The sequence below is a fragment of the Phoenix dactylifera genome, chromosome 6 (assembly GCF_009389715.1).
Source record: "Phoenix dactylifera cultivar Barhee BC4 chromosome 6, palm_55x_up_171113_PBpolish2nd_filt_p, whole genome shotgun sequence".
Classification (NCBI taxonomy): domain Eukaryota; kingdom Viridiplantae; phylum Streptophyta; class Magnoliopsida; order Arecales; family Arecaceae; genus Phoenix; species Phoenix dactylifera.
In genome coordinates, this window is record NC_052397.1 from 9,650,981 (window position 1) to 9,722,491 (window position 71,511).

Here is a 71,511-nt window from a genome sequence, read left to right on the forward strand (position 1 = left end):
TTATCACACTCCGGTAGAATTTCCTTGTATACCTTCATGTTCATGTCAAAAGAGGAATTGCTTCACTGGTTGTACACCTTAATATGAAGCATCTTAATAACGAATGATAATACTGTAAAAGTTTTGCAACCAGGATAAACGGGTCGTTGAGCATCATCGAATAACTTATCAAAATTCTATGCATCCTCCCTCCCCAAGTTATTAGGCAATTCGTCAATATCGTTATTCATGAAAGCGCCCATGTAAACAGCTTCCAGCATATTAGACAATTCGTCCCTATCATTGATCGGTTCTTTCAATTTTGAAAATAAACCACGCAATAGCACGTATCTTGTAGGATAGTGATTACGGGTGTCGGTCCACAGGGATTGGAGACAAGTTATTTTTCTTTTAAAAATAAATCAAAAAGAAGGATTTGATAACTTGATTTAACTTAATTAATCTATGAGTACGAATTGAAATTTTATCAAGGTAAATAGATCTAGGGTTTGGAATCCACCACATAGCATTGCATCAAGGATTGTGTTCTTAATTTTTATCTTTTGGAGAGGCATGCAATTTTGGCTACAAGCCTTTTAAAATAAAAGCATAAAGAGTGTTAGGAAGATCCATCTTCGGTGTAGCATGAAGTGTCTACCTAAGTATGCTAATCTAGGATGCAGCACACTTCATCTTCCTAGGCATGGATCATCTTAGACTACTTTAGCAAACATGATTAGTAACTAGCATGCTCAAAATTCAAATATCATGAAGAAATATTTCATTGGAAATAAGAATTTAAACAGACTCCAAAATAATAAAAAAAAAAGTAAGAACTACAATTGCCCTGTACATTGCTAGGGCTTCATCCAGCCCTAGACTAGATGTTTAGCCGCGCATGGTTTCCGGACGACCTCCCATCTTCAAATGAAATTGAGCACCTCTCATTCTTCCCAAAATATCACAAACTCTTCTCTTTCCCCCCCTTTTTCTCTCTTTTTTTTATTTCTTTTTCTCTCTTTTCTCTCGGCTGGTGGCTTCTTTTCTTCACCGAAACAGGGGAGACCCCTGTTTCTTTCTTCTCAACCGAGCTCTCCCCCCTTCCTCCCTCTTCTTCATCTTGCTCTTATAGATCGCCGAAGGCCGGTGATGGATCCCCAGCGAGGAGGAGGGCGTGATGCTGGGAATGATCTCGGCGGGGGCTTGATTTCTGTTGCACGAGAGATCGCTGGAGAAGGGCGTGATCGTTGGACGCGGCTGGAACGGACTGATGGCGGAGGAGCTGGATCGTTGATTGCAGCCGGCTGGGATCGCGGAGACTGGGATGGGATCCGGATGCGCCACGGGTGGAGGAGGAGGCGGAGACGCTGGGATTTCGACGCGGCTTGGGTCGCTGATCTTGGAGGAGAAGACGCCGCACGCGGTTGATGGCGGAGGACCCGGGGACGACGACGACGTTGGGGCGTTCGGCTGGGACGAGCTCCTTTGATCGCGCGGGGGAGGATTGCATCGCGGGAGAGGAGGAAGAGGCGCCGCGGGATCCACGGGAAGACGCAGTGGTTGTGAGCGAGGCGGGATCACGGGAAGGTTTGGCAGCGGGAGAAGAAGATAAACAGTGGAATCTATATATATATTTTATTTATTTATTTATTTATTTATTTATGTTTTTATTTATTTATATTTTTTTATATATATTTTTTGTGCACTGTTCATATGAACAGTGTTTCCAGTAATTCTTCCCGAAATTATTTTTATTTATTTTATTATTTTATTATTATTATTTATTATTATTATTTTTTTATTTTTTTTATTTTAAAATTATAAATTTTATATGAAGGCACGCAAGGCATTGGTTGGGAATTGACTTTGGGTTTGAGGTGGGTCATGATTGTTGATTTGCTTGAATTTGTTCTCGAGCCCAATGACATTTAATTTTACCATACCGCTTCAGATTGAACTCAACCAGATCAGACCGTGACTTAATAAAAAAATCAAATATTTTTCCATATAATTATAACTTTCAATCTAACCAGGACCAAAGCCCATTGAATTATACCCTTAGCTTGATTGCAACTCCATCGGGTTAATAATTCGGGTCAACACAATCTCCTCCTTATATGTTTTTATGAAAGATCTCAACCAGAAGAGAGACAATTCAGAGTCTGTTTTAAGAAAAGTATTATTTACCTCATAATTTAAATTTATTTCATTGTTTATTCAATTTCATGGTAAAACAAGTAGTTATCCGTTTAAGAACATTGATAAGTGCTGGAAAAAGAATATTAAATTATAGATTAATCAGCACTTATCACACCCCCAAACCTATGTTTTGCTAGTCCTCGAGCAAAATGAAATTAAAGAAAAGCTCTAACTCACTTTCGCAGGCATCGCGATTGCATTTACCATATGCAACAAGGCTTTAAACCCCTAGGTTACCCTAGTGGACGAGTTATAGTCTCGTGAGGGTTTCCAGTGAAGATACCCACAAACTTCAATATCATTTATTGTTATGATTAATTTGTTGTTGTTGTTGTTGTTTTTTTTTTTTTTTTTTTTAAATTCGATTGATGAAACTTCAAATTCCAAGTGCATACTAGCTAGAAAAAAAAATTTTTTTTTTAATTAAAATCTAATTTAAGATACATAAATGATAAGAATTTCAAAGCACACACGGTTTTATTTACTAAGGCAGCCCAAATTCTAGATTAGTATGCAATCTAAGTTAAAGTCATTAAGTTTCCGTTTAGGGAGTTGTAAGACTTATTTATATTGGAGTGCTCGGTGAAATCTGGACCGTACACAAGCTAAGGGTTCGAATCTCCAAAATATTGTTAATACTAGTAGTTTCCAAGGATTGGTCGAAAAGACCTACTCACTGATTCAAAATCATCTTATCTGCAGGATTTCGAGAGTTGTGGATGTTTACTTTAGTACCTCACGGGCTTTATCTGTAATATTCCAGTTTACTCGAATTTTTACAACGACGGCTTTCACACTATTGTCTTTTCGGTCAATACAACATTTTTTTTTCTCTTTTTTTTTTTAAAGAAAGATATATAAATTGTGCACTTTTACTCTTGTGGTGATTTCTCCGTGTAACGAGCAATCAGTCGACAACTCTCACACCAGTTGGCATAAGGTGTCGGGCATCAAGACTCCCCTACGGACTTATGCTCGGAGTCCTCATCACAAGCCCACTTGATCTTTGACAATATGTAGCCCTTTTCGATGTTCCTGACTAAATCCATTTTTATTGATATTTTTTTTTTTGGATTAGATAAGTATGATTCATCAGGGTCCAAGGTTGCTACCATACTCTCAACATAATGTCGAGAGACCTTAGAGGAGTCGGCCAGTGTGTAGTGAAATTCCAAAGTATTAATTAGCTTACAACTCCCTAAGAGAGACTTAATAAAAAGAACTTAAATTTGTATTACTTCCCACTAGTCATTAGGCTTTTTAGATTTTATATACCTTGTGTGTTTATCATTCTCGCATAAATGTATATAAATTAGGGTTTTTTTTTAACAAAAACTTTTTTTTAATTATTTTATTAAAAAAATGAAAATAAACACATTTTTTTTAAAAAAAATATTTTTATTTTTTTCTTTTTTTTAAAAAATGATTTTTTATTACTATTATTTATTTTTTATTTTTTTTATTTTTATTTATTATTTTTTTTGGATGAAAATCAAGATGAATACCCCCAAACCTAAACCTAACATTGTCCTCAATGTTAAGAAATAATCTAAGAGAATTGGGTTGCCTCCCAACAAGCGCTAAGTTTATTGTCTTCAGCCAGACATAGTGAGATAGTTTTTGCATCTCCTTCTATGAGGTCATCTATTTTGTTTATCATAAAACACTCAATTTCCCTTGTGGGTTGGTCGGCCGCATTGAACACATTTAATTTTACCTTCATATTCCCAAATGATATGTTCATTACCCCTGTTCTACAATTGATGCATGCATTGGCTGTTGCTAAAAAGGGCCGCCCAAGGATCACGGGAATTTGTTTATTAGGATTAGGCTCATGTTCCATATCAAGGACAATGAAATCTACTGGAAAATAGAATTTATCTACCTTGACAAGAACATCTTCAATTATCCCACGTGGTGTTTTTACAGATCGATCAGCCAATTGAAGGGATACCGAGGTTGGTTTTAACTCTCCTAAACCAAGTTTCTCATAAACTGAATAAGGTAAAAGGTTGACACTTGCCCCTAGATCTAAGAGTGCTCGATCAATGAAATTATTTCCTAAGACACAGGAGATCGTGGGAGCACCAGGATCTTTGAATTTTGGAGGGGTGTTGTATTGGAGAATAGAACTCACTTGCTCAGTTAGGAAGACCTTCTTAGGCACATGTGTCCTAGATTTTCGCTTTTGTGTACAAAGGTCTTTGAGAAATTTGGCATAGGAGGGAACTTGTCTGATGGCATCAAGGAGTGGGAGGTTGATTTTAACTTGTTTGAAGACCTCCATCATCTCTTCTAATGAAGTTCCCTTTTTGCCAAATGGAGAGGGTGAAGTAAGAGCTTCAGGAAATGGGGCCTTTGGGATGTGAGTTTTGGCAGAAGATGGACTAGCCGAAGAAAAAGAAGAAGGTTTTAGATTTTCATTTGACACATTTCTATCCTCTTCTTCACCTTCCTTATTGTTGTCCTCCCCAATCTTATTGTCTATTATACGTCCACTCCTTAGGGTAGTCAAAGCATTGGCTTGTTCATGATGAATTGCATTTAGTTGATTTTCTTGAGCCATGTATTGTCCCCTAGGATTACTTAGTGGTTGGCTTGGAAGCTTTCCTTCCTCTCGCTTGTTCAGTGCATTAGCTAGTTGACCCATTTGGGATTCTAGCTTGGCGATTGATTGCGTATGAGAGTGCACTAATTGTGTAATGGTTTCCAAACCATGAAGGGCGTTCAACACTTTCTCCTCAAAGGCTGTGTTTCTTTGGGGTGGAGGAGGAGTGTGTTGAAATTGAGTCGAGGGACGGTAGGGATGAATATTTTGTGGGGTTTGAAAATTCTGAGGGTTTGGAAAGTTTTGGGAATAAGATTGGGCAGTATTCGAAGCTTGCTGCTTCCAAGAAAAGTTTGGATGATTTCGCCATCCCGGGTTATATGTATTGGAAAATGGGTCATTACCCGGTCTAGGTAGTGTTTGAGCAGCATTGATGTGTTCTTGCACGAGTTCGGGGAATTGGGGCGCTGAAGGGCACTCATGAATAGGGTGGGATGGGCTAGAACAAATAGTACACACTTGTGCTTGGGAAGAGTTCATGTAATGCCCACCTATCATCAGTTGGTCAATCTTATGGGACAATGCATCTACCTTGCTAGACAAGTCCATAGAATGACTTATTTCACAAATGGTCCCTTTTCTTTGAGAACTCGGGGGTGCTTGACGAGAACATGAAGCATGGTGGAGGGAGTTTTCATTTAGATTTTCAAATAATTTCCATGCTTCATGCTCATTTTGAAGCATGAATGTCCCCCCACATGCGGCATCAATCATCTGACGGTTTCGTTCAGTCAATCCGTCATAGAAGCATTGCACTAGCTGCCACTTAGGTATTTGATGATGAGGGCATTTACGGATTAGGTCCCTAAATCTCTCCCAAGTTTCATGAAATTCTTCTCCCTCAGTTTGGGAGAAGCTTGTAATGGCACGTCTAAACTGGTTCGTTCTTCCTATGGGAAAGTATTTTTTAAGAAATTCTTGTTGCATTTGATCCCAAGAACGAATTGAGTTAGCTTCTAAAGAATTCAGCCATTGTTTGGCTCTATCTTTAAGGGAGAAGGGGAATAACCTAAGTTTCAAGGCATCATCAGTGAAGTTTTGAATCTTGACAGTGGTGCAAATCTCAAGGAATTCATCTAAATGTTTGTATGGGTCTTTATTGGTGAGCCCATAAAAAGATGGGAGCATTTGGATCACACTAGACTTTATTTCATATTGTACAGCTGCTACCTCAGGTAATCGAATGCAAGATGGGGAAGTGTAAATGGTGGGAGTAAAGTATTCCCTCAGGAGTTTGGGTTGTTCTTCAGCCATCTTAAGAGGTGGGGATGATCCTAATATTTTGATCTTAGCTCGAATGTTCCTAAGGGTTCGTTCTATTTCAGGGTCAAAAGGTAATAGGTTTTGTACTCTAGAACGACTACCGTGCATACACTAGTACTCGATCAATCAAGCATGCAATAAAAGAGAAAAGCATACCAATCCTAGTCTTTGTCCTAAAATCACTAGACAGCTCCTAACTGGTTTGAAGAGGGCACCTAAGCCTCCAATCCGGTCTAATGAACCGAGTTGACCAGGTAAGCTCCCAGGTAAGTGGAGGGGTCACGATGCGTTCGCAAAGGTCCCACTTAAAACCCACTTGCCTCGAACAGATGAACTGTCTCCCTTATAGGGACAAAGCTTGCCTAGACATCAACTAAGCCACAGAGCGAAATTGGTGCAACCTTCGGTGATCTTCGTCCTATTGAGCTCCAATGTCCCTAGGGGCCAACGTCTAATTGATTTTAATTAAAGATGACACTATGTGAGATTGAGTTCACCTAAGTTGGGCAAGAGTCCGGTGATGAAATCCGGCTCTTATCTTGTTGGGGTGATTGCCCTTACTATGTGCAAATTGATTTGTGTATGTGTATCAAGCATGCATTCACAATTTTGCTATAATTAAAATCAAACAATCACCACAAAATTTCAAACCAATAATTAGTTTAAATAAGAAAAGTTTAGAGGTTACCAAAGGGAATTTCTCCAGTAATTTAATTTTTTTTTTTGCAAACCTCTACAGCATTTCTTTTCCGGCAGTTCTCCTTTTGATCATCCCAGATTTTTTTTCCTCGATTCCTGATCAAATAAAAAAATAAATAAAAATTAGTAAGGGAGAAAAAGGAGATAAGAAAAGTAACAATAATAGAAATTTTTTTTTAAGAATTTTTTTTTTAATTTTTAAATAATTTTTTTTTAATAAGAAAAATAACTATGCGAGCAATCCCCGGCAACGGCGCCAAAAATTGATCGGTTCTTTCAATTTTGAAAATAAACCACGCAATAGCACGTATCTTGTAGGATAGTGATTACGGGTGTCGGTCCACAGGGATTGGAGACAAGTTATTTTTCTTTTAAAAATAAATCAAAAAGAAGGATTTGATAACTTGATTTAACTTAATTAATCTATGAGTACGAATTGAAATTTTATCAAGGTAAATAGATCTAGGGTTTGGAATCCACCACATAGCATTGCATCAAGGATTGTGTTCTTAGTTTTTATCTTTTGGAGAGGCATGCAATTTTGGCTACAAGTCTTTTAAAATAAAAGCATAAAGAGTGTTAGGAAGATCCATCTTCGGTGTAGCATGAAGTGTCTACCTAAGTATGCTAATCTAGGATGCAGCACACTTCATCTTCCTAGGCATGGATCATCTTAGACTACTTTAGCAAACATGATTAGTAACTAGCATGCTCAAAATTCAAATATCATGAAGAAATATTTCATTGGAAATAAGAATTTAAACAGACTCCAAAATAATAAAAAAAAAAGAAGTAAGAACTACAATTGCCCTGATACATTGCTAGGGCTTCATCCAGCCCTAGACTAGATGTTTAGCCGCGCATGGTTTCCGGACGACCTCCCATCTTCAAATGAAATTGAGCACCTCTCATTCTTCCCAAAATATCACAAACTCTTCTCTTTCCCCCCCTTTTTCTCTCTTTTTTTTATTTCTTTTTCTCTCTTTTCTCTCGGCTGGTGGCTTCTTTTCTTCACCGAAACAGGGGAGACCCCTGTTTCTTTCTTCTCAACCGAGCTCTCCCCCCTTCCTCCCTCTTCTTCATCTTGCTCTTATAGATCGCCGAAGGCCGGTGATGGATCCCCAGCGAGGAGGAGGGCGTGATGCTGGGAATGATCTCGGCGGGGGCTTGATTTCTGTTGCACGAGAGATCGCTGGAGAAGGGCGTGATCGTTGGACGCGGCTGGAACGGACTGATGGCGGAGGAGCTGGATCGTTGATTGCAGCCGGCTGGGATCGCGGAGACTGGGATGGGATCCGGATGCGCCACGGGCGGAGGAGGAGGCGGAGACGCTGGGATTTCGACGCGGCTTGGGTCGCTGATCTTGGAGGAGAAGACGCCGCACGCGGTTGATGGCGGAGGACCCGGGGACGACGACGACGTTGGGGCGTTCGGCTGGGACGAGCTCCTTTGATCGCGCGGGGGAGGATTGCATCGCGGGAGAGGAGGAAGAGGCGCCGCGGGATCCACGGGAAGACGCAGTGGTTGTGAGCGAGGCGGGATCACGGGAAGGTTTGGCAGCGGGAGAAGAAGATAAACAGTGGAATCTATATATATATATTTTATTTATTTATTTATTTATTTATGTTTTTATTTATTTATATTTTTATATATATATTTTTTGTGCACTGTTCATATGAACAGTGTTTCCAGTAATTCTTCCCGAAATTATTTTTATTTATTTTATTATTTTATTATTATTATTTATTATTATTATTTTTTTATTTTTTTTATTTTAAAATTATAAATTTTATATGAAGGCACGCAAGGCATTGGTTGGGAATTGACTTTGGGTTTGAGGTGGGTCATGATTGTTGATTTGCTTGAATTTGTTCTCGAGCCCAATGACATTTAATTTTACCATACCGCTTCAGATTGAACTCAACCAGATCAGACTGTGACTTAATAAAAAAATCAAATATTTTTCCATATAATTATAACTTTCAATCTAACCAGGACCAAAGCCCATTGAATTATACCCTTAGCTTGATTGCAACTCCATCGGGTTAATAATTCGGGTCAACACAATCTCCTCCTTATATGTTTTTATGAAAGATCTCAACCAGAAGAGAGACAATTCAGAGTCTGTTTTAAGAAAAGTATTATTTACCTCATAATTTAAATTTATTTCATTGTTTATTCAATTTCATGGTAAAACAAGTAGTTATCCGTTTAAGAACATTGATAAGTGCTGGAAAAAGAATATTAAATTATAGATTAATCAGCACTTATCAATCATCGATGCCATCCCCAGCCATTCTATCCTCAACATCTCCACCATTGTCACAGTTAGCATCATTTGAAACACAAGATTGATGCACGTGAACAGATTCTCCATGTTGCACCCAAGTCTTGTAAGAAGGCGAGATTCCTTTCAACATCAAATGAATCTTGACAACTTGAATGTTTTGTTTTTTGTCATTCATGCACTCGACACAAGGACACCAAATATCATTTGCTGAGCCTAAATTTGCCACCGCAAATTCAATAAAGGACTTCACCCCTTCTCTATACTCTTTACTCTTCATTCTATTTTTTATTGTCATCCAACTCTTGTCCATTTTGACTGACCTACAAAGTACTTTATCAAGTTAGATTAATTAGTTTATAGATTTATTTTTGTATCCTGCAAAAAAAAGTTGTAGCAGAAAACCAGGGACGGCCCAATGCATTTGGGGGCCTAAGACAAATTCAGTGAATGAGGCCTTTTTTTTTATATTATTATAATAATAATAAATTTTAATAAGTATAAAATAGTTAAAAAATGATATGAAAATAGATAGCTGTCAAGTATACTATTTCAACAAAGATGCATGAATCTAACAAAGATAGACAGGAAGCCTCTTCAGTTTAATATAATCCTTGAATAGAAGCATGGAAAAATAATTAATTTAAAAGAAGTCTCATCCCACCATCTCCCATCTCCCATCTCCCATCTTCCTTTCGATACCCAAGCTACATCACAGCACGGCAACCATTCAACCCAAACAGAAAGGAGAAGAAACAATTAAAAGAATCTCCACCCTCTAGGAAGTCCATCTCTAATCCCCCTATCTTTCTTCCCGATGGCCCAGCTGGATCAGGAGTAACGTGAGGGAAGGAAAACCAAGACCAAAACCAAAAAAGTGTCGGTCACCACCCTCTAAGAATCTCCACCCTCTAAGAAGTCCATCTCTAATCCCCCTATCTTTCTTCCCGATGGTTCATCTCTAATCCCCCTATCTTTCTTCTCTCCACCCAAAACAAAACTACTGTCCCCAAATCCCTCCTCGCTCTCTCTCCCTGCCGGCCCAAGAAAAGGCCTTCGCCCCAAATCCCCTTCGCCTCCTCGCTCTCTCTCCATGCCGGCCTGACCGGAATGGACCTGGCGAAGCCCTGTGGTGGCTGCGGCTGCGGCGACGGCGACGGCGGCGAAGGAGGAGAAGCCCTGCGGTGGCTGCGGTGGAGAAGCCTTACGGCGGCTGCGGCGGCGGCGAAGGAGGCGGCGAAGAAGGAGAAGCTCTCCGCGGTGGCTGCGGTGGCGGCGAAGGAGGAGAAGCCCTCCCGCCTCGCCTCCAAATCTCCCGACAACCCGGCCCCGACGACCCCCACCTCTTCGCGGTGGCTGCGGCGGCGGCGAAGGAGGAGAAGCCCTCCTGGGTTTCTTCTTCTCCCGCCTCGCCTCCAAATCTCCCAACAACCCCCGACGACCACCACCTCTCCCTCTCCCTCTCCCTCTCCCTCTCCCTCCCGGCCTCTGCTAAATCAAATAACGGAGGACCCCCACCTCTCCCTCTCCCTTCCGGCCTCTGCTAAATCAAATAACGGAGGACACATACATTGGACGCCGACGCCGAAGAGCTGAGCGAACGGGTGAACGGGCGAGGGCGACGGGTGAAGGCAAAGCATTAAAGCAGAATATACCAAAAAAAAAAAAAAGAGTTAAAGTAGAATAGAGTAATAGGGAATTAGGGTTTGTTTGGTTTCTCACACGTCCCCTACATGCATACTTTTTTCGACTAAATTTTTTTTAGTCGCTGGAGATGAACCTTTAGGGATCAAAATTTAGTCGCCAAAAATTTAACTTGGTTTTGATTTTTCGCGACCAAATATACATTTAGTCGGTGTAGGACAATCATTCAGTAACTAACAAGGATGTTGGTCGCAAATAGCTTTATTTGCAGCGGCCACTATTCATTTAGTCGCCGAAAGTGGTCGCTGAAAGTGTATTTTCTTGTAGTGGTCTATCAGTCATGTTTTCTTTGGATGCCCTCATGTAGTTTAGATTTGGGATTGTGTTATGGCTTCACCGCAGGTTGTGACCTCAGCTAAGGACTTCCTATGCCAGTTGAAAGAGTCCCGGCGAAGGCTCAGTATTGTGGAGTGGGGTATCAGATGCACCAACTTGGCCTATCACATATGGCTGAACAGAAATGCCCATATCTTCAAGGATAGAAGAGTGCACCCAAAGACAGTGGTGGATAGAATTTTACTTCATGCAGTGAAGGCCACTAGTATTACTGTTGTGGCTTTACCTGGGTCAGTCAGGGATATCTAGAGTTCCCAATTAGCTTGTATAGCGACCAGGACTGTTCTTATCTTTTGGGAGTCCCCATCCGCTGTCTTTCTTAAGGTAAACTTTGACGACAGTATTTCTGAGGATGGACACAGAGGAGGAGCGAGCCTTGTGATTAGAGATCATAACTCCATATTTGTTGCAGCCGAGGGTCATTATATCTTTGATGAGTCTGTCTTCAGTGCAGAACCGAGAGCTGCATGGAAGGACATCATCCATGCCAGGTTAGTTTTGAGTACGGAAATATCTACCTTAAACGTGATTCGGCTACAGTGATCGACTGAATTCAAGACCAGCATAACTATGTTGACCGGCACCCATTGCTTCGGAATATGTGCAGGCTCATGGGAGGGTTTGTTTCTTTCTAGGCCATTTATATTTATTCAAAGGCGAGCAATGTTGATAATTGGATTGCTTTCTATGCTGTGCATCATTTAAAAGAGTTTCTTTGGAAGATATTAGCATTTTTTTTTTCTCTATGTCAACTTTTATTTATTTTTTCTGATGGTATTCATGCACTTTGGTGGGAGTCATCGTTGTATATATATATATATATATATATAAACTAGTTGTAATGCAAGCTTATCCCATGATACTGAAGTGATGGATAGTTTAGAGCACGCCGCACGGCGAACCGAGGGTATAGGATCTCGTGATCTTCGTGTTCCTCGCCTTCTTGGAAAGTCGCTGATCATGAGAAACGTGTCCAAAACGAAAGATGGAGTACCTTGAGCGCGGCCAACCGCGCCCAAGAATAAATTTATGATGACCATTGACCGCTCGGCGTTCCCTGCGTGCCCCTATAAGTTCAGCAGCTCTCCTTCACGTCCTCCCTCTCTCCCTCTTCCCCTCTTTTCACGAGACTAGCTTGGCCTCCCAAGTTCTCTTCCTCGGCTTCGCTGGCATGATGGAGTTTGGTGGCCTGAGATCATCCTTCGACTGCCTTCTCATCGGTAAATTTCCATTCTTTCTCCTCTTCGTACATCATAGAATTCTTCAAAGTACGAGGAATATCCTAATATTTCATCTCAAATTAATTACTCGCAGATCTCGACGACACCTTGTACTCATCCTCCCTCGGCATTGCACAGGCTTGCAAGCGAAACATCGAAGGTACGCAGAGCCCATCAGCACAAAAACTCTCAAAATCACCTATTACTAAATAATCTACAATATATTTTTTTCAGAGTTTTTGGCTGCAAAATGCGGGGTCTCAGCAGAGAAAGCCTGCTCCCTCCGCGTTGAGCTCTTCCGCTCCTACGGCAGCTCCCTCGCTGGCCTCATTGTAATCATTCTTCTTCTTGTAATAACAAGTTTACTTATTTAAATTATCTTAGAGAGATTAACTTGTCAATTTTAATGTAATTTTTCAGGCCCTCGGATACGATGTACACCCCGACGAGTATCACAGGTCCAAAAATAATCCCAGAATTTCAAACAAAATTACAAAGTAAAGTCCAAAATTTTGTTCTAATTTTTTCCTCTCTGCTTGCAGTTTCGTGCACGGGTTGTTGCCGTATGAGCGTATCTCACCTGATCCGCAGCTTCGTGAGCTCCTACTCAGCATTCCCCAGGCCAAAATCGTACGAATCCGTGTATCAGTTCAATTCGTTACTTGTCCTCCAATTCTAAATAAAAACATATTAAAGTTCTGGATTATTTGTTGCCTTGTTGGTAATATATTTCAGATGTTTACCAACTCGGATAGGAAGCATGTGAAGAGGGTCCTGGAGGGGCTGGGAATTGAGGAGGAATGCTTTGACCGAATCGTGTGCTTCGAGACTCTCAATCCCCACCTCTTTGATACGAAGGAAGAGTCCTCCACTCTGCCTCGGCCGCCGGCGACGCCGGAGGTGATCCTTAAGCCATCCATCACCGCCGTGGAGACCGCCGTCCGTCTTGCCGGTTTCGATCCTCGCCGCGCTGTATGATCCCCAAATGCAAGCGAAAGTTTAAGCTATTTTTCGTGTTATTTTAGTTTATTGTTTATTACTGTTGTTGCTGTTCTCTTTCAGCTATTTCTGGATGATAGCGAGAGGAACATCGCTGCAGGGAAAGCTGTGGGTCTTCGCACCGCGCTGGTAATCAATCAACCGCCGCCTGTTTACATTCTGTTGCCAGCTTCCATGTTCGTGATTTTTGATAAGATCATGTTATTGCTTAAATACTATTTATTTAATAAATACTATTTTTCAATATTTTTTCAAGAAATAATTGATTGAAAATTTTGAATTTTGGAAATATAATGACTATTATCAAATAATAATTATTATAAAATATTTGCCACTTTTGAGAAATATGGTGGAAGCTCCCTAATCTCCAATCATGCAATACTGAATACATCAATTCCACTGTTTTTTTCTTTCTATAAAAATTTCCATTGTCTTTGTTTGCATTCTCTTGTTGAATTTTAGGATTCGTAGCAGATCTATGATGGTAATTTTAATACTGCAGCAAATTAACAGCCGACTAGCAAAATAGATTCGAAACATATTTCTCATTTGTTTTCTGGTAATTCAGAGTTTTTCTAATTTTTTCTAACAAGTTTTCTCCACTGTTTCCAAGTGTCCTAATTGCGTGCGGTTTAGGTGCGAACGTATAACAACGCAAGATTGGACATAAAGGAATTCTTTTCAGCTCTGCTATATATTTCCTCAGAGTGCTTTTCTTTAATGGACTTTCCTGTTTTGAAGGTTGGGAAGAGAGTGAAGACCAAGGCAGCGGATTACTCGCTGGAGAGCATCATGAACTTGAGCCAAGCAATACCAGAAATATGGGGGGAGAAGGAGAAGAAGAAAGGAACTCTGGATGACGGGTTGGCTGTGAGGTCTGAATTGGATTCCGTGAGATCAACCACCCCAATCGAGGCTTAATCACCATCACATCAACATCAAGTCAGGCAAACCAAAGTGGGGTTGGGTCCCCATCTCCTTCACTGCCTTGTCGTTGCCTTGTACGCACATATTCCGCTTTATTGCTTTGTTGGCCTGTACATTTGTCTAGTTTCAATAAAGTTAAGTGCATGACTTCTCAAAGGAAATAAATAAAGCCAAGCATATCTGTAAGTTTGTGTTTGTGTGAGCAAAGCAATATAGAGAAGCTGATTGTGCCTTTGGAAAGATGTGGTTGAGGTGGTTTGTGGTGAGAATACCTTCAAAACAAGGCCACTTGCTTTGATATACTTTAAACAAATGGAATCGCTTTAATTAACATAATAATGAACCACCTCATCACCAGTTGATCTGATCTTTCGTCGGCACCATCCAGATTTGGCATGGCTGGCATATCTCGACACATTACCTAACAGGAATTGCCAATCAATACTGGTTCTTCCAGATATCTTGCAATAAGACCTCTGTGTAAGTCTAGAGGTGCAGGACAAGCATGGGCACTCTGAACTGAAAAAGAAAATTGTAACAGCTTCGGCACTCCGAAAGTCCAAATGAAATCACCAGGAAAAAGGATTCAGACTTCAAACAAGATGAGGAATTCATAGAGAGTGGAAAATTACTAAGTGTATAAAATAATTTTTTTCTCATAAATATTCTTCTAAAAATTTAAATTTACGTAAATATTCTCTTGAAATTTATATTTATTTTTTGTACCCTCATAAAATACTATTTTTGCACAAATGTTCCTAAATAACGGTTATTCTAACACCATTAATAAAAACTATATTTATTTTAATTAAAAATAAAATAAAATTTTGAAATTACTTTTTTGTCCTCCATCACGATTGCTTTATAAATGTTTTTTTTGGCACATCTACCCATTAAAGATATTTTAGTTATTTTAATTTAAAACCGACATTAGATGGCATGGATACATATGCAAAAATAAGAATAAAAAAATAGAATAGCAAAACAAGTGTTTTACGAGGGTATACATGCAAATATCAATTTTGGAAGGATATTCATGCAAAATTCAATATTTAGGAGGGTATTCATGTAAAAATTACAAAATAAAAGATAAAAAATTACCCGCCTATTTGGCTAGCACCTAGTGGGAGACCCAGAATCCAACAACATCCGCAACTAAAAGGTCATGAATATTTTTTTGGCCTTAATATGAGAATATGTAAATGAAATAAACAAACAAAATTGCAAACAAGGAAACAAGACATTTAAAGTTTTCCAGCCCCAAATAATGTTTTGGATTAAAAGAGATGGCATCTAATTAGCCTACATGTATTGCATAAGTTACTAGTGGTTGAAGTTTACCAACCCTTCCTAGCCGTTATTGCCACGTTCTTCCAACATAATTATATCGTCATGGACATGTCAATGACAACACAATTATATCGTCTGGTTCATATGCAACCTGAGAGGCATATAAAAGGCTAAAATCATTTAGCATTTGGGAGAGGGGATATTGGAACGTAAACCAAATCCTTCTGGAAGAGCTAGCAATGAATTAGTTTGGCTAACCAACAAAGCTCATGGTCAAACTGAATGTGTTATAAAGAAGACCATCTTAGTGTGAAAATTTGGGTTTAGCTAAACATAAAAAAAACATAATATGAACAATTACAAAAGATAAGAACAGTTGATACAGAATAATAATATGAATTGCCAATGTTCGATCTTTGCCATTAGATCTAGCTATGAAGAAAAGCAATAAATGGAAACAAAAAAGGCAATAAAAAGAAAATAGAAAAAATCGTTTCGAAAACCACTAGTGATGGGTAGGGCTGTCAACGGGCCGAGCTGCTCGGGCTCGGCTCGGGCCCGGCTCGGTAAAAGCCCGGCTCGAGCTCGGCTCGTTAGTCAAACGAGCCCGAGCCCGAGCCCGAGCCCAAAATGAGGCCCGTTTAAATCCGAGCCCGAGCCCGAGCCCGAGCTCGAGCATGAGCGGCTCACGAGCCCAAACGAGCCCAAATGAGGGTTCAATCCAATTAACAATTTAATTGGGTTCCAATCCGAGCCGGGCCCAAGTAGCTCGGCCCGCTGACAGCAGTAGCAGTGTGGAGTGATTTGATTAAAACCCCATTTGATTTTGATGAGCTCAAAGCATTTGAGTATATCTTGTGATTACTAATGAATTCAATTGAGTGTTTCAGTGAAAATCCTGTCCAAGTGTCTCTAGACTTGGTTCATAGTATTTTGGATAAGTTAAGAAGTCTGCATGAACCAAAGTCTGAGACTCGAGTCGACTCCCGAGTATCACGAGTCGACTCCAAGCGTATCAAGTTCACTGGCACGAGCTCGAGTCGACTCCAGACTAGTACGAGTCGACTCCGACTGAGAACAGAAAGAAGAACAGAAAGCCTCATCTCAGAACCTGTCAACGAGTCGACTCCTGAAGTGCGCGAGTCGACTCCAATGTTCAACGAGTCGACTCCAAGGTAGTAAGAGTCGACTCCAAGAGGTACACAAAGAAAAGTCAGAGAGCAGTTTTTTCGGGTCTGAGATTCGAGTCGACTCCAGTGGAACGCGAGTCGACTCCGATGGTTGGCAGGTCGACTCCAAAGAAAGCATGAGTCGACTCTCAGCGGAACACAAGGAAAAAGTCAGAGAGCATTTTTGGGACTCTGAGATTCGAGTCGACTCCCGCATTGCACGAGTCGACTCCGAGACTCCGCGACCATCGACAGACAGAAAACCATGTTACTGCCTCTGAGATTCGAGTCGACTCCCAGACAGCTCGAGTCGACTCCAAGACAAGCTTCACGTCAAAAGGCAGAAGACCAACTTTCGGAAACTGAGAGCCGAGTCGACTCCAAGGAAGTTCGAGTCGACTCCAAGACTGGATGAGCCAAAAGACAGAGGATCGGGAGTTCGGGCTCTGAGATTCGAGTCGACTCCAAGGACAGTCGAGTCGACTCGAGTGGACAAAATTCAAAATTGGATCCACGGACTTCTGTGGATGAGCCGACTCCAGAATTGCCAGGTCAGCTCCAGAAGTTGGCGAGTCGACTCCGGGTCAAGACGAGTCGACTCCCAGTCGTGACGGCAACTTTAATTCAAATTTGGAACAGTTGCCGAGTCGACTCCGGAAAAGCTTGAGTCGACTCCCGCTATAGCCGAGTCGACTCCTGATCGCGCGAGTAGACTCCAACCCACCAACGGTCATATTGTCAGGCTGCGCAGAGTGTGCAGAACGGACAGAAAAAGCAGTGTAACGGCTAGTTTCCGTGGGGGTTGGCTTAAATAGCCACAGAAGACTGTAGCAAGGCAGAGAACAACCATTCCACTCCAAGCATTCAAGCTTTCAAGCTCTGCAACGTGCTCTTCAACGAAAAAGGGGAAGATCATCATTTACTGCAACCAACTACATCTTCCCAGCAATTAAAGCCTCCTCCTCCTGCATTCAAGTCGACTACTCATTCGAGAGGAGATCGGAGTTCAAGAAGCCATTTCTCTACTTCAGCTTAAAAGCGTTTGAGGGCTTCTAAACTCCTCTTTTGATTATATTGTTTTACATCTGCTTTTGAGAAGCTTATTTTCCTTTCTTTCTATAACTTATATTTACTTGGTTCAATCGGGGGATTGAATCAAGGGGACTAAGGTTGGTTGGTGAGCCAAGTTAAAAACCAACGTGTGTAAGGGTTTGATTGTGAGCTCGAAAAAACAATCGGGGTTGGTTCTAGTCGGTGAGCCTGGAAAAACCGACCGAGTTCGTTGTGAGCTCGTAAAACAACAAGTTTGGTTGTGAGCTTGCAAAACAACCGGCTGTAATCCAAGGGGGTTATAGTGAAATTTTCAAGTGAGACTTGGGGAGTGGACGTAGGAGCAAGGGTTAGCTCCGAACCACTATAAAACCTTGTGTTTGTGATTGATTGGCTCTTTTCTTCTTACTCTCACATCACTCACAGCACTTAGGATTAATTAAATAACTTGCAATAGTTTTTAATTAATCATCCATAACGTCTTAAATATCTAAATTAATTTTAAAACCCAATTCACCCCCCCTCTTGGGTTGTCTATCTGGGCAACAAGTGGTATCAGAGCCAAAAACTCTTCCACTCAAGAGTTAAAAGATCAAAATGACAACCCCATTTGGATCTTCTCACATTGAGGGTCAGTCCACCCAAAGACCCCCTTTCTTCAATGGATCTGACTACTCATACTGGAAGGCTAGGATGAGAATATTCATCCAAGCCCAAGACTATGAGATGTGGTCCATTGTAGTAAATGGGCCATACATCCCATCCATATACGTAGATGGTGTTAAGGTACCTAAACTAGAAATGGACTGGGATGAACATGACATGAGGAAGGCACAATTAAACTCTAAAGCTATGAATGTGTTTTATTGTGCCTTAGACCGTAATGAATTCAATAGGGTCTCTACTTGCAATTCTGCAAAAGAGATTTGGGACAGACTTGAAGTGACCCATGAGGGCACGAATCAAGTGAAAGAGTCCAAAATAAATATTTTGGTTCATAAATATGAACTATTTAAAATGGACTCTAACGAAACAATTACATGCATGTTCACTAGGTTTACTGATATTGTCAATGGCCTAAAAAGCCTTGGCAAGAACTATACTAACAGTGAACTTGTCAGGAAAATCCTTCGGTGTCTACCAAGGTCGTGGGAAGCTAAAGTGACGGCAATCCAAGAAGCTAAAGACTTGAACAAGCTTCCACTTGAAGAGCTCCTTGGATCCCTTATGACGCATGAGCTTACCATGAAACAACACAACGAGGAAGAGTCCTCCCATAAGAAAAAGGTAATAGCTTTAAAATCTACTTCTTCTAACAAGGACTTGTCTTGCAGCAGCAGCAGTGAAGAAGAAGAAGATGAGGAAGATGGTGGTGAGGCTCTTCTTGTGCGCAAGTTCAAGAAATTCATCAACCACAAGAAGTCCTATCATCAAAGGAGAGGCCCCTCAAATTCCTACCGCAAGGACAAAGGTAAGGAAAGGGAAAGTGAGGGGATCGGGTGCTATGAGTGCAAAAAGCCGGGACACATCCGAGCTGAGTGTCCCTTACTAAAGAAGAGCAGCAAGTACAAGAAGAAGAAGAAAGCCCTTGTCACCACCCTATCGGACTCCGACGCATCATCTTCATCATCGGATGAAGAACAAGAAGAGAAGGCCAATTTTTGTTTCATGGCCAACGAAAATGAGGTAACTTCCGATACGCACTATGATTTTTCATTTGATGAACTTTATGATGCGTTTAACGAACTAATGATTGAATATAAGGATGTTAATGTTAAAAACAGGGAACTAAAAGTAACTAACCAAACTTATATCCGTAAGTATGATTCTTTAATTAAGGATAAAGATGCTATTACCAAAGAAAATCTAAAACTTAAGACAAGCAACCAACTCTTAATTAAGAAAACTAATACCTTAACTAAAGATAATGAAAAACTAACTAAGGAACTTTCAGAACTCAAAAACCATAAACAAGTCTTAAACAAGGATCTAACAAAAGAACTAAATGATCTAAAAGCCGAAAATCAAACATTAACTAAAGAACTTAACAAATACAAATCCTTAGTTGAAAAATTCACATATAGTTCTGAAAAGTTAAACATGATACTTAACAGTCAACGAGCCGTATTCAATAAAGCGGGTTTAGGGTATAAACCGAAAAATAAACAAAAACTTCTTAGTAACTTCTTTGTCAAAGCTGGGGAAAATAAAACTAAGAAAATGACCTGTTTTTGTTGTGGAAATATAGGACATAAGGCAAATGCATGTGACTATAGGAAAAGGAAAACTAAAAGAAAAATTAAACGGGTATGGGTTCCAAAAGGAACCAACTTGACTAACCATGAAGGACCCAAGAAAACTTGGGTACCTAAGATGACATGATTTGCTTGTGTAGGAGTGTCTTGCAGCCAAGGTCAACAAGAACTGCTGGTATTTGGATAGTGGCTGCTCAAGGCACATGACGGGTGATAAAGACCAATTTTTCACCCTTGAAGCTAAGAAGGGAGGTGCTGTGACGTTTGGAGACAACAACCAAGGTCACATCATTGGTATTGGTAAAGTTCAAATCACCCCTTCTACTTTTATAGATAATGTTAGATATGTTGATGGTCTTAAACATAACTTGTTAAGCATTAGTCAATTATGTGATAAAGGATATGATGTTATGTTTAAACCATCACTATGTATTATAACAAATCCTAATGATAATAGTTTAGTTTTTAAAGGGATTAGACGTGGAAATGTATATGTTGTAGACCTAGAAGATCTTGCAAAACATAACCAATGTCTAGTTGTAAATGAAACTAAAGATAATGATGCTAGTTGGTTATGGCACCGTAAGTTAGGTCATGCAAGCATGGACACAATAACTAAATTAGTTAAAAGAGACTCCGTGATAGGTTTGCCAAAATTAAAATTTGAAAAGAACAAAATATGTGAGGCATGTCAATTTGGCAAACAATCTAGGAACTCTTTTAAATCCATAAAATGTGTCTCTACCTCTAGGCCTCTAGAATTATTACACATGGACCTATTTGGTCCAACTAGAACAACAAGCCTAGGTGGAAATAAATATGGCCTAGTTATTGTAGATGATTACTCTAGGTACACATGGGTCATGTTCCTAGCGCATAAGGACCAAGCATTTTCTATGTTTAAGAAGTTCCATAAGGAAGTAACAAATGCTAGAGAGTCTTCAGTCATAGCCATTAGAAGTGACCATGGTACCGAATTCGAAAATCAATTATTTGATGAATTTTGTAGTAAAAAGGGGATAACCCATAATTTTTCTGCACCTAGGACACCACAACAAAATGGAGTTGTGGAAAGGAAAAATAGAACTCTAGAGGAAATGGCTAGAACGATGTTATGTGAAAGTAACCTCCCTAAGTACTTTTGGGGAGAAGCCATTAATACTTCCTGCCATATATTAAATAGAGTTTTATTAAGACCCATTATAAAGAAAACACCATATGAACTGTGGAAAAACAGAAAACCAAAAGTTAATTACTTTCATGTTTTTGGATGTAGGTGTTTTGTCCATAATAATGGGAAAGATAATCTAGGAAAATTTGATCCTAAATCTGATGAAGGAATATTCTTAGGTTATTCTACAACTAGTAAAGCCTATAGAGTCTTTAATAAAAGAACCCTAGTTATAGAAGAATCTATACATGTTGTTTTTGATGACTCTAATGACATCTCATCTAGTAAGAAGGTTAATTGTGATGATGATATTGAAATACTTGAAGAAAAGATAGATGAGATGGGATTACAAGATGATAATCAAAAGTTGATTGAAGAAGCATCATCAAGCCAAGAGCCTATTGTGGATCATGGGTTAACAAAAGCTTGGAGGTATGCTCACGGGCATCCTAAGGAACTCATTCTAGATGATCCATCTCAACCGGTTAGGACTAGAGCATCCCTTAGAAATTTGAATAACCATCTAGCTTTTGTTTCACACTTTGAGCCCAAACATATAGAAGAAGCCGAAAATGATGTAAATTGGATAAATGCAATGCAAGAAGAACTAAACCAATTTACTAGAAACAAAGTGTGGGATCTAGTAGAGAGGCCTTCTGAATATCCAATTATAGGTACAAAATGGATATATAAAAATAAGCTAGATGAAAATGGAATTGTTATAAGGAATAAGGCTAGACTAGTGGCAAAGGGTTATAATCAAGAAGAAGGCATAGATTTTGATGAAACCTTTGCTCCCGTAGCTAGACTTGAGGCTATTAGACTATTATTAGCATATGCATGCTCTAAGGATTTCAAACTATTTCAAATGGATGTAAAAAGTGCATTTTTAAATGGGTATATTAATGAGGAAGTGTATGTAGAACAACCTCCTGGTTTTGAAAATCATCAATACCCTAATCATGTGTATAAACTGAACAAAGCACTTTATGGATTAAAACAAGCACCTAGAGCATGGTATGAGAGACTTAGTAAATTCCTATTAGAACATGAATTCTCTAGGGAAAATGTAGACACAACATTATTTCTGAAAAAGCAAAACAAAGATATGTTATTAGTACAGATTTATGTTGATGATATCATTTTCGGTGCTACTAACAATCGCCTCTGCGAAGAGTTTGCTGATTTGATGCAGAGTGAGTTTGAGATGAGCATGATGGGAGAGCTGAACTACTTCCTAGGGCTACAAATCAAACAATCTGAAGGAGGAATCTTCATCAATCAAGCAAAATATATTAAGGAGATGCTCAAGAAGTTTGATATGGAGGGAAACAAGTCAATCAGCACCCCCATGAGCTCATCATGCAAATTAGATCAAGATGAATCAGGTAAATCTGTAGATCAAAAACTTTATAGAGGTATGATAGGATCTTTACTGTATCTTACTGCAAGTAGACCTGATATTATGTTTAGTGTGTGCATGTGTGCTAGATATCAGGCTAATCCTAAAGAATCACACCTAGCTGCAGTTAAGAGAATTTTTAAATACTTAATAGGAACTAAGAACATAGGGCTATGGTACTCTAAAGAATCTAGCCTAAACTTAATAGGATACACAGATTCAGACTTCGCTGGATGTAAGCTTGATAGAAAAAGTACCAGCGGGTCTTGTCAATTTCTAGGAGAAAACCTTATCTCATGGTTTAGCAAGAAACAAAACTCGGTTGCATTATCCACTGCTGAAGCTGAATATGTGGCAGCCGGAAGTTGTTGTGCTCAAATCTTGTGGATTAAACAACAATTAGAAGATTATGGCATTAAACAAGATAAAATTCCCATTAATTGTGATAATACAAGTGCCATAAATCTAACTAAAAATCCAATTCAACATTCAAGAACTAAACACATTGAGATAAGACATCACTTCATAAGAGATCATGTATTGAATGGTGATGTGACACTCCAATTTGTTTGTACTGATAATCAATTAGCAGATATTTTTACAAAACCCCTAAGTGAAGAGAGGTTTAGTGTGCTTAGGAGGGGATTAGGAGTGATTGATCCATCCTAGTGGTGGTTTTCACTAGAATAATAGATTTTGATGATTACAATGTGGTTAAAATAGAGTTTCTTTTCAATGATCATCAAATCAGATCATAATTAGGTGTTTTTCCCTCATTTGGCACGATTATAGCATGAGTTTTAGGTGCGTGCCAAAGTTAGAGACGACTCGAGTAAGTTTCAGAGCCGGCTCCTAAGGGGGAGTCGACTCGCGCATTTGCGGGAGTCGACTCGCAAAGATGGCAGCTGAGGGGGAGTCGACTCGCACATTGTCGGGAGTCGACTCGAAGTCTACAGGCGCATAAGGAGAGTCGACTCGCGCATATTCTGGAGTCGACTCGAGGTCGAGTCGACTCGCGACTCAGGGGAGTCGACTCGCAGTCGGGATCCGACTTTTTAACCCTAGGTTTGTCGTTTCGCAAACACTTTTCTTTCAAGCCGCCACTGTTCAAAAAGCCCTAGAGCCGACTCCTAGGTCGTCCCCGATCGTCTCCAACCTCTGTTCGGACGATTTTTCACCGGTTCTTAGGGTTTTCGTCCGTTCCTAGGTCGTCTCCTGTCCGTCCCGAGTCTCCTCCGTCGACCTTTCTCCGTCCTTTAGGTGTTTCTTCCCGTTTAGGTCAAGATGCCTCGTAAGACCGTGGTTAGGAAGAGGTCCCGTCCCGAGGCCGGTCCCGAGCGGCGCTCCAAGGCGCGGCACGATCCCGCGAGGGAACCACCTCCGGCTCGTTCCCCGCCTAGGGCGGTTCCCGCAAGGCCGTTGGCGGGAAAGGCCGTCACCACCGGGAGGTATGTCGACTTTGACTATCTCTCCCGGAAAGGGTTCACCATAGGTGATAGGCTTAGAGCCCAGGGCCTAGAGTACTTCCTCACTTTGGACCTTCCCACTTACCCTGGCCTTGTTCAAGAGTTTTATAGTACCGTCCATCGGGGAGATGGAGGTATCGAGGGCACAGTAGTAGGTGTCCCTGTGCGTGTCACGGAGGATCTCATTGCCCACATCCTCCACCTTCCATTAGTAGGGGTGGCTCCCGCACACCCTGAGGATAGAGTTGAGGCCCTTACGGTCGTCTTAGGGCATCCACCTCAGTCCCCCCTAGACGAGGTATCTGCTAGCTCACTTCCTATTGAAGTGAGAATCCTTTTGAGTATTCTGTCCAGGTCCATCTTCCCTAAGACAGGAAGATTTGATTTTGTAAATGAGAGGGACCTAGCTATTATGTCTTACATTCTTCAGAACACCCCGGTCAACTTCCCCAAACTCATCTATAGGTATATGTGTGAGCCCCTAGATAGACCTAGGCTCAACCTCCCATACGGCATGATTTTTACTCTTCTCTTTAGGGAGTACGAGATTCCCATTCCTGAGAGGGAACCCTCTCGTGCATTGCGATGGACAGATCGCTTGTGTACGGGGACCATGCACAGGATGGGGTTTCGGAAGAGAGAGGGGGTATGGGTTAGGAAGTCTACCTTCACCGCTCAGACCACCAGACCTTCACCCAGTCCTGAGCCCGATTCAGACTACCCAGACCTTCCAGACCATCCAGACCTTCCATCCACTCCTCCTGCTCCTACCACCTCCGCCGGACCTTCCTCCTCGGCACCACCCTCTATGGCGGTCCGGATTGATCCTGAGCAGCTCCGGGAGCTGCGACAGGAGATAGTCAGAGAGGTGAGGGATGAGCTGCTTCGAGAGCTCCGAGGTGCGGTGCTTGCTCCCACTCCTGCACCCGTATCTTCTCAGTTGGTTCGTTCCTTGACAGCCGTGACTGACATGACGGCTCATGTACGGGAAGAGATCTACAATGTCCGGAGTTTGGTCCAGGCCCAGTTCCACAGCATGAGTGAGGTCACGAGCTCCACTCGACAGATGCGAGAGGAGATAGGTCGTGACATGCACACCACCACCGAGGGGGCCGAGCGCTTGTCAAATGTACTCATCGACAAGCTGGACGCACTTCAGACATCGGTGACTGGGCTTCAGGCGTCGGTGACAGAGCTCTCCACTACACATAGCAGAGCCACCACGTCTATCATCACACAGCTTGGCCATGTCACAGATGCAGTCACCCTCCTCATGGAGCAGAGCCGATTGAGAGGAGGAGCACCATCCTCGAGAGGAGGAGCCACATCCTCGAGAGGAGGAGCCACATCCTCCAGAGGAGGAGATGCATCCTCGAGAGGGGGAGCTTCATCCTCGAGGAGGACATAGATGTGTTTGAGTTTTGTTTTGTATTGTTTTACTTTACTTATTGTATGCTCAAATGTATTCACATTCATATCAATACAATGAGTAGACATCTTATCTTCACTTCTGTGCCATTTGATGATTGGTTGTGCCATTTGTGCCATTGATTGTGTGTGATTACCTCCTTTTTGGTATGATGACAAAAGGGGGAGAAATATGTATAAAATGTGTAAAAGGGGAGAAATATGAAAAAATATGTAAAAGAAATCAATGGAAATAAATAAAAAGATAAACTCTTAAAAACACACACAAATTTGTTCTAAGTGGATTCGGTACCTCGAGGCTCATTATCTCTCTTTCGGGGCTCCTAATGGAGTAATCTCCAGAATCTATTCAAGGGATATTCGGAGATTAGCTGAATCCTACTCAAGAACAAATTGACAGATTTTCCCTCTAAAAACAAAAAATTCAGTTCAAAAACTTCAAAGCATTAAAAGGAAATTCAGAGAATCAAAACATAGTTGAATGCATATGTTGAGGGGGAGAATCTAAATTTTAATCAAACTAAATCATTAATGACATATAAGCCACACAATTGATTGCATAATATGAAGGCTTATATAATTCCAAATGAAAGGGGGAGCTTTAACTCCGAAATTTAATGTTTCACTCCTTTCAAACTTGGATAAATTAAATTATCAGACATTTGAATTCATTTATGGATTTTATTTTATTATTTATTGAGCAAGTCATTTTACATATACTCAAAGTTTTGTCATTATCAAAAAGGGGGAGATTGTGGAGTGATTGATTAAAACCCCATTTGATTTTGATGAGCTCAAAGCATTTGAGTATATCTTGTGATTACTAATGAATTCAATTGAGTGTTTCAGTGAAAATCCTGTCCAAGTGTCTCTAGACTTGGTTCATAGTATTTTGGATAAGTTAAGAAGTCTGCATGAACCAAAGTCTGAGACTCGAGTCGACTCCCGAGTATCACGAGTCGACTCCAAGCGTATCAAGTTCACTGGCACGAGCTCGAGTCGACTCCAGACTAGTACGAGTCGACTCCGACTGAGAACAGAAAGAAGAACAGAAAGCCTCATCTCAGAACCTGTCAACGAGTCGACTCCTGAAGTGCGCGAGTCGACTCCAATGTTCAACGAGTCGACTCCAAGGTAGTAAGAGTCGACTCCAAGAGGTACACAAAGAAAAGTCAGAGAGCAGTTTTTTCGGGTCTGAGATTCGAGTCGACTCCAGTGGAACGCGAGTCGACTCCGATGGTTGGCAGGTCGACTCCAAAGAAAGCATGAGTCGACTCTCAGCGGAACACAAGGAAAAAGTCAGAGAGCATTTTTGGGACTCTGAGATTCGAGTCGACTCCCGCATTGCACGAGTCGACTCCGAGACTCCGCGACCATCGACAGACAGAAAACCATGTTACTGCCTCTGAGATTCGAGTCGACTCCCAGACAGCTCGAGTCGACTCCAAGACAAGCTTCACGTCAAAAGGCAGAAGACCAACTTTCGGAAACTGAGAGCCGAGTCGACTCCAAGGAAGTTCGAGTCGACTCCAAGACTGGATGAGCCAAAAGACAGAGGATCGGGAGTTCGGGCTCTGAGATTCGAGTCGACTCCAAGGACAGTCGAGTCGACTCGAGTGGACAAAATTCAAAATTGGATCCACGAACTTCTGTGGATGAGCCGACTCCAGAATTGCCAGGTCAGCTCCAGAAGTTGGCGAGTCGACTCCGGGTCAAGACGAGTCGACTCCCAGTCGTGACGGCAACTTTAATTCAAATTTGGAACAGTTGCCGAGTCGACTCCGGAAAAGCTTGAGTCGACTCCCGCTACAGCCGAGTCGACTCCTGATCGCGCGAGTAGACTCCAACCCACCAACGGTCATATTGTCAGGCTGCGCAGAGTGTGCAGAACGGACAGAAAAAGCAGTGTAACGGCTAGTTTCCGTGGGGGTTGGCTTAAATAGCCACAGAAGACTGTAGCAAGGCAGAGAACAACCATTCCACTCCAAGCATTCAAGCTTTCAAGCTCTGCAACGTGCTCTTCAACGAAAAAGGGGAAGATCAGCATTTACTGCAGCCAACTATATCTTCCCAGCAATTAAAGCCTCCTCCTCCTGCATTCAAGTCGACTACTCATTCGAGAGGAGATCGGAGTTCAAGAAGCCATTTCTCTACTTCAGCTTAAAAGCGTTTGAGGGCTTCTAAACTCCTCTTTTGATTATATTGTTTTACATCTGCTTTTGAGAAGCTTATTTTCCTTTCTTTCTATAACTTGTATTTACTTGGTTCAATCGGAGGATTGAATCAAGGGGACTAAGGTTGGTTGGTGAGCCAAGTTAAAAACCAACGTGTGTAAGGGTTTGATTGTGAGCCCGGAAAAACAATCGGGGTTGGTTCTAGTCGGTGAGCCTGGGAAAACCGACCGAGTTCGTTGTGAGCTCGTAAAACAACAAGTTTGGTTGTGAGCTTGCAAAACAACCGGCTGTAATCCAAGGGGGTTATAGTGAAATTCCCAAGTGAGACTTGGGGAGTGGACGTAGGAGCAAGGGTTAGCTCCGAACCACTATAAAACCTTGTGTTTGTGATTGATTGGCTCTTTTCTTCTTACTCTCACATCACTCACAGCACTTAGGATTAATTAAATAACTTGCAATAGTTTTTAATTAATCATCCATAACGTCTTAAATATCTAAATTAATTTTAAAACCCAATTCACCCCCCCCCCCTCTTGGGTTGTCTATCTGGGCAACAAGCAGTAAGCCACGCAGAAACAGAGATGTCCTCCTCCTGCTCACCACGTGCTTCCCCCATTTCTTTAATAACACCTCGGTCCTCAGCGGAGGATCTCCCCACCCCAATTAAAACCCCTCACTTAAAGCCCTCACCTACTGTTCTCCACTATACTCGCTTTCCAGCGGAGATGCCGAGGGCGGTGGCATCAAACCCCTCCATCAACGGCCGTCCGAGATGACAACCTGCCGCCGTTTCCTCCTCGCCGCCGCCGCCGCCGGCGGCGGCCTCTTCCTCCTCTTCCGCCTCTCTCCGGTCTCGCCGGCGACGGCGGAGGAGAAGGAGCTCCTCCTCGAGTTCAAGGGCGACGTCACCGCCGACCCCGGCGGCGCCCTCGCCTCCTGGTCTGCCGCACCCGGCCGCGACCCCTGCGGCGACTTCGCCGGCGTCACCTGCGGCCCCTCCGACGCCGTCGAGAAGATCCTTGTCCAAAACGCCTCCCTCGCTGGCACCCTCTCTCATAAATTGAGTCCCTTCTTCTCTCTCTTTTTTTTTTCTTTTTTTCTTTCTTTCTTTCCTTCTTTCTTCTCTTCTTGTTCTTTACTTTCTCTCTTTCCTTCGTTCTTCTCTCCGACGACGAACCGCCGGAACCGAGCTCGGCTGCTCGTTCTTCTCTCCGATGGAGATGAGGATGGGGATGGCCAGATGGGGATGGGGCGGGCTCGGGCAAACGAGCTTTACGAGCCCGAGCCCGAGCCGGTTTTTCCCACTCGAGCTCGAGCCCGAGCCCAGTACAGGGCTCGGTACCGAGCCCGAGCCCGAGCCCGAGCCGGGGAAGTTGTGAAACGAGCCGAGCCGAGCCTGCAGAGGCTCGGGCTCGGCTCGGCTTGTTAACAGCCCTAGTGATGGGGACATCAGAACCTTTCATCTAGATGATCCTGAGCCCTCGTATTGAGTCAGACCTGGATTGGGTCCATTTGAGTCCAAGTCATTTTCTTTTATGCATTATTTGCTTTTGTTTTAGTCAAGTCAATTTGGTCAGTTGTTTTGTTATTAAACTAGTCAATTAGATTTATGTAATTAGGTCAATATGTAAGGTCTATATAAAGACCATCCCTCTCATATATGAGGCAATTGATGATTGAATAAAAGATTAAGAACTTTTCCCCCACGTCTCCCTCTTCTCTCTTCCTCCTCCTCTTTCTTCCTCCTCTCCTCTTCTCCCTCTTCTCTTCCTTTCTGTCTTACTTCCACTCTTCTTCCTTCCCTCCTCTTCCTCCTTCCCTTCTTTTCCGTTCCTCTGATTTCATGTCTTAGTAGCCCATCCCTATTCGGATCCGCGTCAACACCACTGCGGCAGCCTTCCCATGATCGGTCCGGCATCAACTTGGTATCAGAGCCAGTGGTTTTGCCTCCGTTGCCAAAACTACCTTCTTCTTTAAGCTGCAGTGAACCAGTCCTTCAAAAGAAAAAAAGAAGAAGGAGCTGTTCTTCGTTGGCTGGTTCTTCCCCCGTCGTCGCACGAGAGCCCACCGTTGCCATCAGTCACCGCCAGCACCACCGAACCACCTCACAGCGCCGCCGCACCATTGATTGCTGCTGGAGAACGTCGGCCCACAGAAGCGCCACCTCGGTGTATGGCGAAGCAGCGTCGGATTCCAGGATTCTGGTGGGCGCACGAGATCTATATTGTATACTGAGCAGCATGGACGCTGGAGCGTGTTGATGGGCCACGCACAACTCCCGTTGCCAAAAAGAGAAAGAGCATCGCCTCTCTTCTTTCGGCTCTATCTCTCGGACCTGCCGTAGCAGCCACCGGCCGCCGCACACAGGAAGGGGCCACCCACCGCTGTGATCGGCCGCCGCCTGTCGCCGCCGACCACAAAGCCGCGACCACAAGCTCCGTCACCGTCCTCTTCAGCCATTCCACCGCTGCTGCCGAGGAGACCGGTTCACCCTCCCGAATCGGTCGTGAGGTTGAAGACGAAGTTACGGTAACGGGTAAGTTCTAAACCCGTTACCCACAACCCGGTAGCCCGGGTCCAAAATCCAAAAAAAAAATGCATGTGATCTGCACGTGCTAGGTATAACGATTATCGAAGCGGGTTGCAATCGAAAGTCCGAATCCGATAACCCGAACCGTAAAGGTTAAAAAAAAATAAAAAAAATCCTAACCTCCTCCTCTTTTCCTGCACTTGTGCTACAACCAACGCCTGGGATCTAAGCTTCTCTTTCTCTCTCGGTTCTCACCAGAGGTAAAGGAAAAACCCTGTCTGCGGGTCCTTCCCACCAGCCGTCACCCCCCGTGAACACCTCTACCACCCGCCGCCTGACCACTGGTGGTTCTTCTGCGGTCTCCCAGAAGTTAAGCCGTAGCCGTCCGGGATCAAGCGTCACAGGCAAACAGCAAAAAAAAGAAAAAGAAAAAAAGAAGAAGAAATCTTCCCCACGGCCGAGAAGTTCCCCCGTGTCCCTCACTGAGCCCGCTCCTTTCCGCCGCTGCCCCATCCCTTTCTTCCGCCGCCGCAAACACTCGGAGGAAATCGCCGCCCGCGGAAGCCAGTGAACGGCCGCCACCACCGCCGCAGGTCACGGAGCCGCAGCCGTGACCGCCGCCGCGCCGCCGGAACCGCCGCCTGCCGCAGCCTGTGACCAGCCGTCCCGGCGATGCAGAGTCCCGCCGCAGCCCGCCCCGCCGCCGCCGCCGCGAGGAACGGCTCGCCCTCCCGAACCGTCGGGAGGTTGAAGAAGGAATCAGGGTAACGGGTAAGTTATCAACCCGTTAACCCACACCCGGTAACCCGGGTCCCAAAAAAAAAAGAAAAAGAGAGGCACGTGACTGCACGTGCCAGCTAAAAAAGAATAAAAAAGAAAAAAGGCACGTGACCACACGTGCCAGCAAAAAAAAAAAGGGGTACCTGCCTTCTTCCTGTTCATCTTCCCGTGGCCTCCCCGCCGCAATCGCCGCCGCACCGTGCAGCCACCGCCGCTCCGCCCCTCGGGTCCCCGCCGTCGCCGAGCCCGTTGTCGCTGCCGGAGTCGTTGTCGCTGAGCGCTGCTACCTCCGAGCGCCTCCTCCACGCGCCGCCTCCTCCGAGGGCCTCCGCCAAGCTCCTCCTCTCCTCCGTCGGCCGCCGCCCAAGACTCCCAACCGCCTCATCCGCCGTCGGTTCCCTCGCCGTGCCTCCCTTCGGCTGCATCCCAACCGAGGCACCCCGCCTCCCTCGCCCCGCCGAAGCACCACCGTACGCCCACTTCCGTCGCCGCCCACCGGCCGTCCGCCGCCGGCCGCCGAGTACCCCTTCTCCGCCGCCGGCCGCTGAGTACCCCTTCTCCCCCCCCACCGGCTGTCCGCCGTTCGCCGCCGCCGCCCGCCCCGGCTCTCTCTCACGAGCATCAACTTCTGCAGAAGCCTGAGCTAACTCACATCAACAGAGCCTCCATTCAAATCCTCCCTCGTCTCTTCACCACCGACACCAACACTACTGGACTCGGATAACCCATGCTCAAGGGGACTTGAGGCTTCTTCCAACCCAGTTTCCAAGTTCTCGTCTTTGTGATCTGAACCAAAGAAACCGACGGATTCAGCCACCGAAATCTCCATCCACGGCAAGTCTGATCGACCGCTCCACGACAGATAATAAGGTTTTTACTTTTGAGCTTGTTCATTTAGTTATGTTTTAGTTCTCTTGCATGATGGTTATATTCTTGAAACTTACTTTTACTGTCAAAATTCAAAATATTGAACCGTTCACTTCTGGACCTATCCTATTACCCATTAAATCTTGATATTAAATTAGCACGCCCTAGTAACATGACGTTTCTTAACATTATTCGATCAGATTACGTTAGGATCAGAACAACCATAATACTTGATTGCAATCTAATTTCTTAAATTGAATAATCTTAATCCTTAATTCCAAACAACTGAAATAAAAATCAGCAACATTTAAAATTTAAGTTATTCTTGTAAACTTGCTGATCTCTGAAATCATAATAAATTGCATTAGTAGGTTGTCCTGCATCAAATTTGGTCCTGCATCATATTTATTAGGGTTCCATTAGTGACATTGCATTTCACATCATCACCTAATGTTGTTATTGCATGTCAACCTATAGTGACAGGGAGTACTATTTTAATCAACCTAAAACCTCTGTAGCTACCATGAATTCCGACGTTTATAGATTTCTCATAGAATAGCTCGATGCCATGCGGGCTGGACACGAAGAATTCAAACAAGAGATCTGTGAGCTCATGCGAAATTCTAGGACCCCTAAACTGCCAATCCCTGTTGCAGCCCAACCTAAAATCGGTTTGGTCGCACCACCTGTAGTCCTTCCCCATTTTTCTAGGCACCAAACCCAATGCTCTAGATGTCAACAGTTCGGCTACATAGCATCCCAATGTTCCATTAAGACCTATCTGATTACTGAACTAGAAGTTAGGAACCAAGAGGCCGAATATGTCGAAGAAGTCTATAACCAAATATACAAGACTATGAAGAAGACTTTGAAGACGAACCTACAGAATTAGACCTTGTCCAAAATGATTCCCAAAGGGAGACTATTGATCTAAGTACAACCAAGCCACTTCACATCACTACTGTGGAAGAGGTAGTGAAAGATATTGAGAGCCAATCACCTGAATTGGCACTTGTAGCTAAAGATACCCATGCGGAGTCCAACCTTGAACATTCCCCTGTAGTAGTTCCCCTTCTAGAGGAGTTTCATGATTTAGTCCCTGATGATCTTCCGAATGCACTTTCTCCGATGCATGATATCTAACACGCAATTGATCTAGTTTCCGGAGCATCTCTGCCCAACCTTCCACATCACAGGCTCAACCCGAATGCATATGCTAGGATCTGGAATTTAATGTTACCGACAGTTGAGTTTGTATATAATAGTTCGGTTAATAAGTTCATAGGCATGAATTCATTTGAAGTGGTGCATGATTACAAACCTAGGCAATCCATAGACCTGTTTTTCATTTCTCATCAGTATAGAGTCTTTGAGTCTGCACAATCATTTGCATCACATCCACATTCATTGCATCAAGAAATCAGCAATTGTATTCCCTTTAATAACTTAAAATATAAAGAATGCATTTTACTCAAATGGTGAGTTCTTTCATGTCTGATATTGTGCTCATATTCTTAACTTAATTGTACAAGAGAAATTAAAGGAGATACATGAGCTTATCTTCAAGGTTTGTGAAAGTATTAAATATATGAAAGGTTCACAAGTTTGGAAATAAAAAATTTTGGATTGTCTTAGACAAATTTTTTTGGAAAGTAAAAAAAACTTAAGGCAAGATGTTCCTACAAGATGAAATTCAATTTTTTTGATGCTAGAGAGTGCCTTTCTTCATTTGAAGTTAAGTGACTTTAATTACAAGCATCGTCCATCTGAAGAGGAGTGGGGCAAAGTTAAGAAAATTAGCAAGTGGTTGAGTATGTTCTATAATGCTACTTTAGTATTCTCCAAAGTTAAATATACTATATCAAATTTTTGTTTTCCTCAAGTTTTATTGATTGAGATTACTTTAAGATGAGATGTAGAGTATAGATGCTTTCGGGCAAAGAATGACACGACGGATGTATGGAAAATTTGAAAAGTATTGGTTGGATTGTAGCTTAATCTTCCCCATGGTAGTCAATTTGGATCCTTGGTATAAATTTCAGTTTGTGGAGCATTGTTATAAGAAGTCGAATGGATATGGTTGTACTGAGAGCATGTGCATCTATGGTTGTATGTTTTCTCTCGTTAATCACTATATACTTACTTCTCTTAAAGCTCCAACTACTAGCACGTCAACTCATAGAGAGATGGAGAGGGATACTTCTTGTGAGACTTCTGAGCGATGCATAAAAGTGGATATTTTTAAGGTAATATAACACATTTTTCACTAGGATGGATGGTGATTTGAGGCATTGTAAAGTTTTAAAATGCATAAACATATCACAAATATCATTTCCAAGCAAGTTATCATAACCATAATTCATACCCATTTAAATATTCATGAAGGATGCAATTTAATCAGATTCAAAAATCACATGCAATCATATGCTTGATCCTACTTTTAAACAAATACATCATAACAAATATATAATTTTTATTTCATACTTACAATTAAATAGTGATTTGAAATTAATAAAATTTGTGCCAGGATTACTTACCTTGATTCGCTCACAAATCTCTAGACCTAGGTGATAATTTTACTGTACCTATCAATATCGTAGAGAACAGATTATTAGCCACTCACTCATCATTTTTCTTTTTATTTATATATTTATTTTTTTCCTTTTCTTCTTTTCTTTTTCTTTTCTTTTCCTTCCTTTTCTTTTTCTTTTCTTTTTCTGTTCCTTCTCTTCTTCCTTCTTTTTCCCGAAGCTTCCCCTTCCTTCTCCATTCTTCTCCTCTCTTCTCCCGCGAGCAAGGAAGGGCAAACGGAGCTCTTGGGAGGAGGTGATCCTCGTCGGGGTGATCGGAAGAGGATCAGCCCGAGGCCGGCCAGCCCTCTCCTTCTTCCCGCGGAGGAGACAAGCGTACGGGATAAGCCTGCCGAGGCCGGCGGCGTCGCGGGATGCCCGCGGCCGAGCCTGCGGCCCCTCCCCGCGACGGCCGTGGAGCTCACGGCTGGGCTGCAGCTTCGCGGCGCCCGCGGCTGGGGCCAGTGGCGCTGGCATTGCTGGCATTGCTCCCGCGGTGAGTCTTCCCTTCTTCCCCTTTTTTCTTCTTCTTTATTTCTTTCTCTTAATTGATCTATCCTCCCGAGTGGATCGAGAGGAGGAAAAGCAGTGGAGAAAAGAAAGGAGAGCCAAGGTCCTTACCTTGCTCCGGGAATGAGCTGCGATGACCCTCTCCGGCGGCATCGACGTGGGTTCAGAAAACCCTATCACGGGAGGGTTCTGGAACAGTGAGCGAGGAACGGCTGGGCCACCGTACATCCTTCTCTCCCCTCCCTGCAGAAATTGGTAGTGCTCCAGATACAGAATAATAATATGAACTGCCAATGTTCGATCTTTACCATTAGACCTAGCTATGAAGAAAAGCAATAAATGGAAACAAAAAAGGCAATAAAAAGAAAATAGAAAAAATCGTTTCGAAAAACACTAGGTTTCGTCCAAAGCAGTAGACTTATATTTCACATTCAAAGAAATTCCCCCATTTGTTCGCTTCAATAAACTGTTATGGCAGTAGACAAGTAGTATAACTAGCAGTATTCAATGAAATTACTATGGTCATTCAGAAGGTGCTGCTTGTTCAATTAAAAATAATTCTGTCATAAAGAAAGATGATCAAGGATGGTAGGAGGATGATCAGAGCTGTTCCACACCAAATGTTCAACTTTCCAGTTAACTTCCCGCGGTTTTAGAATTGCTTTGTTTTCTATATTGTTAACTGTACATGGGTTGTCTCTGTTTATAAAACCGTGTGCAAGGAATTTTACACTGAATATTTCAAGGAATATATACGGAATATATATCGCAAGGAATATTACTCGTTGAACCTAGACATATACTGTGACTATTGGGCTGCCAGATGGGCCGGCCTGGACCAAAGTCGGAAGCCCATCTGGAGCCACTACCAATTTCGGGGGGGGGGGGGGATGTACGATGGCCCAGCCGTTCCTCGCTCACTGTTCCAGAACCCACCAGAACCCTCCCGTGATAGGATTTTCTGAACCCACGTCGGTGTCGCCGGAGAGGGTCATCGCAGCTCATTCCCGGAGCAAGGTAAGAACCTCGGCTCTCGTTTCCTTTCTCCACTGCTTTTCCTCCTCCCGATCCACTCGGGAGGATAGATCAATTAAGAGAAAGAAATAAAGAAGAAGAAAAAGGGGAAGAAGGGAAGATTCACCGCGTGCGGCCGCGAGCGATACCGGCGCCACTGGCCTCGGCCGTGAGCGCCGCGAAGCTGCAGCCCAGCGTGAGCTCCGCGGCCGTCGCGGGGAGGGGCCGCAGGCTCGGCCGCGAGCATCCCGCGACGCCGCCGGCCTCGGCCGGCTTATCCCGTACGCCTGTCTCCTCCATGGGAAGAAGGAGAGGGCTGGCCGGCCGCCGGCGCTGCCGGCCTCAGGCTGATCCCCTTCCGATCACCCCGACGAGGATCACCTCCTCCCAAGAGCTCCGTTTGCCCTTGCTCGCGGGAGAAGAGAGGAGAAGAATGGAGAAGGAAGGGGAAGCTTCGGGAAAAAGAAGGAAGAAGAGAAGAAAAAGAAAAGAAAAAGAAAAGGAAAAGAAGAAAAAGAAAAAAATATATAAATAAAAAAGAAAAATGATGAGTGAGTGGCTAATAATCTGTTCTCTACGATATTGATAGGTACAGTAAAATTATCACCTAGGTCTAGAGATTTGTGAGCGAATCAAGGTAAGTAATCCTGGCACAAATCTTATTAATTTCAAATCACTATTTAATTGTAAGTATGAAATAAAAATTATATATTTGTTATGATGTATTTGTTTAAAAGTAGGATCAAGCATATGATTGCATGTGATTTTTGAATTTGATTAAATTGCATCCTTCATGAATATTTAAATGGGTATGAATTATGGTTATGATAACTTGCTTGGAAATGATATTTGTGGTATATTTATGCATTTTAAAACTTTACAATGCCTCAAATCACCATCCATCCTAGTGAAAAATGTTTTATATTACCTTAAAAATATCCACTTTTATGCATGGCTCAGAAGTCTCACAAGAAGTATTCCTCTCCATCTCTCTGAGTTGACGTGCTAGTAGTTGGAGCTTTAAGAGAAGTAAGTATATAGTGATTAAAGAGAGAAAACATACAACCATGGATGCACATGCTCTCAGTACAACCATATCCATTCGACTTCTTATAACAATACTCCACAAACTGAAATTTATACCGAGGATCCAAATTGACTACCATGGGGAAGATTAAGCTACAATCCAACCAATACTTTTCAAATTTTCCATACATCCGTCATGTCATTCTTTGCACGAAAGCATCTATACTCTACATCTCATCTTAAAGTAATCTCAATCAATAAAACTTGAGGGAAACAAAATTTGATGTAGTATATTTAACTTTGGAGAATACTAAAGTAGCATTATAGAACATACTCAACCACTTGCTAATTTTCTTAACTTTGCCCCACTCCTCTTCAGATGGACGATGCTTGTAATTAAAGTCACTTAACTTCAAATAAAGAAAGGCACTCTCTAACATCAAAAAAGTTGAATTTCATCTTGTAGGAACATCTTGCCTTAAGTTTTTTTTTACTTTCCAAAAAAAATTGTCTAACACAATCCAAAATTTTTTATTTCCAAACTTGTGAACCTTTCATATATTTAATACTTTCACAAACCTTGTAGATAAGCTCATGTATCTCCTTTAATTTCTCTTGTACAATTAAGTTAAGAATATGAGCACAACATCAGACATGAAAGAACTCACCATTTGAGTAAAATGCATTCTTTAAATTAAGTTGGATCTTTAGCATGTCAATAGAACCATCATTTACCGATGCATTATCCAAGGTCATGGAATACAATTTCTTTTTAATCCTCCAGTCAATCAACAAACCATAAATTATTTCACATAAAGATATGCCATTATATGGAGGCGGCATGAAACGAAAGTTGAGAAATTTCTTTTGTAACTCTCATTCTTCATCAATAAAATGGGCGGTTAAACACAAATACCCATCGGTAGTAATAGAGGTCCACAAATTCAAAATCAAACTTATCCTATAAGGAATTGAATGTAGCCACAATACTAAATTTTCCTTTTCTTTTTTATACTATTTCAACAAATTAACCTTTACAGTATTCTTTGATACTAACTTGGCATCCTCACAAACATAAACAAATAAAGATCTAATATCTTCATACTCAACAAATTGAAATGGTAGATCATGCTTAATAATTGCAAATATTAACAATTCATGGAATTTGTCGGGATCAAACTTACTAGAATGCATTGATCTAGACCCTTGAGATTGTGATAAGATCATCCGTCCTATGTCATGGTTCTTTCTACAACTCTCTAAATGTCGTTTCAAATATTTGGTCCCAACCTTATCACTAAATGGATATTCGCAGCATACTTTATGCACTTGCATTGAAGGGTTGCTTCATTTATATGAAAAAATTGATAAACAAGTGAAGTTAGCTTTTTTTTTTTTTTTACGTTTGCCATGTGTGGAGCCACCTACTACAACTATATTAGCACCTAAGGACGTCAATTCATTTGTTCTATCATCATCACTCACCAACTCTATATTCACAACGAACTATTTATCCACATATAATTTAAAATTATATCAGAATACCAATCTAGAAAGAAAATTATTGGCTTTGAGAAGAAAAATTATATAATCCACTCCTCTATTAGAATCACAAAATGTTAGATCTAAAAAAATTAATCATGCTAAAGAAATTAAAGAAATATTTAAGAAACCAACATACATAAGCACTAAACATTTAGAAAAGAAAAGAAGGGAAGAGAAAGAGGAGGCTCAGATTCATCATTTAATCTATAGCTAAATCAAAATGGCTACAATCGGATGCCTGCAGAAGCAGGCCATCCAAGATTGGTTGCCATTAGAAATAGCTGATTCTTGCTTCATGATAATCTCATCCAAGAATCATTCTGACCTCTTCATACAAACCTAAAAGCAAATTCATTTATGGCCGAAGGCCAACCCTTATAACATGTTGACCCAAAAGATTTGATTTTGATGATACAAAATGTTTGGGTAAAATGTTTACTAATCAGTTGCTTGGAGTGTACTATAATGCATGTAAAAAGTTGAGAAGATATCATTCTTTAACTCGTAATGTGGAAGAATGGAACTTAACCATTTAAATCTCTACATGTCTATATTTTGATAGTGATATGTGTGGACGACATCTTGGCATCATGGACAAGTACATGTTATAGTCTAGAACTAACATACTGTTCTGAACTTCCCTGATGCTCAACTGGATCATTTACCAAGACTTTGGGAGGGAAGAGACGACTGATCATGCAATTAGCCGAAAACGATTCTATCGCTGAGGAGTATAAGGAAGTTGGATGTCTAATTGGTTATTTGATTCCTATTAATGCAAAGACTGTAGATTATTTCTCTAGATGCACTGATAATTCAAAATGCTTTTTCTTTCTCTCTAAAGAAATCATCATCATCATCAATACAGTTATGAACCAGAGTTGAAGTGGGCCAAAACTTAAGACCAAATATCCCAGTTGGTTGTGAATGGATTGGACCTAATCCTGGACCTAGAGCAGATCAACTCACTCTAAAAAAACATTTGTTCATGTCTGAGTCCAGATACTTATACACAGTCTGGAAGTAGTGAGTTTCACAAACCTAACATTTTGGGCTATGGATACCACCTTGCAGACTTCAACTTCACCTCCTTTCATAAATATGTAACCCCCTCCCTCCAACTAGGGTTTGAGATTTAGGTATTCTTTCAGATCTTCGAGGAAGTATGGCCAAGAAGAAGAGATCTCGAATTGTCATGCTGTCCAAAGTTGCTCCGGAAAAGTATGAATTCTCTCTCCTTTTTCTAATCCTCCATTCTTCTTCTCTTTCTTTCAATTTACAAGGATTTATTTTAATAAAAATATAAATTTTGACAAGGGCAAGTTCCGATTGTTATGAAGGCGACCGCCTCGATGGTCTTCTGTCAAAACTTGAGAGGTAATATCAAATCCCTTGATCTCTTGGAATATTGTGATTTTGTTTTTTAAAGAATTTGTTTTTGAAATAGGAGCATAGAAGCAGCAAAAATTTTGAAGGGAGATCTTCCTGAAAAGATTTGGATCAAGGTACAGTAATTTCTTGGTTTTGGTTCTTCGAAAACCCAAAAAGATTTATTTTCTAAGAATGTTTATGCATCTAGTGAATTCTAGGGGATTCTATAGTCATACCCTTTCAAGAATTTTATAAATAGTGCTTATATGTTTACATGTAGCACCAATTTGCTATTGGGGTCAATGACGTCTCCCGTGTGCTTGAGAGGATGCCTCTAGGTGAGATGCAGGTTCATTCAAAGGAAGATCCTGAGACAAAGAGTGGCCTTCGTAGAGCTCCTTTGGTTCCCCTTCAGGTTAAATCATATTTCTCATCTTGCATTGACCTACTTTGCCACCTTGCATTCCATGTAAAATTTTTCTTAGCTAGAAGTTGTTGCTTTTCTGTAGTGCGAGTGGAAAACAATAATCTTGCACACATTCAAGTCAGTTCCAATTCCCAAGTGCCTTTCACAAGCAATCAGTATAAAATGTCTAACATTTCTTTATAATGCAAAAACTTAATTCATAAGCACCTTTAGAGGGAAAAAAGCTAAAGGTCGCCACTCCAATCCCTGCTTCTGAAAGAGCATTTGACAAGCTGCTCTGTGAAGGGCTGAACACCTGACGAACCCTTGTGGACGTCTACCTACCCCCATATATTGCTCTCATCCAACTGGGCAGGAATTGGTAGCACTAGTCCTTTCAAAATTGTTAATAATTTATTTTTTTGCTGAATCCAAATAAATTAAACTTTTCCATGATGATCTAATCGGATGAATGTGCTCAATGGGAAGGAGCCTTTTCAGCTCACATCAGTTTTTAAAAGGAACACTATAGATTATCCTGAAATTATAGTGGAATATTAGTGACCGGTCGCAGCCTACTGCTGCTAATTGTGTATGCTAGATCATCCTTCTTTGTGTTAGGTGGTGCTTTTGTAAATTTCTTAAGAATGCTGAACACCCTATATGCACTCCAATGATTTGTGTATTGACAGATTTTCTCAAAAACACCAAGGACAGCCTTGAAGCCTGGTTCTTGTGTTTTTGAGCTATTAACGAAGGTCATCTTTTTTCTTGAATTCTCACCAATGGGCCTTTTTTAATTTAAGAATTTCTGCCTTGTTGAACTATATTTATGCACAGTTATCAACATATGCAGTAGAAAATTAGAATGTATCGATATAAACCCTGTCATTGTTTCCTGAAGTATTATTTTATGCCTTTGGATAATGAATGCATTGTTTTGGAGGAGTATTAAGTTATAGGCAGCATTTACAGTCAGACTGTTGATATATTTACATTTTCTTAGATGATTTACTACTACAAAGAGGAGCTCCAAATTTTCTTCTTTCTTTCTTTCTATCTCTCTCCTTTTCTTTGTATGCATTTTGTTATGTGGTGTGGGGTTCTTGATTTAAATAAATGTGAAGCAAAAGAAAGAAGGGGAGGAAAAAGAGCAAAATATATGAGATGTATTTATTGTGGGTGAGCCCATGCTTTGGGGGCTTTGTCTAGTTTGATGACCAAGTGGTACCCCGAAGAAATAGATAATATGTCTAGAAGAATGTGGAGGCATGAAGATAAAAGAAAGAAACAAGCATAATTGTATAAAATAGATATAATTGCATGTCTACGGAGATGAGGCTTATCTCCAGTTTGCTGGCCACTAAGAACTTAAAAGAAATAAGGGTTTCATCATTTTAAGTGTACTATACAAATGTATGGTAGCTAACCTAAGATGTTTTGAGGTCTCTCTGACATACCGTAATTTCAGGAATAATCTGATTTGGTTACTGCAATCATTTGAAACAAAGTAGTTTTCACCTTTTCTCCAAATTTGGATGCTTCATAATGCCTGTAAGATCAGTTATTGCTACCATGAACCTAGATAGTTCTTTTTTCTAATCAACAAATTTCTGCACCTCATTATTTTCCTTTGACCTATAACTTTGTTTTGTTTTTCCAACGATTAAAATGAAAAATGAAGAATGCTTATCTGCCATATTGTCATCTCCTGTTTGCACATCATCGTTTTTGTGTAATATTGTAGGCTGTGATTTTAGCTTCTGATTGTAATCCACGATGGTTAACTAAGCATATACCAAGCCTGGCATCCTCGAGGCAGGTCCCAGTGATCTTTGTCAAAGATAACAAAGGAGGTTCACTAAGGTTAGGTGAACTGGTAAAGGTCAAAACAGCACTGGCCATTGGAGTAAAGGTGATGCTCTAAACTTTGATATTTCGCATCCACTCTCTAATTTTGCTGCCTTATTTGCAGTAATTGTTGTTTGTCCTGTCTAGGCCAGAGAAAGCTGTATCAACAGAACAATTGATAAAGTTCTAGGTGGCAATGCAGTAGCAGACGGCGATCTCGAAATGGCCGTATAGATTCATTGCACTTCGTCATCTGTCTATATGAAGCTTCAGCGATGGAATCATAGAGTTGGTAGACAAGAGATTCTCCAGGAGAAAGGATGTTGTCCAACTTCCGAGTTAAAAAGATTTACGATGATAATTAATTGAAATGGCTACCGAGAGATCATTCACTCCATGTGAAAGACGCAGAAATATTAGGAATTTGAAGACTGGATTGACAGAGACCGTTGGTCATGGTTTTCATCGAGCTGCACGTATAATATTTGTGGACTGGTTACATCTCTGGTGCCCCTTCTTTGGTTAGATATTTGGAGGCATTCAACCTGGTGTTTGGTTTGCTTAGCACATTCTACAGTACTGATGTTACCAAGCGTTGCGAATTTAGAAGCAATACTGACGACCTATGTAACTTGACATAGCCCGGGGGCAGAAAAGGTACAGCCCGTATCTAATAATGCGGTTCCTCATATGACTCGTGGGCGCGTCAATCCCGCAGTGTGTTGCCCTGAAATTTTTGAGAAACCTGAAAGTGAACCAACAAGGAGCAATACTATTGAAACTTGTCAGTCGACATGGTACACCCTCATGTCTAATAACGGGAGTCCTCGGATGATTGGTACTTTGGTAGGCCTATGCGCCAACGAGCAATCCTATGCACACACATACATGTATGTATGTACCTACATATACATGCACTTGTGCATTGTGCAAATGCGCACGTGCCCGCATTAGCATAGATGGGCATGTGTGCACGCATGCATCCATGCATATGTATATATGCCCAGCTGCCCGCACATGCACACAGGAATGCATGTACAGCATGCACACACATACATGTGATATATATATATATATATATAAGCAGGGGCGGCCCAATATATTTGGGGGCCTAAGACGAATCCAATGAATGAGGTCTTTTTTTTAATAATAATTTTTTAATAAATATAAAATATTTAAAAAAAATGATGTGAAAATGGATATATATCAAATACACTATTTCAACAAAAATACATGAATCTGGCAAAGGTTGGTAAGAAACCTTTTTAATTTAATATTATTTTTGAATGGAAGTGCAGAAAAGTAATTATCCTTAAAGAAGGCCAATGAAACTGATTAAATAACTGAGATAATGCTTGGCAATATTGTTTATCATGTCCAGCAAGAGCAGAATAGGAAAAGGTCATCCCATGGCACTTCATGGTCAAGATAAAGAAAAGAATTTGTCCAGAATGGAGCTTCTCTATAAGAGAAAGTAGGAGCATTATGGGAAATTAACTCTATCTAATTAATAAAAGTCCCATCCCACCATCTCCCCTTCAAGTGAGTACCCAAGCAGCAACCGCAAACATCACAGCACAGCAGCCATTCAACCCCCTCCCTCCTTCTCTCTCTACCACCCAAGAGGGGAGAAGAAACGAGAGAAGAAAATTAAAAGAATCTCCACCCTCCAAGAAGTCCATTTCCAATCCCCCTTTCTTCCTGATGGCCCAGCTGGATCAGGAGTAATGTGAGGGAAGGAAAATCGAGACCAAAACCAAACAAGAGAAGGGATGAAAGATAAGAGTGGCTTCAGGCGTGTATCAAGCCAACCAAATCCCTCCTCTCCACCTCCCTTCCATCAAGGGGGAAGACGCGTAGCCAGCTCCTATTTTCGTTTTATATGAGGCCTTTGCTTCCTTTTGATCACGGTCAGACCCAAGAAACTTTCCTTCCTCCCTCCCTCCCCCCCCCCCCTCTCTCTCTCTCTCTTCACCTCCCGGGGGCCTTCCATTGGCTCGGGGCCTTAGGCGACCTCGGGCCGGCCCTGGATATAAGAAATGAGCAATGTATTTCAATAATGAATTATGGCCCTAAATTTTTCGGAACTCGAGTGCTCAAGCCTTTTACATTGCGCTTTGTTATCATATCTCATTTTCATTCTGTTGAGGAATATTTGGCTGGCGAAAAAAGTTTTGGAAAACTAGAATAATTTGAAAAGTTGAGGGCTTGTTTGGTAATTAATGTTTTTGTGTTTCTGCTTCTCCATAAATGATTGAAATACTGACTCGAGATTGAAATACTGAATTGAGATTGATGCTAAATATAGGAGTGGCAATTTCTAGCTCAACCCATTTATCCAATGGGATCGGCTACATGACTCGTGGGTCAAGTAAGGGTCAGCTAGTCCAGATCTGCCAGTGGGTTGGGTCAAGTTCGAGTCAAGGCCCCTAAACTAATTGGGTCATAGAGAGAGGCTTATAAAATGTAATATAATCTAAATTAAAATACTTATATTGATATTTATATATTTTAAAAATAATAATATTTGAGCTATTGTGCTATTAATTGTAAAAGGAGATATAAGTTGCAGTAAAAATGGTACAAAAACTATAAAAAATAAGCTCTAGACTAGATATGTTTGGATCTAAAATAGGTCAGCGGATTGCTTCAAGTTGGCAGGTCAACTACCTGTTGAGTTTGGATCAGGCATTGCGGTCGGGTGAGGTTTGGGTCAAGCCATATGGCCCTTTATGTATGAGGTCAACCCATTCCAAACCTGGCTTGATTTGTTGATTGCCACACCTAACTAAACATGATATCTTCAGAAAATTATATTTGAATGTAGAATTATCTACTACCCAAATTCTAGATATTTTGCAAAACAATTTCAAAACTAGGAGGGTTTCATCATACATTTGTAGTCTAGTTCTTTTTGCTTGGGTTATTGAAGGAAAAGGGGGAAAAAAACTGCACCACATGAATATGAGCTTTCCTATGTTTTGATGATAGGAAACTATGCGAGTGTAAATATGAGTTTTTCAATTTTAATTTTCCTTTTCATTGAAAAATTGTTTTCTAGATTCTTGTCCTTTTCCATTTTCACAGTTTTTCAAACAACCAAATATATCTATAGAGATAAAGTAGAGCTATTTCGTAGTTCCAGTGTAATTATAAATAGATTAAGAAAAATGCTAGATATTTATCATATCCTTGCTTAAATCAGTTGAAGTTGGTAATTGGCTAACAGATACTTGACGCATGAATGACACCACCTATCCCTGTGTACTACATCAACTCTTGATTGCAATGTCGGACTAGTGAAACAAGCATGTACTTCTAGATTATCATAGAAGTATCTGATCGAAACTGGATGCAAATTTGGTTATCTACTTATAAATTTCGTCGGATATGAATTCACATATCTACTCAGATATCTACTAATACCATAGTTGATCCATAGCAGCACTGCTAGTTTATCACGAGTATTCAATTGGAACCGAATACCGATTGGGACATCTACTTCTTTATTGGATACCGATTCGGTATCTTCTTATAAATCTTGTCAAATACAAATTCGGTATCTACTTATAAAGTAGTTCATCCATGGTAGAATTGGGAGTATTTGGTCAAAACTGGATACATACTTAGAAAAAAAACAACATAAATATATATTTTTAATTCTTTGTGATATTTTGCGAACTTTATTGTTAAAATATTAAAAATATTAATAATTTCTATATATTCCTACGATACATATTTTAAATCTCTCTGGAAATAAATAATTCATAATTTTTTTAAATTATTCTATAATTAAAGAATAATTGTGATATTTGATGCAAAAAAATAGTAATATTTTCATATTATATGTTTTATTTGAAATAATTTTTAATTTTAAATATTTAATATAAACCCAACCAGACAAGTGACCTAGAACCTTAACCAACTCGCTGTCTGTGCAGGTTTAATAGCTAGTTCTTAGATCCTTATTACTTACATGTTGCATGCAATTTGGATGGTGGATTCTATTCCTATGGCTTATGATTATATAATTAATGTTAGTTTTCATTATTAAATTCTACTTAAAATTTGATTTAAATTTGAATATATTCCAGTTATATTTACGTTTGGCTGGAAAAATATGATGTGTGACTTGTATTTTTATTCAATTAGGATAAATATTGATATGCTTAAAATCCAATTTGTATACTTATTCTTAGAACAAATATGGATACTAATGTTGTTATTCATTTAATATCCATATTTATATTCCTATTTATTGAAAAGTATGAATATAAATATGGATACACATGTATCTAATCTGTATGCTATCCTTTTTCAACCCTATTTGCTAGTGATTGATGCGGGATAATTAAAAATATAGTGCTTTTTGCGAGTAATTGCCTATAAAGATGAGGCAAAGAGTGAGGTTGATAATTTGGCCCTGTTTGGATGTCGAAGGTTTTTATCGGCTAATAAGGTCTCTCTAACAAGATACTGATTTAAAAAAAATGCTGAAAGCAAGGTGTTTAAATTGGGTACCGCACTAGACAACAAAGCACTATTTTTAGAGAGAACTAAAATACTTCTCCTAGTTTATTTGGCTGAATTAGTTGTTTGGTGATTGCCTGATCTCTTTCAATTGCATCACTTCTACATATGTTTAAGATAGAAATGTCATCTGGAAGATCATATCGGACTGATAAGATCTTTTAGCATCCAAAGAGGCCTTTTTTTTTTTCGGGTGAGAAAGGAAGCCTTCAAATCCTTGAAAATTGCTATATTTGATTACAGGGCAGAAGGAAATTATTAGCATTTGAAGCTTATGCTTTAGTGATGTTGAATATGTTTACTCCCAATTTGCATTCCTCTAGTTAAGCTCTAATATCATCATTAATACTCTTGACATCTTAGTTCCTTAAAAGCTTACAAAGTCAATTACACTAGTAGTACTTTAAAGTCTTAATAGCTTAACAAACTAGTCATCGCTCACATTACCTTGCCACGCGCATACTGATAGCAACTATGTGATCTCCATCGAGGTTGCTAGATATATCTCCTTGAGGTATCACATCTCATCTATCTCACTTGAAAGATATACATATTTTTACAGAAATAGCTTTTTTGCATATGAGCCCCTAAATATATCTGTATTTGAATAATAATATCTTCCTTTTCAATCTTCTACTTGCACAAATTGATCCTTCCACTAGTTTTTGTTGACCAAATTCATATTAAAGTTAACCAAAGCAATAGAAAGACAAAAATGGACTTGTTTTAAGGGCCAGCAAGGCTCCAAACTAGGTCTCTTCTCACTTTTTTCTCTCACCCGACAATTGGCCATGGAGAAGCACAAGCTATAAGGTCGGTTAAGTTTGAGAGCTAGGGACAAAATATCCACTAGATATGAAATTAATACTTTTAAGAGAATAAACAAATAGAATATTTCATTATTATCTAGTTATCTAAGCAATAAGTTAAAAAATTCCAGAGATTAAAGTTAAAAAAAGGAAAAAGACAAGGACTCATATGCAAATGAATGATTTGGATGTTGCTTTATGCTCCCTCATTCACCATTGAAGCATATACTGCAATCTAAACTGTTAATGAATGAATTCTAAAGGGAGAGCAGAAAATCATAGTCGTCCAATGCTTCTCAAAAAATGACAAATGCTATCTCCATCTTAATAACTTTATTCATTCCTTATTTTGATGTAATACAGATCGACATCCAGCCACTTTTTGTCCACATGTTCTTAAGCCATTTGTCTCTGAAATACAAATTAGAAAAGCATTAATCCAGCATCCTAAAGGTTTTCACAAACAGAATCTTCCATTCAACAATTGATCTTCACAAGGCTCATACAATATATGTTCCAGGTTTCCCATAAAGAGGCAACAACTGTTTATCTTTATCCAGTAGGTCAGCTTGGAATCTGTTGTCCCACAAGATGTGCACCTATGCAGTGTATGTAGAACGGAGACAAATTAATATTTCTTTCAACTGATAAATGAGTATGATCTTTATAATTGTTGAACAGTATATTCAATATAGCTTCTGCATTAGATATCATCAGCTTTCAAAATGTAAAAAAATGATTTTGTTATAATCTAAAAGCTTTGTGAAATCAACTATATTCTAATATCCAACAACTCATTCTAACAAAATCAGTTGGAAAAACTCAAGAAAAATGAAGGTAAACTGGTGTGAAAAGGATAAATCCGTGGTCATAGTTACCATCCGATCGTGATCGATGCGATCAGTATCTCCACTTCTTCGCAGGCTTTCCTGAAGCAAAGCAAAGAGTCTCTACAAATGAAATGACAACGTTCAGTATGACCAGAACCGTAAATCCACAGAGACCACAAATAAAATGTGGACAGCGAAATATAAGCAAACATTGCAGGCTTACAGAACAAAAATGCCCAAAGCATTGGAATTCTGGAAGGTGAATACATAATTTTGAGTGGCAAGCAGATTTAAAGTACAAAATCTATCAACCAAAATAATTATGTATATCAGACAGCACAACAAATTTGACATTCAAGAACACAAGTCATAAAATAACAATAAGTTGGGGAACCTATTCTCTTTTGTATGATACTTGTGTCTGTGTATGAACCAGGAACTTCCTGTTGGAAATAACCATATTGTGCATAATAGGCTGTAAGGGCTCGTGAAGGAAATGAGTAAATTTTGGCCAGTCAGATATTTTAGAAAGGAGGAAAAGAGGAATAAACTCAACCCAGGAGTCCAAAAGACCTGCTAATTGCCTGGCGGACCAGTTACTCGTACATTTTATACATGCATGTTATATATTGACTTCCTCCAAAATCAAATATGAAGACTTTTGTTGTTTGTTGCATTACTCATTCTTTGATCTTTCACACATATCCTTGAGATAAGCTAATTGCTGATGGTTAAACATTTCGAGCTCTTAACAAAAGAAACACATATGATCATACATACATACATAGCTACATATATACATAACCTACATAAACACATGCATACATACATTCATGCATACATACATACATGCATACCTAGATACATACATGCGTACATAGATAGAGAGACCTTTTTTTGCACTATGATAAAGAAAAACAAGACCAAGGTCACTAATAATTCCATAAAAAAGGAACAGATGGCATACTTAGGTCTCTGCTTCACTTTACTGTTCCTCAGTCATCATTGATTTAACTCTCTTTCTTATAATTGATATCAATGACTGATATAGTGATAGCTCTCCAATCATCACGTGCATTTAAATGACTAGCTTGAAGAACTGTTAATGCTCTTGGGACTTAAATCTAACAACACTTGAACTGTTAATGCTCTCGTAGAGATACTCAAATCAACTCACTTTTTTCTCTCTCTAAGACCCTCTTGCACTAGGGTAATCTTCCACTCTTAATCTCTAAACAATCCCTCTACTCTATAACCATTTTCTATATCATTTTTCTCTAATTTTGGTTGGCTTTATTTTGTGTAGGGGTGTGACCTTCAAGGCAAGAAGATTAGCATACGGTTTCACACTTAGTACCCTAGCCTTCTTATTATTTAGTTTTGGTAAATAGATTGGGTTAGAGTTAGGTTGGGAAAACCTAGAGTTAAGGTTAGTTTTAAAGATAAAAAATTTTGAACTTAAAAATTTGAAAAAGAAAAGTAAATGATTGATTAGATTAGTTATGCATATGAGGTGGTTGATCATGTACAGGTGAGTTGGTTCCTAGATTTTACAATGGTAATTAGTTTTATAATTAACTAGATATGATAGGTATACATTTTTATTGATGATAGAGGTAAGAATCCCCTTGCATGCTTAGTTGTATAGAAGTGCATATTTCTATCATGTGCATCGGTATCATAGTACAGATGTACATGATGTTAGGAATTATGTCCTGAAAGTGAATCGTCAGCCTATTGATGATTGAGTTGTATATGAATTAATAAATTAATAAAAATTATTTGGCATTATTCAACGTATATATTTTGTACATCTTCTTGAACTCTTGAAATGTGATGAAGTCTTTAGGACTCTTTTAAATGGATAAAGGAGGATTTGTCTATGATACCTTAAACCTGTTCGCGACTAAACGATATGCTATTACTAGGATAATAGCATTATCAAGTATAGGTCGTTGTGTGCCATATCGTTGGTTGTCCTCTTAACCAAGGAGTGTAGAGATACTGATATGCCACACATGTGAAGTATAGGAGTACATTTCACTGACATAACTAGTTTCGGAACGCTCTGCTGTCAAGAGATGTTTCTGTGGATATGGGTATATGTGTCCCTCCGACCTGAGATCACCACGGTAACTAGCAAGCAACTCACTGTACTTTAGTACTAGACTATCTGAGTTTCTAATTCAGTGACGGAAGATTACTTAGTGCAGTCAAGTACTTGCGAAGTTGGTGTGTGAGTCAAGATGAAATTGACCCCTCCTGGTGATAGGAGATAATGCTCTTGTGTTCAATTTTAGCAAAATCTTGGCCAGGATAATCCTTGTGAGGAGTCACAGGATTTGTAAAGTTGAAATACATTATGGATGAACTGATTAAAGAGTTAACAGTGAACTCTGAAGTCGTCCTGAGCATTTGGTGTCATAGGAATGAATTATACGGTAACCATAGTCCAAGGGTTCTAGAATATTGCTTTGCAATCATTCAGCCTATCCGGACGTCGGGTACCATTGCTAGATGGTCACTTCGATTAGTACAGAAAGTTGTTCTTGTTAGCATGGGAAAGTATTTTTTAAGGAATTCTTGTTGTATTTGATCCCAAGAACGAATCGAGTTAGCTTCTAAAGAATTCAACCATTGTTTGGCTCTATCTTTAAGGGAGAAGGGGAATAACCTAAGTTTCAGGGCATCATCAGTGAAGTTCTGAATCTTGACAGTAGTGCAAATCTCAAGAAATTCATCTAAATATTTGTATGGGTCTTCGTTGGTGAGCCCATAAAAAGATGGGAGCATTTGGATCACACTAGACTTTATTTCATATTGTACAGCTGCTACCTCAGGTAATCGAATGCAAGATGGGGAAGTGTAAATAGTGGGAGTAAAGTACTCCCTCAGGAGTTTGGGTTGTTCTTCAGCCATCTTAAGAGGTGGGGATGATCCTAATGTTTTGATCTTAGCTCGAATGTTCCTAAGGGTTCGTTCTATTTCAGGGTCGAAAGGTAATAGATTTTGTACTCTAGAACGACTACCGTGCATACACTAGTACTCGATCAATCAAACATGCAATAAAAGAGAAAAGCATATCAATCCTAGTCTTTGTCCTAAAATCACTAGACAGCTCCTAACTGGTTTGAAGAGGGCACCTAAGCCTCCAATCCGGTCTAATGAACCGAGTTGACCAGGTAAGCTCCCAGATAAGTGGAGGGGTCACGATGCGTTCGCAAAGGTCCCACTTAAAACCCACTTGCCTCGAACAGATGAACTGTCTCCCTTATAGGGACAAAGCTTGCCTAGACATCAACTAAGCCACAGAGCGAAATTGGTGCAACTTTCGGTGATCTTCGTCCTATTGAGCTCGAATGTCCCTAGGGGCCAACATCTAATTGATTTTAATTAAAGATGACACTATGTGAGATTGAGTTCACCTAAGTTGGGCAAGAGTCTGGTGATGAAATCCGACTCTTATCTTGTTGGGGTGATTGCCCTTACTATATGCAAATTGATTTGTGTATGTGTATCAGGCATGCATTCACAATTTTGCTATAATTAAAATCAAACAATCACCACAAAATTTCAAGCCAATAATTAATTTAAATAAGAAAAGTTTAGAGGTTACCAAAGGAAATTTCCCCAGCAATTTAATTTTTTTTTTAAACCTCTACAGTACTTCTTTTCCAGCAGTTCTCCTTTTGATCATCCCAGATTTTTTTTTCCTCGATTCCTGATCAAATAATATAAAAAAAATAAATAAATAAAAATTAGTAAGGGAGAAAAAGAAGATAAGAAAAGTAACAATAATAGAAAATTTTTTAAAGAATTTTTTTTTAATTTTTAAATAAATTTTTTTTAATAAGAAAAATAACTATGCTAGCAATCCCAGGCAACGGCGCCAAAAATTGATCGGTTCTTTCAATTTTGAAAATAAACCACGCAATAGCACGTATCTTGTAGGATAGTGATTACGGGTATCGGTCCACAGAGATTGGAGATAAGTTATTTTTTTTTTTAAAAAATAAATCAAGAAGAAGAATTTGCTAATTCGAATAAACTAAATTAAACTATAAGTGCGAATTGGAATTTATCAGAGTAAATGGATCTAGGGTTTGGAATCCACCACATAGCATTGTATTAGGGACTGAGTTCTTAATTTTTATCTTTTGGAGAGGCATGCAAATTGGCTACAAGCCTTTTAAAATAAAAGCATAAAGAGTGTTAGGAAGATCCATCTTCGGTGTAGCATGAAGTGTCTACCTAAGTATGCTAATCTAGGATGCAGCACACCTCATCTTCCTAGGCATGGATCATCTTAGACTTTAGCAAACATGAATAGTAAATGGCATGCTCAAAGTTTAAACATCATAAAAAGATATTTCATTGAAGATAATAATTTAAACAAGCTCCAAAATAATAAAGAAAATAAGAACTACAATGCCCTGATACATTGCTAGGGCTTCATCCAGCCCTAGATTAGATGTTTAGCCGAGCATGGCTTCCGGATGACCTCCCATCTTCAAATGAAATTGATCACCTCCCATTATTCCCAAAATATCACAACTATTCTCTTTCCCCCCCTCTCTCTCTTTTTTTTTTTCTTTCTCTCGGCTTTCTTCTTCTTCTTCTTCACCGAAACAGAGTATCCTCTGTTTCTTTCCTCCACCGAGCTCTCCCTTCCATCGAACGCCCCCTCCTCCTTATATAGATCCCCTCATCATATCAGCCAGCAAGCACGTGGAGAGGAGGGGAAAAAACGGACGCGATCTGTGAGGCGGATGCTTGGGATTTCAAATCCGGAAGAGAGCTGGTCTGCGTGGGATGATTGCTCGCGGATGCTGGAATTGGGGAAGAGCTGCAGACGGGCGCCGATCCGGAAGGAGGATGGCGTGATTGCTGGGGTGCCGTTTTGATTGCAAGCGGCCGGATCAGTGGAGCTGGCCGCGGGATTTCGGGAGGTTGACGTGTGGAATGAGCTAGGGCGCGGAAGAAGAAGATCACGGCTTGCTGATTTGGGAAGGAAGGAGATGCTGCAGGATGAGCTGGAGGAGCCGGGAGCGTTGGGAGGAGCCGAAGAAGAAGGTGGCCGGATCCGTGGCGTGATACGCTGGGAGCCTGTCTCGGACGCTCGGAACGGCAGCGCGGAGGCGGGGATGCGGGCGGAGAAAGAGGCGGAGGAACGGCTGGGCGTGATGCTTGGATCCCGCTTGCAGTCGGACGGGCATGGGAGGTTGCTGGATTACCGGCGTTCACCGCGCGCGGGCTGTTGATGGCCTCATCGCGATGGAGCTTGGAATGGGCTGGGGTTGGGACGGGCGGTGGATCGACGCGGACTGGGATCGTGGAGGAAATTGGTCGCTGGCGGAACACCCGGGGATGAAGACGGAGGAGCTGGATGCGGTGGTCACGCGGTTGATTTCCCTCTTAGATGGATTTGGCACGCGGCTAATACGAGGTCCCGTTGAGGATGGAGTATCGGTTGCTTTGATGGGGGAAAAATCGGCATGACTTTCCTGTTTCAGCGTTGTGAAAATAAATATAAATATATATATATATATATATATATATATGTTGGATGGCTGTTGATTTGAGAAGGATAGGGGAGTTGGCTTTGGATGGTTGTTGATTTATCCTCGAGTCCAATGTTATTTAATTTTTACTAAACCGCTTCAGACTGAACTCGACCAGATAGATAAGACCGTGACTTAATAAAAGGGTTAATCAAATATTTTTCCATACAATTATAACTTTCAATCTAACCAGGACCAAAGCCCATTTAATTATAACCTTAGTCGGGTCAACACAATCTTCTTATATGTTTTTCTGTAGTTTTCATGAAAGATTGTAACCAAGAGAAAGAAAAGTTCAGAATCTAGTTTAAGAAAATAATTACCATATTTTAAACTTACTTCAATGTTTGTTCAATTTCATGGTAAAATATGTATTTATCAGTTTAAAAATATTGATAAGTGCCATGGAAAGGTAACTAAATTATAAATTATTGAGCACTTATCACACCCCCAAACCTATGTTTTGCTAGTCCTCGAGCAAAATGAAATTAAAGAAAAGCTCTAACTCACTTTCGCAGGCATCGCGATTGTATTTACCATACGCAACAAGGCTTTAAAACCCATAGGTTACCCTAGTGGACGAGTTATAGTCTCGTGAGGGTTTCCAGTGAAGATACCCACAAACTTTAATATCATTTATTGTTATGATTAATTTGTTGTTGTTGTTGTTGTTTTTTTTTTTATTAAATTCGATTGATGAAAATTCAAATTCCAAGTGCATACTAGCTAGAAAAAAAAACTCTTTTTTTTTCTAATTTAAGATACATAAATGATAAGAATTTCAAAGCACACACGGTTCTATTTACTAAGTCAGCCCAAATTCTAGATTAGTATGCAATCTAAGTTAAAGTCATTAAGTTTCCGTTTAGGGAGTTGTAAGACTTATTTACACTGGAGTGCTCGGTGAAATCTGGACCGTACACAAGCTAAGGGTTCGGATCTCCAAAATATTGTTAATACTAGTAGTTTCCAAGGATTGGTCGAAAAGACCTGCTCACTGATTCAAAATCATCATATCTGCAGGATTTCGAGAGTTGTGGATGTTTACTTTAGTACCTCACGAGCTTTATCTGTAATATTCCAGTTTACTCGAATTTTTACAACGACGGCTTTCACACTATTGTCTTTTTCAAGGTCAATACAGAACTTTTTTTTTTTTTTGAAAGATGTATAATTGTGTACTTTTACTCTTGTGGTGATTTCTCCGGGTAACGAGCAATCAGTCGACAACTCTCACACCAGTTGGCACAAGGTGTCAGGAATCAAGACTCCCCTACGGACTTATGCTCGGAGTCCTCATCACAAGCCCACTTAACCTTTGACAATAGGTAGCCCTTTTCGATGTTCCTGACTAAATCCTTTTTTATTGATGATTTTTTTTTTTTTGATTAGATAAGTATGATTCATCAGGGTCCAAGGTTGCTACTATACTATCAACATAATGTCGAGCCTAGACCTTAGAAGGGTCGGCCAGTGTGTAGTGAAATTTCAAAGTATTAATTAGCTTACAACTCCCTAAGAGAGACTTAATAAAAAGAACTTAAATTTGTATTACTTCCGACTAGTCATTGGGCTTTTTAGATTTTATATACCTTGTGTGTTTATCATTCTCACATTAATGTATAGAAATTAGGTTTTTAAAAACAAAAACCCTTTTTTTTATTTAATTCTTTATTATTATTATTATTTATTATTTTTTTATTATTATTTTTCAATTTAAAGATGAAAATGAACACAATTTTTTATTATTATTATTATTTATTATTTTTTTATTATTTTTTTTCAATTTAAAAATGAAAATGAACACAATTTTTTTTAAAGATATTTTTATTTTTATTTTTCTTTCGATAAACCTGACATTATGAAGTGAAAACGAATGCAAGAGATGCAAACAAAACAAAAATGATTAAAAATACTTAAAAATACCCCCAAACCTAAACCTAACATTGTCCTCAATGTTAAAGAAATCTAAGAGAATTGGGTTGCCTCCCAACAAGCGCTAAGTTTATTGTCTTCAGCCAGACACAGTGAGGTAGTTTTTGCATCTCCTTTTATGGGTTCATCTATTTTGTCTATCATAAAACACTCAACTTTCCTCGCGGGTTGGTCGTCTGCATTGAACAAATTTAATTTTACCTTCATGTTCCCAAATGATATATTCATTACCCCTGTTCTACAATTGATGCATGCATTGGCTGTTGCTAAAAAGGGGCGCCCAAGGATCACGGGGATTTGTTTCTTAGGATTAGGCTCATGTTCCATATCAAGGACGATGAAATCTACTAGAAAATAGAATTTGTCTACCTTGACAAGAACATCTTCAATTATCCCACGTGGTGTTTTTACAGATCGATCAGCCAATTGAAGGGATACCGAGGTTGGTTTTAGATCATTAACGATCCTTATCCCAAGATAATATGATCCTTGATGATTTAAGATCGTTGTATTTGGTATGTTATATTTCAGTGATTAAAGATTCTCAGATATCTACGAGCAACCTATTTGGTATTTTATGGGAATCTAAAATCATTCACCATATAATACCAAGATTACCCTTAATATGTTTTATAATTTATTAATCATACAAAATATATTATAATAAAATATTAATATATTTATTTAAGTACTAATTATTAATATATTCTATAAAAATATATTTATTAGTCCTATAAATTATTAATATTACAAGATATATTAATTATTATTATAGAATTGATATTTTTATTTATAGTTATAATATATTTTTAATACTAATAATTATTTTGATTAGGAAAATAAAGCAAATAGAAGTAAAATATGACGTAGTTTCATTATATAAATATAAAGTACAATAATATTTCTACTATAATTTAAAATTATCATTAAACAATAATATGACAATAATATGAGTAATAATATATTATAACATAATATATATATAATAGCAATATAATATAATATCATTTATTTAATATTAATATAATCTATTAACGTTATATTAATATACCAATTTTTTCTGCTAGATTGAGAGACATTTTTGTCCTCAATTTTTAGCCCAAGATCACTCCTCTGGGGTGATATTAGATTTCCGACCTCAAGGATGGGCATCTCATCAAAATAACTTATTTTATTTTTTTCAATAATGTAGGATTTTGATACATATGAAAGTTTTAATTTTGTGACTACTGCATAGAAGTCTCAATTGGAATTATATTTGGATAATCCTAGAATTGATAGAAAGTCAAATTTGGATAACCTTGCTTTTTGGTAAGCCAATCAATTTCGATATCATCAACTTTCTCTTATGGCACATGATATTCTAACTATTCCAATAACTACAGTCATTTCCAAATTTGCTTTTAGTCTCGGTAGGAGAGTATTTTATAAATACCGTAGTGCACTTAAGCCGGATATTGCTGAGGCTTTGATTTGCACTGGAGATTGGATGTGTGTGTGTGTGTGTGTATATATATATATATATATATTAAATTAATTATATTTCTATTATTTTTTTGAATGAATTTATTATGAATTATTGCAATATTTCAATGTAGATGTTTTGGAACTCGAGTTATATGAGATTGTAGAAGTTGTTATGAACTCAAGTTCCTACAATGAAGCCTAATCAACTCAATGCTCGGTCAATATTGAACCCATTCCATAGTGAGATGAATCATGGTCATGGATACTTTTTTGGACTTATGTTGCCTTTTACTTAGAACTTCGTTTTAGTTTTGGTTTTAATATGAATGTTGTCATAGTTTGGGGCACTTTTTTGTTTTGCTTTGACTATGGTTATTGTCATTGGGCTTATGGAGTTATGGTGATGGTTATTAATTATTAAGTGGTGATATTTGCAGTTTCTTTTGATATTTATGGCTATTTGATAGTTTCTTTTGGTAGGTTCTTTCTTTGGATGGGCTAGGCATTGGAACCATGATTAGAAATTTGGTTCTTGTTTTATGAGGGATTTCATTTCATCCTTTCAGGTATGTCCTAATTATAATTTCAGATCATAATTTCATACTGTATAGTTTGTCAGTGCTTCTTGTAATGTTTTCTATATCTAGTTTCATTGCTACTTCTTGAATCTTGATATATAAAGCCGGGAAGAATTTGACAGGTTACCAGCTCTTCTTTGGATTTCTCTTGCAAGCTGATTAAAAGGTTATAATTTCTGTCTCCTAAGTTGAGTTTTGGTCTGGACAGGAATATGAAATATATTATTTGTAGCCATTCTTCTCTAGCTCACATTACAGAAATAGCAACTTCATTATTATAGACAGTTAGACACCCTCTTGGAAGATGAAGCAGTGCAGCGACTTGCGTCGAAGATGTTATCTAGCTAGCTGTAGATTCTTGTGTCTTTATGTATGTTGTTTTTTTGGTAGAAAAAATAATGTTGATACATGGTATTTGGTTCTAGACAAGATTCTTAATTGTTGTGGAAGAATCTAAATGCTACCCAAAAATTTCTGTATCGAATGGTTGTTGGTGCTTCTTGTAAGATTTAGCCTTATTGCCATCCAAACAAGATTCTTATAATATATTCTACATTTAGCTTCTTATAAAGATTGAATGTAAATGCTATACAGTCACAGACAAGATTCTTGCAATATTTTCTGTATTTAGCTTCTTGTAAAGATTAAACGTAAATGCTTTTTAAATGTCAATACTATTCATACAACATTCTTGTAATATTTTCTACATTTAGCTTCTTTTTTTCTTTTGCTGTTTGATATTATAAACAGGTTGGGTCGGATTGGATTAACATATTATCTATTTATTAAACAGGTTAAACAAATATGGTCAGGTTATTTGTTTATTAAATATTATAAATTTAGGTTACAAATTCTGGCTTATTTATTAAATAGATCGTGTTCAGGTTTAGAATTTCTAATCTGACTTACATCTGATCCGATCCGACTCAACCCGATTGCCACTCATGACCTCATATCGACACTTAGGATTGATCTAATGATACCTCTTGAGCTAAATTTCCTTTTAGGACGTGGTGTATGTGCATAATTCACCATTGGATCTTTTAACTCATTCAACGATTTTCTCCACCACATGAAGTTGTTGGAGTGAGGGTCAAGATCTTACCAGTGAGAGTATAGTTCAAAATGAAGTTATTCCAAAACTCCGGGTTGTATTTGCAGTATAGTATCAAGGTGTCCATATCTATCTTCATTCCAAGAAGCTCCAACTCCCGAATGCAGTCAATCATCTTGACCACATGATCAAATGAAAGACCCACTCTCGGCAACTTGGTATATTGTGATGAATCTGAACTTTTGAACTAGGCTTTGGATTTGACACAGACTGGTGAGGAAGACAAATGGGAGGATGAGGTAAAAAGGAGACCTAAAAGTAGGGGTGAGAATAAGAAATATAAAAGTGGAGCAAGGCTTTATCCGGGTCTCAATAGTTTAAAAAGGTGACCTAAAAATAGGAGTGAGAATAAGAGATACAAGTGTGGAGCTAGGCTTTATCCGAGTCTCAATACTTTTCTTAGATTCGTTGGCTAAAGATCGGGCTGGATGGGCTCAGGCCGAACAATGTGATGTTGGGTTGGGCCCAACAAACCATATATGGAGTAAAACAAGAAAAACATCCAAGCTTTAGAACAAGGCTACGAGGGTGTAGCACTTTCCCGTCACACGAAGAAGCTTCTGGAACCGCCACGGCCAATATAATGATTCGAAATCTCAAACGAGCTTCGGCCATCCTGTCTTGTTCCTGCGGAGAGCGTCGCGCACGGAAGGGAAGGATTTCCATGGATTTGCTGAAGCGCGAGCTCCAGAAGAAGAGGCAGAGCCTGGAAAACGACTTCGGCGGCCGAAAACTCCTCAAGCGATCCGAAATCGAGCAGAAGATGATCCAAAAGCTCCGCGAGGAGGAGCAGCGCCAGCTCCAATCCAAAGCTCTCCGCTCCTCCTTCCCCTCCGCCCCAAACCCTAGCCACCAATCCTCCCTCCCTCCCTCCCTCTGCTCCAATAAGCCCCTCTCTGAGGAGCGGAGGATCGACGACCTCGACCTGCCCCGGCACGAGGTCATCCGCCGCCTTCGCATTCTCAAGCAGCCCGTCACCCTCTTCGGCGAGGACGACGAGGCCCGCCTTCGCCGCCTCAAGGTCACCCTCAACTCCGGTCCTCTCGAGATCGACGATACTGACATGACCGAGGGTCAGACCAACGACTTCCTCCGCGACATCTACGAGCTTCGGAGGCGCCAGAAGATAGGGATCCTCCACGACCGGGCCAAGCCCAAGATGGAAGATGGCGAGAGGACGGAGGGCAGCGGTACGGCCGACGGTGGCGCTGCTGATAATGAGGTCAGTGGGGATGGGGGTTCATCTGGGGTGGATGTCGACAAGGATTTGAAGAGAATGAAGGCTGATTTCTTGGATCTCTGCGACGAGGATAAGATTCTTGTGTTCTTCAAGAGGCTGCTCAATGAGTGGAACCAGGAGCTGGAGGAGATGCCGGAGGCCGAGAAGAGGACGGCCAAGGGGAAGTTCATGGTCGCTACGTTTAACCAGTGTGCGCGATATTTGAATCCACTTTTCAAGATGTGCAGGAAAAAGGTATGCCCTTTCGCAGTCTTTGTCTTCCTTTTCTAAGTCGATCAATTAATAAAAGTAAACCATCATCCAAGAACCAAATTGTGTCTGAAGAGGATTTTGTTTTTCAAGCTTGATTGTTGTGTTTATTCTGGAGTTTTTGGATTTAATCTTGTATCTAATCTTACTTTTATTTGAGTTTTTAGATGACTTGATTGATTGGTGATTATTTCTAAATTTTAGTTTTGAAGTGGGTATTTTGAGCCTTGAGTCTTGAATGCAGAAATGCGTTATGTGTCAAAAGGCCCACCTACTTATTTGAGCTATGCTTTTACTGATAAATGTACATAAAGTTGATTGTCATTTATGTTTGTTGTTATGATTTTGGAGAATGATTCTTGTTTTGCCTCAGGCATTTTTTTCAGAGTGATAGGTTTCTATAATTCCTGGCATTTAATTAAACCTAAGATATTAGCTCATGCGGGTTTTTTTTTTTTTTTGGTTCTTTATCTTCTCCACATTTTGAAGGCCTATTTTAGAGGGTAAAAGCTATAAGTGAATGCCTACTCTAAGGTTCTACATGGCTCTCAAGGTTAAAATTTCGTTGCATGTTTTATGATGAGCCTTTAGATATAAGCATGAAGAATTTTTTAATATTTGTTGAGAAGACATGCCAATGTAAACATATGGTACTGTTATTCCTATGTATAACTCTGGAATGTGGTTTTTTTTTTTCTACATTAATTTCAAGATTCTGGGTTGGCCTGTTTAGCTTGGTTAAAGATATCATCATGGTACCTTTGAAGTTCAAAGTTGCTTATATGTATATGGTGACGGCAGTTCCATACATTTTATAACTTTGAAAAGAATTTAAGCTATTCAACTAACAATTTATTTTTCCAAAAAGTTCATCAATATCTAATGTGTGTATTCTTGTATTCTTGGCTCTACGCTGCTTGTACTTTCTGTGATATTATAGTTTGATGGATTTCATTTGGCTATTTATAGGATGAAGATGTAATGTATTTGCAAAAAGTCAACTTGATGAGGAGGATTCCAGCTTCAATATACTTAGAGCCAGACTTCTGAAATTCTTATTTAATTGTCATTTTTCTGGTATTTTTTCATTGACCTTCTGTTTTATTTAGCTAGAATAATTGCATCTTTGCTTAAAGATAGCCATTTCAAGGCTTAACTCCTGTTACAGAATAAAAGTATATTCCAAAACAACTTATATTCATTATATTTGTGGATCTTGGAAAAAAATAAAAAAGGCTGATGGTTGTGTCCACAATTGTGATTATGATTTTGTGCTAATTTTCATTCTTAGTAACTATAGGATTTCTTAGAATGTGTGGGTGAAACCTTAGCAAAATTTAATAGATTCCATGAACAAGCTGGAGAATGGTAGTTCTTCTAATTCCTCAGATTTTTTACTTTTGTAAATCTCAAACTGAAAAATTGAATCCATTCTTAGAAAAACATTAGAAGCATGGGCTTATTTCTTGTGTTTTACATAGTTCTTAGGATCAGAAATTATTGAACAACCTGGGGATGGGTTGAACATGGCTCTCAATGATATGATTTTCTGGCAATCCATGATAATATAAGTTTGAATATAATCTTTAGTACTGATTGCTGAGAAACTTTGCAATCTTAAACTAATTCTATGCTGATTTTTTATAACTTTTGTTAGATCACCATCTCTATGCAATTTTTTTGATGATGTCAATAGGGGCCTAGTTGGGCATTTCCTGGCCTAGCCAATGTTTCCTAGTGTAGCATTTGAGTTTAAAGTTAACCCATTTATGGAAAGTAGCACTTCTAATTACATATACTTCTGTAATTAATCAGTTGTTGTTAATGCATGCATTGTGGGGTGTTTGTAGACCTGCTTAAAGAGATGCTAGAGCTACTCGTGCATGTAGGTCTCTCCAACCTACACATGCAGTAGGCCCACCATGTGTCCCATTAACTAGGTGAATTGTTTGAGAAGGATGCTTCATCTATTATCATTTCTTTGCCTTCCTCGATGGGCATAGCGTTGGTCGATACATCTTACCATCGAGTACTTGGATTAACAATCTTGAACCTCATCATCTTCTTTCATCTCCAATATATGTAACTCCAACTAATGGTTGCATCATGGTAGTGGTTTGACTTGTATAGTGGTGAGTCATGATGGAGAGGTGGATTAGATCGACGAGGGAGATGTTGTGATGTAGAACCAAGGCATGATTAAGGCCAATCACTTTGTGGCGGGATTTAATCTGGTCCAAGTCAAGTCAAAATTGTTGGGAATTGGTGGTGGCTAGAGCTGGCCTATAGTTGGTGGGGGCTAGGTAGGAGCCAACTTGAATGTGGCTGCCCCATGGTGGTGGTTTTAGATAATGCTTTCCACTCTCTCTCTCTCTCTCTCTCTCTCTCTTGCGTGGACTTTTGTTAACTTTGCTAATATGCATTTTTCAGTGGATATGTGTAGGTCTATAGCTTTTTCAATATAATCCAATCCATGGATTTGCATGATCCGATCTATGTGCCATCTTCTCGGCTAACCTCCTCTACTCTTCTTTTGTAATAATACCACCATCTACTACTTCCTCCTTTAGATCCTTCTGAAGCAAGGTTCTCTCGTTCCTCAGAAATACTATGCTCCTTTAAAGATCCGATCAGAGAAAAGAAAGAATTTTCTTAACCTGCTCAACTCGAATCTTTCAAAAAAAAGTGTGAAAAAGGTAGAAAATTTGGCGAAATTAGGGTCTATGACTTTTCTTTCATTGATAATTAATAAACTAAGATACATAGTCTTTATTTGTAATAGTGAGGTCCATTGTTGCACAAATTGGGTTGAATTTCTCTTCTAGTTTGAACATGACTATTTTTTTTAAAATAGACATGACTAGTTGAAACAAACATGGGAAAGCCGAAATCCGACAAAAGGTAGATGTTGACTTCTGTATTAACTTTGTCATTAATTGCTCTATTTAATTCTTCATGGAATAGAAGATGTGCTTGGTCAAAAAAAATTTTGAAAAGAAAAGTTTTGATTTGACCAATCTATTTGGAGATCCAAATGATGGAATTTGGGTCTGATCACTAGTTGCACTACTCCTTTCAAGAGGTGATGCTTGATTTAAAAAAGATCATCTTAATTTGGCATCGTATGGCCAAGTTATGATGTTTGAAAGTTTGACTTGCAACTTGGGTTTCTCGATATTATACATCTCGCTTCTGAACTATCTAGTCCTACGCATGGTGGCAAAATGGTACACATCGAGCCTGATGTTCCTCCTGGATCAGGGCTTCTCTTGTTTAGAGGATTTAGCTCCTAAATCAGGATTGAAGATGGAAAAATATCTGCGTTTCCATCTCGTGACTGAACCACTTAGCTTTGCTTGTAAGTTGACTTTTCTGGCTATGCGACCTTCCTCTTGATGATATAGTCTAGCGGCCTTTCATTATCTCTCTCTCTCTCTCTGTTTTTTTTTGGCTTTCGGCTCTTAGTAAACAACTCGCCCTAGTTTCAGCATTTGGATTCTGTGTAGAAATCGCTCCTTGCCATCCTTCATCGCTGACGGTGACAATGGCGACTCTCCCTCGATCTCGATTTTGGTTGATCAATCGGTGGAACCAAGGGTCGAGAGCTTGATATCTCATGAGTAGTATTCGCTTCTCGTATCATCGTTATAAACTTACTGTGAGCATTAACAAGTCACATCGCTTGAGTAGCAGCTGCAAGGTTTATGTTTTCTTGCACTCCGGAAACATTGATCATAAACTCCTTTTCATTCTTTACGAATTAATACTTCTTTTGCTGCCTGTAGAATATAGCATCTCGATCTCCAAGGTATAGGTTTCTAAGGATGATCTGACAAACATTCAAAGAAACTACTTCGCATGCCATCTTATTGATGTACCTCTTAGTTGCCAATATGAAAGTACACTACTTGATGATTTTCAATTAAGAGGATAAGGTTGGGAGGCTTGGTTTGCAACCCTAGCTTTTGAATCAAATTTATAGATATCAAGTTCTTTTAGCTTCGAGGATCTTCAATGGTTTCAATGTTGCTTTGCATCATTTGGATTTTCATGTGGAAGGTTTTTCTTGCGTCTCTAGGTCTGCCTTGGTTGCTACCTCAGGTTTCTTCGTTATCAAACTCAATTTTGAATATGTTTGATCAAACTCAAGCAGCTCTTGAACCTTTATCACATTGAGGACTATCTTGCTTTTCTTCTTAGGATCCTCATCTTTAGACTTCTTTCTCCTTGGCTGCAACTCAGGATGGAGCTTCCAACACTTTTTCTTGGTGTGTTTACTGATCATACGATGGCCACAATAATTTTTATGAGTTGTGTTGACTTCTTGCTTTGCTCTCCTTTTTGGCTTGATTTTCCGCCGTCTTTGTTGAGCTTATCGCCCTTCTTGCCTTCTCTAGGTTGATTCTTCTCCTCAATCTTTATAGCCTTTATACTAGCTTTGCTGATATATTCAACTTTGAAGAGCTTCAACTTCTTTCGGATGCTCTCATACAACATGGAATGCGGAACCGTCCCTAACTGGACAGTTCCACTTGTTCCGAAACGTACTGGTGGCTTATCGGTACGGTTTCGACTTTGAAAATGGTTCGCTGCTGGAGCGGGTGAAGAAGAGAAAGAGAGCGAATGGGGGAGGAAGGGAGAAGGAGAGGCAATGGACGTCCGCGGGGGGCCGGCAGAGGAAAGAAATAGGGGATGCACTCTCTCTCTCTTCTCCTCCGGCTTCGGCAGGTTTTCTCCTCCGTCGGGCAATCGATACGGTGCTCGGTACCGGCACAATAGACCTTGCCATAGAGTCCTCCGATATATTTTATGAAGACCACATAACATTGATGGAGATCCCGAGTGAGTTTATTTGTGAAACTCGGTGTAGATTGATTATACTTTTGCTATAAGTTTTGCTACTTGTTCCACCGATCCTCCTTGTGGCCAATTGGTAGAATGTTTCTTAATGAAGTTCTTGAATTTCCTCCATATCAGATTAGAGATATCGTTGCTTCTCATATACGTAAGGATATGGTTGGAAAGCTTGAGATAGGCGAAAGCTACCTATTGGATACTAGTGTGTCCATATATAGTGAAGTAGGTCTCCGATTGGTCTAGCTCGTTATTCAGCTTCTCTGCATCGACATCTCTTACATATACAAGGATCTTGATTCGAACTTTGACTTTAAAAGGCTGAAGAGGAGGATTCTAAGTGCTTGCAGGTTGCTCATCTTCCTCACTAGAGGATAGATCCTTGTCTTTAGACGTGGAAGACAATTTTGCTATAGAAGTTGCTGGTGCTTGGTCATCAATTATAATTGGTAACACATCTTTGTTTCAATTCTTACTCAATTATATTCCATATACCATCATTATTCTGCTAATCTTTAAGCTCGTATCCTCTATTGTTTTCCTTCATAAGTCTAATTTAGTATTCAAACTAGTTCTTTTGTCATCAATCAGCACTATACCATTCGCAGTAACCTACACCATGGTACATTTCTTGAATATTAGAAGTAAGTTTATCCATGGTTAATGCAAAATGGATTTAGTGCTGATCCTTGATGCAAATTTGTAATAACTACTAATACACTTGTTGTATAGAAGCAACTTCTAACACTTGGTCAGTACCTCAGCATATATTTCTCAATTATTTCAATGTAATGTTTATGTACATCCTTATTAAAGCACACCAAATTACTTTATTTGCTACCTTATCACAAGGTTTATCTAAGTCGACAATTATTTATGGACTTTTCCTTTTTCTCTATATTATTTTTATTGATTGCGTACATAAGAAAGATAGCTTCCATTGTTGATCTTTTAGGTGTGATTCTAATATTCATGCATAACGTTTGTAGCACTATAGTTGGTCGATAATTGGTTGCGTTTGGGTCTAAAACAGCCTCCTATGGTGGTTATGGTTTAGTGTTGGTGGTTATGATGAGACAATGATATGCTGATAACTTTGAAATTCTAAATGTAATTATAATTGAATATCTCTGGCGTTTCAATAGGTGGGCTGAGTGTATACATAGCTTACATTCTGATGTCCTGTTTTATGTGCATGCATCATTCAGTAGACCCATAATGTGTTATTCAACTTGCACAACTAGTGCAATAAAAGAACTTGGTTTCTCATTTTAGTAGTGCATGGAATTGCGATATCTTACCTTTCCTATACATCTTTCTTCTGTTGTCTCTTGCCTGCTGTGGATTCATATCCACTGATGATATCTTACATGGATGTTTGTGGTTATTTGGAGAATCCTAATTGTTTTTTCTATGGCAAAAGGTTAGGTTCCTTCAAGTTTCCTTGGCTTTATTACATTGTTGCTTGAACACCATTCTAACTCTCCTTCCTGATGTTCCATATTTTTCCCAAGTCTCTAACTTAGGGCTTGTTTGGTTCGCGGAAAGCATTCCTCCTAAGAATATGATTTCTGGAAAGAAGATTCCTAGGAAGAGAATGCTTGGAAATGTACTTTTGGCATGTTTGGTTAAACATGGAAAAGTGACAGATTTCCAGAGTGCTTATATTTGGTTGACCATCCACTTTCTTAGGAAAGTTGTGTAATTTCCATTATATCCTTAATAAAAATTAGGCCTTTAATGCCTCTTTAATGCTGAAGGGCTTTTTTGGAAAAAAAATAAAGATGGAGTGATTCGCACCTCATGGAAAAGTAACTTTCCCATGTTTTTTATGGAAAAAACTTTCCTATGAAATGTGGGAATCATATTCCCATGGGAATACAACTTTCCCATCTCTCTCCTTTGAAAACTCCAACCAAATAAGAAGCATCTTATTTTTTTTCCGTTGACTACATTCCCCCCCCCCCCCCCCCCCCCTCTTTTCCCGCGAACCAAACGAGCCTCTAGAGTGATAAAGTACAATAGCAGTGTAGATGAATTTTTGTTCTGTTTCTCAATTATTTAGGCATTAAATAAGCTCAACTAGTTCCTTTTTTCAATACCATAAATCATGAATAGATTGTAAAAATTATATAGTATTATATTTTCATGACCAAGATGATACGATAATTATCCATGCAGACCCTTTCAGATGACATCCGTCGAGGATTGCTGGTGGTCGTTGAGTGTTGTATGAAACGAGATTATTTAGCTGCTATGGACCAATACATTAAGCTGGCCATTGGAAATGCGCCATGGCCTATTGGTGTGACCATGGTTGGCATTCATGAACGTTCAGCCCGAGAGAAGATTTACACAAACAGTGTGGCTCACATCATGAATGATGAGACAACTCGGAAGTACCTGCAGTCAGTGAAAAGGCTTATGACATTTTGCCAGCGGCGTTATCCAGCAGATCCATCGAGATCAGTGGAATTCGATAGCTTGGCAAATAGGAGCGACCTACAATCATTCATGGCAGAGGAAAAGGCAGCTAAAAGCTCAGCTTCTGAAGAAAGACTGCGGTTAGTGTCAGCAGCACACTAGTTCTCATTTCAGGTGTCGAACTGCTGCTACTTGATGGTGTCCAAATGATACTTTAAATGTCACAAGCATGTCCTCTTGAGGTGTTCTTTCTTGCTGTGTGGTTGTGTCAAAGTGTTCAGGCTTGTTCTAATTTAGCTCTGGGTGATCGTAGCATCAGATTTGTCTGATTAAAGAGTAGATGCCCGCCCTCCTGTACCAAGGACAAGCATTTGATCGTAAAACATTATTCTTCCCACATCTCTAGCCATCTTGGTTGAGTGGAGCAATTCTTGGTATAGTTTTCCGATATCTATATATTATATCGCTATTCTAATCAAAGAATCACGGAGAGCGTATATGCTTATGGTGGTCGGCCATTGTGGCCTCTGTGCATGCTCTTTCTTCAGACAAATGCACCAGTATTGGCATGCTATTGCAGTTTTTTCTCACCGCCGCTGTGATTTCTCCTGCTCTTTTTTGGATCTTGTTCTTAGGAGGAAAAATTACATCTAAAATTTGGTGGGTTGTTTTGGCTCAGTGCTAGGATTGATGCTAAATCTGAGATCATGCTGTTAACGAACCCCGAGCTAGGCTGGATTAAGCTCGGGCTAGCATCTATGGCCTAGACGTTGGTGGGTAGCTGAATCTATTTTCTTCCCAGCTTAGCGTCTTTACGTCCCGGTTGTTACATTTTTGTCTCCGGTTACCAGTAGATGATAGATTTGGTCCAGGAACGAGGAAAAGTGAAAAAAGCAGTTACCACGTGCTATTTCTAGCTATAATTACTAGAATAACTCTAGGATGATGATTGTTGCTGCTGGGAACTAGTCTAAATTTCTAAGCTGATTGGGTTGTTCGAGTGCTTGGCTTGTCTATCGTCCAGGTTGGGAAAGTTGGCAAAGGGTTGTATGCGCCTCCAAAATGGAAGTTCGGTGACTGTTCGTGCAGCGGCGGCTCCAACATTATATGTCCTTGAGGTAGTGGTGGGTGGTGGAAGCCTCACTCGGATCATTGCTAAGATGCTGGATCCAAATCTAAAACAATAAAGTTAAGGAAGTTCTATTAGAGCGTATTCGATGGAGGATTCTTCGATGCTTAAGCAGACACGACTTTCAAGAAGCAGATGGAGGCTTGAGAGTGGCAAAGTGGCAGCATAGGATAGGAGAGTTGAAAGAGAGCTTACCTGGAGGACCTCTGGAAGCACAATATATAGGTGAGGATCAGAGCCCATCACTAAGCAATTCGGGTGCCTGTGTTGGCTGTTATCATAACAGCATGCGTATCTTGCCTATGAATCACGCTCATGCTTCTCAGCTTTGCAGATTATTCGTGCATCGTGCTTATTTCAAAATGGTTTGCGATCATAGCCGAGCTATTGCCAATTGGGGGAAGAGCTTAAAATATGAAGAACTCTCTGCACACCCTCTAGGTCGGCCACATGGCGATCTTTGAGTGGCCAGTGTATGGCTATGTGGTGAGCCTCCATTGGTTGGTCTGTCATGTTAGTTGTGGTCAGTTCTAAGGGGTATCACTTGCCCTTCACTTTCAAGGCCGAGTTGACTTGATTGACTTGGGCAAAGAAAATAGTTGTCCTTTGGTCAGCTCGACCAGTTGAGGCGAGCCATGAAGCCGATCGGCCGAAATTCTTTTCTGCTTCGAAAATCTTCTGGAGATTGCATTTATGATTATATGCTGGTGTCTGCCCTTTCCAAAATGTTATCAGAGGCGAGACTTTTGGAGCGATGATTGGACGATTTGCTGGTAGCAATCCAAGTGATGGTTTAAGATCGAACATCTAGTCTACCTGTGGTGGAGATCAAACCAAATATTCAAATGGTCGTGTCAATCTGAGCCACCCGAGGCTCTATATAATGCTAACGACCTGCGCACCGTCTCCATTTTGAGATTTTTGTAGCCTATCGTTTGGGGAGAGAGATTGATAGTGGGCTAGCGCTTTGTCTCCAAAGTTCTTTCCCTCTCCCATCTTTTGCTAGAGTCCCTTCTCGTTCTCGCCACCGGTGTTTGTCCTCCCATCTCTCTACCAGAGCTTCCTTACTTTAGGTCTCTAGTAGATCCTCTTGGAACCTTGCTTCGCTATGGTTGTTTTAGGATTTTTTTCTCTTTATTCCTCTCTTTCCTTCTCTCCCATTTTTTTTGTCTATTCTGGCTGGAGAAATGTAGAGAAAAACAGTGGAGTGGTTGTCGCACAACGAACCTGTGGCTTGGTGTTCCCCTGATTAAGCCTCCGAGGCTTCGTAGGGATCCTCTTCGGCAACCAACTTCGCCCCTGCCATTAAGAAAAGCATTTTGAGAAAGATTGACTTGAAGAGGATCTGCTCCAAATACCATATTCCTCAAAGCTTCTCCTTGGAGTTGCCTAGCCCTCCTATATAGGTACCAACTTATCCCGAGTTAGCTCGTGCCCAATGCTTGGAGGATGATCATTGGGTTCTCTTCCTTCACAACCAGCGGAATCAGAAACCTGGGCCACAGATATAGAATCACTTTCGGAGACAGGATGGAAACACTTTCGTTATCATCTTTCACGACTTTACTCCTTCAGTGAGGTTGTTCCAAGTTTTCTTTTAGTTGAAAGGGCATCCCCAAAATAAGAGTCAGTGGCATCTCTCCAGTAGGAAGGGTTGTCACCTTCTTGCATCAAGCTCTTCCTCTATTCATTATTGGAAGGGTCAGTTCTTTTATGTGACCTTGGAAAGGGGTTGGGCCTTCCCAATGCAATGGACCATATTGAGAAAGAAGGCGATGAATCTATTCCCCATTCTGTAAGTTGAGGAGTAGAGGACAATCAATATGCTTCATGGTATGCGAGTGTCGTCCTTGGCCGAATTGCTTCTTGAGGCTGCCTTGGTGAGTGTTGGGCTTAGCTCGGCCTTTGCCAAGGGTAGCTTCTTGGCTTAACTAAACTTATTTTTCCTTCTGAGTATTAATACTTGGCTTTGTTGGCATACCTTCTTTTTTGCTTTTGCAGGAATGAAGTTCAATCTCAGCGAACTCATGTCCGAGGTCGCCAAAGAAGTAGCTAACAAAAGGAAATCAAGCAAGGGTGAGGTCGACCCTTCGAAGAAGAAAGACATTTGCCACCCCGTTGGCCCCTAAAATCAAGCTTCTTATAACTCCAAGCTCGGTAGGCACTGCTTGGGCCGAGGAGCGGCCCAACAAAGCAAGATCACCTATGGTAGAGGTGATTGCCCCAATTTCTGTTCGTCATCTAGTCTTGGAGGCTCCTCAAGAAGTGATCCCCAAAAGAGCCTTCAAGGAAGCACTGACAGCTGTCTGAGGCTCCATTGGACTCTGCGGTTCTTCTAGAGGTTGCTCTACTTTTAGCGACTGTTGAAATGGCTGTATTAGTTCCAGCACCCACTTCTATGCTAGTACTGGCTTTGGCTCCTATAGCCAAGGCTCCAACCACCCCCATCCTCACCTCAGGGGGATGAGCTAGGTATCTATTGACTTAGATGGTCGGTCAGAGCTCCTGACTCATTCATCAATGCCTCTAGTATTGTAGTTGATATGATCAAGGGGTTCATGCTCCCTGAGTACAAGAGGTATCTCTAGATGATGACGGTGAAGGAGCTAATTGATGCAGCTTACATCATGGTATTTGAGGTAATCGCCGAAGCTTCAACTTTTTAATTTATTATGTCCAGCTCTTTCCTTTGTCA

The 71,511-nt window shown here is 40.1% G+C and overlaps 4 protein-coding genes and 1 non-coding gene across 7 annotated transcripts; all 5 read left to right on the forward strand.

Moving 5' to 3' along the window:
* Positions 1-5,558: 5,558 nt before the first annotated feature.
* On the forward strand, positions 5,559-5,664 carry LOC120111239. Its single transcript, XR_005512317.1, has one exon. It is a non-coding gene; the product is annotated as a small nucleolar RNA R71 (small nucleolar RNA).
* Positions 5,665-11,971: 6,307 nt separating this feature from the next.
* Positions 11,972-14,451, forward strand: LOC103715749. The gene is made up of 8 exons (XM_008803489.4): positions 11,972-12,295; positions 12,390-12,455; positions 12,530-12,627; positions 12,716-12,753; positions 12,838-12,925; positions 13,031-13,267; positions 13,358-13,423; positions 14,036-14,451. Exons 1-8 carry the CDS (start codon positions 12,247-12,249, stop codon positions 14,213-14,215), a joined length of 822 nt encoding a protein of 273 aa, XP_008801711.3. The 5' UTR covers positions 11,972-12,246; the 3' UTR covers positions 14,216-14,451.
* Positions 14,452-28,398: 13,947 nt separating this feature from the next.
* On the forward strand, positions 28,399-31,578 carry LOC120111185 (proline-rich protein 36-like). Its single transcript, XM_039127745.1, has 3 exons — positions 28,399-28,669; positions 29,866-30,162; positions 31,061-31,578. Exons 1-3 carry the CDS (start codon positions 28,399-28,401, stop codon positions 31,576-31,578), a joined length of 1,086 nt encoding a protein of 361 aa, XP_038983673.1.
* On the forward strand, positions 30,348-42,896 carry LOC103698520. 3 transcript variants are annotated; one of them, XM_039127369.1, is made up of 7 exons: positions 30,348-31,806; positions 39,620-39,689; positions 39,786-39,845; positions 39,916-39,973; positions 40,120-40,254; positions 41,993-42,160; positions 42,244-42,896. In XM_039127369.1, the coding sequence occupies exons 2-7, from the start codon at positions 39,634-39,636 to the stop codon at positions 42,328-42,330; spliced, it is 564 nt and encodes a 187-aa protein (XP_038983297.1). In that variant the 5' UTR covers positions 30,348-31,806; positions 39,620-39,633; the 3' UTR covers positions 42,331-42,896. The 3 variants fall into 3 exon arrangements, with proteins under 3 accessions (XP_038983297.1, XP_038983298.1, XP_038983299.1); XM_039127370.1 differs by lacking the exon at positions 30,348-31,806 and adding an exon at positions 36,381-36,534; XM_039127371.1 differs by lacking the exon at positions 30,348-31,806 and adding an exon at positions 36,543-39,494.
* Positions 42,897-59,510: 16,614 nt separating this feature from the next.
* LOC103715747 (pre-mRNA-splicing factor 18-like) lies at positions 59,511-68,086 on the forward strand. The gene is made up of 2 exons (XM_008803484.3): positions 59,511-60,394; positions 67,445-68,086. The coding sequence occupies exons 1-2, from the start codon at positions 59,585-59,587 to the stop codon at positions 67,847-67,849; spliced, it is 1,215 nt and encodes a 404-aa protein (XP_008801706.2). The 5' UTR covers positions 59,511-59,584; the 3' UTR covers positions 67,850-68,086.
* The last annotated feature ends 3,425 nt before the right edge of the window (positions 68,087-71,511 follow it).

Coding starts and splice junctions, on each gene's coding strand:
- LOC103715749 (XM_008803489.4), top strand. CDS start 12,247: ATGATGGAGTTTGGTGGCCTGAGATCATCCTTCGACTGCCTTCTCATC. Junction 12,296..12,389: donor CTTCGACTGCCTTCTCATCG/GTAAATTTCCAT, acceptor AATTACTCGCAG/ATCTCGACGACACCTTGTAC. Junction 13,268..13,357: donor GTTTCGATCCTCGCCGCGCT/GTATGATCCCCA, acceptor GTTCTCTTTCAG/CTATTTCTGGATGATAGCGA.
- LOC103698520 (XM_039127369.1), top strand. CDS start 39,634: ATGGCCAAGAAGAAGAGATCTCGAATTGTCATGCTGTCCAAAGTTGCT. Junction 39,846..39,915: donor CTTCTGTCAAAACTTGAGAG/GTAATATCAAAT, acceptor TTTTTGAAATAG/GAGCATAGAAGCAGCAAAAA. Junction 40,255..41,992: donor CTCCTTTGGTTCCCCTTCAG/GTTAAATCATAT, acceptor GTAATATTGTAG/GCTGTGATTTTAGCTTCTGA.
- LOC120111185 (XM_039127745.1), top strand. CDS start 28,399: ATGACAACCTGCCGCCGTTTCCTCCTCGCCGCCGCCGCCGCCGGCGGC. Junction 28,670..29,865: donor CCAAAACGCCTCCCTCGCTG/GCACCCTCTCTC, acceptor TATACTGAGCAG/CATGGACGCTGGAGCGTGTT. Junction 30,163..31,060: donor AGACGAAGTTACGGTAACGG/GTAAGTTCTAAA, acceptor CACACGTGCCAG/CAAAAAAAAAAAGGGGTACC.
- LOC103715747 (XM_008803484.3), top strand. CDS start 59,585: ATGGATTTGCTGAAGCGCGAGCTCCAGAAGAAGAGGCAGAGCCTGGAA. Junction 60,395..67,444: donor TCAAGATGTGCAGGAAAAAG/GTATGCCCTTTC, acceptor TTATCCATGCAG/ACCCTTTCAGATGACATCCG.